The sequence below is a fragment of the Ovis canadensis genome, chromosome 22 (genome assembly GCF_042477335.2).
Source record: "Ovis canadensis isolate MfBH-ARS-UI-01 breed Bighorn chromosome 22, ARS-UI_OviCan_v2, whole genome shotgun sequence".
Taxonomy (NCBI): Eukaryota; Metazoa; Chordata; class Mammalia; order Artiodactyla; family Bovidae; genus Ovis; species Ovis canadensis.
Genome location: NC_091266.1, coordinates 52,119,758 through 52,191,846, shown reverse-complemented (window position 1 = coordinate 52,191,846; position 72,089 = coordinate 52,119,758). Strand labels below are relative to the sequence as shown.

The window sequence follows — 72,089 nt, the reverse complement described above, 5'->3', positions numbered from 1 at the left end:
AAAGAAATTCAATATAAAGATACTGTTCTTGCCTAAAATCATGGGACACAATAAGATTCAGGCCACAAAAGAAAGGTTGTTGAGTGCAGAGGACTTTTGCATTAAAGGGCTTGACCAGGAAACTTCCATTTCTGACAGCGCTCAAGTTAACTCCAATTGAGAAACAGCAATTAGGAACAGAAATAGAATGAGGAATAGAAGGATAGTTATTAAGCCCTAGTCAAGACAGACAAGACGGAAGGCTTATATTTTAAGAATTGGTATTATGTCTTTGAAAAAGGAGAAAATTTTCTGCAAGCAGAATGCCAGCAGGAATCATCTCAAGCCAGATCTACCTGGCTTAAATTTTAGAGCCCCTTTCAGGTGCATGGGTCTTTTCAAGGTTCTATGCCTAATTTCACATTCATAATTTTGCATTACTCTTCTTAGAGAAGGCTCCCCAATTCTTTGAACTGTTTTTAAAATCTCTTTTTAAAAACCAGGGGATAGTTGACATGTTGTTCAATCGCTAAGTCATGTCTGATTCTTTGATACCCCATAACCTGAAGCATGCCAGACTTCCCTGTCCTTCACTATCTCCTGGGGTTTGCTCAAACTCATGTCCATTGAGTCAGTGATGTCATTCAACCATCTCATCCTCTGTCATCTTAATGACTTGGCACACCAGTTATCTTTTTTTTTTAAGGTGGGTTGGGGGAAGCTTCCCTGGTGGCGCTAGTGATAAAGAACATGCCTACCAATGCAGGAGACATAAAAGACACGAGTTCGACCCCTGTGTGAGGAAGATCCCTCGCAGGAGGAAATGGCAACCCACTGCAGTATTCCTGCCTGGAGAATTCCATAGACAGAAGAGCTTGGTGGGTTCACAAAAGAGTCAAAAATGACTGAAGTAACTTAGCACACCATTTATAGCTGACTTATAACATCTCATTAGTTTCAGGTATACAAGATAATGATTCAATATTTGTATATACTGAGAAATTATCACTACAATAAGTCCAGTTAACATCTATTTCCATACATATTACAATTTTTTTTCTTATGATGAAAACTTTTAAGATCTACTCTCTAATCAACATTTAAATATGCAATACATAGTCACCAGGCTGTATATTACATCCCATGAATTATTTTATAACTGGAAATTTGTAATTTTGGGTCTCCTGAACCCATATCACTTGCCCCATCCCTACCCCCACTGCTGGCAACCACTGATGTGGTCTCTACCTATGAGCTTGGGAATTTTCTTTGCTGTTGCTTAGTTTTGGTTTTAGATTCCACTTGTGAGAACATACAGTATTTGTCTTTCTGTCTGATTTATTTCACTTAGCGTAGTTCCCTCAAGGTCCATCCATGTTATTGCAGATGAAAAGATTTTATTCTTTTTAAAGACTGAGTAGCACTCCACTGGGCTTCCGTGATGGCTCAGTGGTATAGAATTCACCTGTGACACAGGAGATGCAGGAATCTTGGGTTTGATCCATAGGTAGGGAAGGTTCCCCGAAGAAGGAAATGGCCACCCACTCCAGTATTCTTGCCTGGAAAATTCCAGGGACAGTGGAGCCTGGCGGGCTATAGTCCCTGGGACTGCAAAGAGTTGGGCATGACTGAGTGACTGAGCATGTCTTCCATTGTTCATGTTTTGTGTGTCCGTGTGCTTGTGTAGTGTATCACACCTTCTTTATCCATTCATCCGTTGATGGATACTTAGGTTGCTTCCATATCTTGGTTATTATAAATAATGCTGCTCTAAACATGGGAACATGTGTATCTTTTTGAGTTAGTATTTTTGTTTTCTTCTCATGTCAGTCTTGAAGGGTATTTTGTTGGATATAGACATATGGCTGATGCTTTATCCCTTCAGCATTTTAAAGACATTCTATTTTCTTCTGGATTTTAGATTTCTAATGAGAAGTGAGCATTACTTAAATCATGTGTAATATGTTGTTTTCTCCAGTTGCTCTCAAGAGTTTATCTTCGGTTTCAGCATTTTGATTATACTGTGCCCAGGTGTGGTTTCTTTGCATTTATCCTCCCTGGAGTTTGCTAAGCTTACTGAATCTGTAAATTTATATCTGTCAGCAAATTTGGGAATTTTTCTTCAAATATTTGTAATGTACCATCTGTCCCTTTTCCTCTAGTACTTAAATTGTAGTATGTATGTTAGACTTTGTGATATGTTTCACCAGGTTGTTAAGGTTCTGTTCTTTATTATTTTTCAATATTTTTCTCTGTTCTTAAAATTGGATAATTTCTACTGATCTCTAGTCAAATTCTTCTATCATCATCAACCTATTAAGCCATTTGTGGAGTTTTTAAATATATTTTATGCTTTCATGCTGAAATTTCTAATTGATTCTTTTGTATAGTTTTTACTTCTAAGATTTTCTCTGTGTTCATTCCTTATGACATAATTTTCTTTATGCCACTGAATATATTAGCATAATCAGCAAAATGCAAATTAAGATCATAATAAGACACCACTATACCTATTAGACTGGCTTAAATTTAAAAGACTAATAATACCAAGTGTTGACAAGAATATGGGGAAACTGAAAAATACAGTGCTAGTAGGTATGCAATAATATATAACCACTTAGGAAAAATAATTCTTGGTTTCTTAAAGTTAAATATACACTTACTAAATGATGCAGCCATTTGGTTTCCAGGTATTTACACAAGAAAAATAAAAATATGTACACAGGAAGGCTTATACATGAAAGTTCATAGCGCCTTTCTTCCAATAGCCAAACCTGGAAATACCCAATATCCATCAACAGATAGCTGGGTTAACAAACGTGGCATGTCTATACAATGAAATAATGCTCATCAATATAAAGGAGTGACTTGCTGACACACACAAGAACGTGGATGAATCTCAAAGTCATCACACTGAGTGAAAGAAGCCAGAAACAAAAGAATATGTATTGTCTGATGCCATTTTTTAAAAATTCTAGAAAATACAGGTGAATCTTTTTTGCATATACAAAAAACTAATGGTTGCTTAGAGCCAGGGTGGAGGGAAGAATGGACTGTAAAGGAGAAAGAAGGAATTTTTTGAGGGTATATGTTCATTATGGCAGAGGTTTTAACAGCTTATACAACTGTCAGAACTCATCAAATCATCTACTTTAATTGAGTGCAGTTTATTTTAAATAACAAAATTTATGACAAAGTTGGTTAAAAATAGACCTATGAGGAAATGTTACCAAAAGCCTCATTTCTTGTGAAAAAAGCAATCAATAATAGAATATATTTATTATATGGAAGAACAAAATACCCATGTAATATATTAATTAACAGTAAATTATATAAATGACTTGGGCTTACTGACTCTAAAGATCTCCAAACACACAATTTCACTATTTGAAGTTTTCTAGACTTTAACATTTTAAAAATTAAGGGCTTATATAGAAAAAAGTATTCCACCTGATGAATTTTTATGCATGTATACATCCATGTAACCATTACTCAAATCAAGATATAGAATATTTCAGCACCCAGAAGGCTTCCTTAGGATCCCTTTGAGTCAGAAATTACTCCCAAAGGTCCTATTCTGACCTATATCACCTTTGTTTATTAGTTTTGCCTGTTTTTATGCTTCATATAAATGGACTCATATGGTATGTATTCTTTCGTGTTTGACAGTTTTCATTCAATATTATTTCTATGAGAATAATTCATGTTGTTGAATATATCAGTAGTCCTTTCTTTCTAAAAATTGTGTGTTATTTCATTGCATGAATATACCACAATTTATTTAGCTACCTTGTTATTGGCAGACAATGAGATGTCTCTGGTTTTTGGCTACTGCAGTATACTATGAGTTTTTGGGAACACATCTCTTTGGCAAGAATAAACTCTAACTACAGGTAAACATATATCAAAAGTAGAATTAGAGCATCATAAGTAAAAAAGGTTTATAAGTTTAACTTCATTTTGATTAGATAAAATACATAGGCATTAAAAAAAAAAAGTAGTCCTAAAGTTTGCTTTTGTTATCCTTAGAGGAGCAGATATTCATATCTTTCCCTGAGGAGGATTCCAAATGGCTGCTCATGGAAAATTACGTGGAAAGCATTCCAAAATGAGCTTCAGGTTTATCTAAAACATTTAAGGACCTTCCTCTGTCAAGTGGTACATGATGAGTCAAAATAAAATTTGTTTACACATCTCAGCTATTGTAAATAATTCTGCAGTGGACATGAGGATGCTAATACCTATTTGAGCTCTTGACTTCAATTCTTTTGGATAATTGACTAGAAATGGAATTGCTGGATTGCATGGTAGTCCTATTTTGAATTTTTTTGAGGAACCTCCATATAGATTTCCACAGCAGCTGTACCATTTTGTATTCCCACCAACACTGAACAAGGGTTCCAAATTCTCCACATTCTCACTAAAGCTTGTTGTCTTCTGTTCTTTTGGTACTTGCCAATCTGACAGGTGAGGCTATACCTCATTGTCATTTTGATTTGCATTTCTTTGATGATTAGAGACACTGAGCACTTTTTTCATAAATTTTTAGAATTCTTATTTATTTTTCAGTTGAAAGATAATTGCTTTACAGAATTTTGTTGTTTTCTGTCAAACGTCAACATGAATCAGCCATAGGTGTTGGCCATTTTAATGTCTTCTTTGGAGAAAAGGATAATTAAGTCTTTCACTCATTTTAAAATTGGGCTATTAATTTTTATGATATTGAGTTGTGTCTATTGTCAAATGATTGGATAAAGACAAGGCACATGTGTGCAATGGCATGTTATTCAGCCTCTAAAAGGAAGGAAATTTTGTAATATGTGGCAACATGGATAAACCATGAGGACATGAACTAAATGAAATAAGGTTGCCTATGGAAAAATACTGCATGATTCCAGTTACATGAGGAACTGAAAATAGTTAAGCTCACAGAAACAGAGTGAAATGGTGATTGCCAGTTGCTGGGAAAGGAAATGGGGAGTTACGAATCAAAAGGCATAAAATTTCAGTTAAGGGAAATGAATAAGCTCTAGAGATCTGCTGTACAATGCTGTACGTACAGTCAACGATATTGCATTGTACACTGAAGAACTTGTATTCAGGGTAGATCTCACATTGTGCTCCTATGCACATGCGTGTGTACACACACACACACACACACACACACACATTGTACAGGTATGTCGTTCCCCTCTCTCCTTTGTCCTAGCAACTTACATCCAAACATCCAAACAAATGTGTCAACAATTAACTGCCATATCATCAGCAAAAATGCTCTTCTCTTAGCAGAGAAGTATCTTATCCCTGACATTTCTCAGGTCACTCATACTCACTCAATGCTGGTGGCCATGAGCATTAAGTCAGAGGGAGGAGAAATACTAGTTTTTTTTTAAATTTTTCTTGGTTTAGGCTTTAAACTCGAGCATAAGGGTCCTATCTTGGTCAGAAGACTTCCCTTTTCATGCATGAACTTTTCTATCCCTGGCTTGAGCTGGAGATATTCTGGATTCAAATGCACTTACAAATAAAACAATGTATGGCTTTCTTTCAAGATTCTAAGGCTATTTTATGAATATAGACTTTAAATAAAAAACTATGCAGCATAGCCAAACTTTTACCTGTTGAGTAATTTGAAAGTATAGGGTTTAGCCCTTTACAAAGGCTTTCATTGGACAATTCTTAAAACACAGTATTTGTGTTTCTCTGCCATTGCCCCCAACAGCAGCATTTACAAACAAGTGCAAAAAACTGTTGAATCTAGCTTTCAAAGACTGGAAAAATGACTGAAATAATATTTGACTTAAAAATTGTGGTAAAACACTAATAACAAAGTTTACCATCTTAACCATTCTGATGTATATAGTTCAGTGGCATTAAATATATTCACATTGCTGTGCTATCATCACCACCATCCCTCTCTTTCAGTTTTATTTCACCTAAACTGATTTTCTGTGCCATTAAAGAATAACTCTATACTTCTCTCTCCCCATGGTTCCTGGCAACCACCATTCTATTTTCTGTGCTATGAGCTTGAGTACTCTAGGTACCTCATGTAACCGGACTCACACAGTATTGTTCCTTTGGTAACTGATCTATTTCACTTAGAGCAATATCCTCAAGTATCATCCATGATGTAACTTGTGTATTCTTTCTTGCCTTTTTAGCACTGAGTACTATTGGTATGTACCACATTTTGCTTATCCACTCATCCATGAATGGTCACTTCATTGCTTCTGCCTTTTGGCTATTGTGAATACTGCTGCAATGAACATGGGTGTATAAATATCTGTTTGAAGCCTTGCTTTCAATTTCTTTGGGCCTATATTCAGAAATGGAATTCCTGGATCATATGGTGATTCTACTTAATAATTCAGTTTTTAAAAACTCAAACACATGTAATAATACTATATGATTCCTTTTATGTGAAGGTCACAAACAGAAAACTATCTTCCGGTGACAAAGTCAGAGAAGTGGCTGCCTCTGAGTGGGGGAGGCTGACAGCAGGGCCAGAAGGGAGCTCTCTCGGGTGGTGGAAATGTTCCACACCTTGATCTGAGTAGAGGTGACACAGAGTACATAAGAGTGCATCAGGCCCTACATTCAAGTCGTATCGTACACTTTGCTTTATGTAAATTATACCTAAAAAACCCTCAAGGATACTTACCAGTGACATTTTTAAAGTGTATATGACTCAGAATACTCAAAGCCACGATATATTTAAATTTAACTTAAAAGTAGATAGGTATGACGTATGTTTTATGTCTTTTAAGAAAAGCGTTTGCAATATCTAATAGGACAAATTTTCCCCATTCACCAGGCAGTTTCAGGATGTTCCATATACTGTGCTAGAATAGAAATGTCCTTTTATGGGTAAATGTTTCCCTTTGCTTGTAATTCCAAAGAAAGAGAACACAAAATGTTTCCAATGTTAACCACTGAAAAACTTTATCATTAAACACTGAGGGAAAGTCATAAGTGCATACATTAAATTTATCTTTACATCTGAGTGTGTGTGTACTTAGTTGCTCAGTCATGTCTGCTCTTTGCGACCCCATGGACTGCAGCCTGCCAGGCTCCTCTGTCCATTGGGATCCTCCAGGCAAGAATACTGGAGTGGGTTACCATGCCCTTCTCCTTACATCTGAGTAAGCAGATCAGCCCTGGGATTTCTTTGGAAGGAATGATGCTAAAGCTGAAACTCCAGTACTTTGGCCACATCATGCGAAGAGTTGACTCATTGGAAAAGACTCTGATGCTGGGAGGGATTGGGGGAAGGAGGAGAAGGGGACGACAGAGGATGAGATGGCTGGATGGCATCACGGACTCGATGGACATGAGTCTGAGTGAACTCCAGGAGTTGATGATGGACAGGGAGGCCTGGTGTGCTGCGATTCATGGGGTCGCAGAGAGTCGGACACGACTGAGTGACTGAACTGAACTGAACTGAAGCAATGCTTAAATGAGTCACTATTTCAATGTGGTTCTTTTTAATTCCACAATTCTGGAATATGCTTGTGATTGAAAAGGACTTTGTTACCACGGAGCCTGTTAGGGAAGGCTGCCAAATAAACCCTAAAAATTACCTACCCGTGTATTTTTTTCTGTGAACAGCTTGACTGCTGCTGCTGCTGCTGCTGCTGCTGCTGCTAAGTCACTTCAGTCGTGTCCGACTCTGTGTGACCCCATAGACGGCAGCCCAGCAGGCTCCCCTGTCCCTGGGATTCTCTAGGCAAGAACACTGGAGTGGGTTGCCATTTCCTTCTCCAATGCATGAAAGTGAAAAGTGAAAGTGAAGTCGCTCAGTCCTGTCCAACTCTTAGCGACCCCATGGACTGCAGCCTACCCGGCTCTTCCGCCCATGGGATTTTCCAGGCAAGAGGACTAGAGTGGGGCGCCATTGCCGTCTCCTGAGCAGCTTGACAAAACCACAGTAAATTCACAAACAGGAGATTGAAGATAATTCTTCACTGCAAACTCAACCAAGTCATTCAGTCATTCTAGAAAAATGAGTGTATTTTAAGTTAGAATAAAGTATGCCTGACCAATTTACCTCTCAACAATAATGCAGAAGAAAAAGTGAGCTAAGTGAAGGAGCTGTGGTTTAACGCATAATGGAAGAACAAGTTATAGACCATCGGATGAAACTATGAGGGAGAGAATAAGCTGAGATTCAACTTGGAAAATTCTGTCCAGAAAAAAAAAAAACAACCAGAAAAGATATTCTCTTGAGGAGAGTTGGAGGTTTATGTGTACAGCATCTGTCTAATCTACCTGCTCAGATGTGCTCTGTGAGGCCAGGAGACGAGCCTCATGATAAAGAGCCAGTGCCTTTGAATCCTGAATATGTGTCCCTAAAAATGATGACTCCGTGCCCAGATAAGAGAGCAGGTGCAGAAAAAAAGAAAACAAGAGGAATAAAAGGGCAGAGGCTTTTGTGTATAATGAATGATCAAGAAGTTTTGGTGAGTGACCTGCTTGTAGTGACACACACAGAGAAAAGAACCAGTTCTGATAAAGTCAGATTAGTTATAGATAGAGGAAGAGTGAATTATCTTGTTCAATGGGCATCATCACACCAGCTGTCTGTAAAATCTTGCATGGGGATTTTAATGAGCTCTTGTTATCTCAGAACTGGGTTAAAACACCAGAGGACAGAAACTTCTAAGAATCACAGTCCTAATTCTTCAAGGCATTTGGTCATGTGAATATCAAGCTAACCTTTCAGTCACAGCCAGAGACTAAGTCTGGGCTTGTTACAAAACTGAGTCCTCCGTAGCTTCTTCTGGCTGCTATTTAGAAAGTACACCTTCGAGTCCCTGATGACTATTGCTATTTATAGTTGTGTTTTAAGCTTATTTACTAATTAAACGTTTGAGTTGCATGTTCACCTGTCTCCTGCTTCATAAGTCCATGGGAATAAAGCAGAAGGAGAGGAGGAGAGGGAGAAAGATTTACTTTAGTTCTTAAATATGCTTAAAAATTCATATTGAATTGTCACAAAAGAATACTTGTAAAATATGTGTGCCAGTTAATTTGTTGTCCAAAACCACAATAGCATCATGTTTCCCTCAGAATAAAACCAAAATCTTCCCTGTGATGCACTTCTACCTCGAACCTTCCAATGTGTCTCCTACTCACCCTCCCCGCCCTCCCGCACCCCTAACCTTCCCACCCTCCATTCCTCAGCTGGGCTCCAGAGCCACCTGACTTCTCCTTATTCCTGGAGGGCTGATTGCTCCCATAGCAGGCCTCTGACTTTTCTCTGCCTGCAGCTCTCCTCCCCACACAGCCACAGGGCTTGAGTCACGCTACCTTCAGGACTTCATCCAAATGCCACCTTCATAGCAAGTCTTCCCTTGTCAGTTCAGTTCAGTCGCTCAGTCATGTCCAACTCTTTGCAACCCCATGGACTGCAGCACACCAGGCCTCCCTGTCCATCACCAACTCCCGGAGCTTACCCAAACTCATGTCCATTGAGTCAGTGATGCCATCCAACCAACTCATCCTCTGTTGTCCCTGTCTCCTCCCGCCTTCAATCTTTCCCAGCATCAGGATCTTTTCAAATGAGTCAGCTGTTTGCATCAGGTGGCCAAAGTACTGGAGTTTCAGCTTCAACATCAGTCCTTCCATTGAATATTCAGGACTGATTTCCTTTAGGATTGACTGGTTGGATCTGCTTGCAGTCCAAAGGTCTCTCAAGAGTCTTCTCCAACACCACAGTTCAAAAGCATCAATTCTTCGGTGCTCACCTTTCTTTATAGTCTAACTCTTACATCCATACCTGACTACTGGAAAAATGCCAGCAAGCCTTCCCTGGTCACCCTACATAAAATTTCAACTCATCCTAGTCAACACTTCCTTCCTCATCTCTTTCTGTGCTTCATTTAAAAAATCTTTAGTTTTTAATCACTAAATAACATATTATTTATTAATCATATTTTTTTGTCTATTTCTAAGCACCAGATGTGTGCATGCTCAGTCGTGTCCAACTCTTTGCAACCCCACAGATGGTAGCCCACCAGGGTCCTCTGTCCATGGGATTTTCCAGGCAAGAATACTGGAGTGGGTTGCCATTTCCTTCTCTAGGGAATCTTCCTGATTCAGAGATTGAACCCAGGTCTCCCACATCTCTTGCTTTGGCAGACGGGTTCTTTGCCACTTTAGCACCAGAAGTCAGCTCCAAAAAGCATGTCTGTCTTGTTCATAGTCGTCTCCCCTGATACACTGAGGGCTCTGGGTAAATATTTGGTGAGTGTGTATATGAGGAGACACCCCTGTATCTGGCCCCCAACTGAAGGAACAGGACAAATCCTCTCCATGACCCTCCTCCATTCCATCCCTTTCTCCTCGATCAGCGGTGGCCGCATATCTAACCTTGTTTTATCACCACTGCAGTTTTAAAAACTACTTTGTGTGTTTGAAATACAATATGTGTTTGCATGCTTAAAAACATATGGTTTCATTTTTCATGTATTTGACTTTCTATTAATGCAATCATACTGTATGTATGCATTCTTTTGCGATTTAGTTTTCCCATTAACATTACGTTTTTGAAGTTCATCCATGTTGTGAGTAGCTTTGGCTCAGTTTTTGCCAAAAACTGAATAAATAAAATTTTGTGACCACCACTAATTTATCCATTTTTTCCTGCTTATTGATATTTGGATTGTATCTGGTTTTGGTGTTAGAAAAACTCTCTGTGAACGTTCTTACACACTACCTGTGTGGCTGTGTTTTCAGATTACATATCTAGGACTGGACTTGATAGCCTGTAGGCTCTTTTGTTCTTGCTCTTCAGTGGTTGTGTCAAATTGCTGATATTTCTAAAGAGGTTGTTCCAATCTACATTTCCATCAGCACTGCACATCTATTCTGGTTGCTCCACATCCTTACAATAACTTGATGTTATCAGACTTTTACAGTTTAGCCAGTCTGTTGGCAACAAAACCACCTCATGATTTCAGTGCTTCCTTGATTATTAATGACATTCAGCATCTTTTCTTTGGCTATTTAGGTTTCTTCCTCTGTAAAGTGCCTCTTCACCATTTTTATTGGGTAATTTTTTTCTTTCATATTTGTAAGGACTCTCTACATAGTCTGGATATAAACAGCTTATCAGTTACACGTGTCACTATATCTTCTGACTGTGGGATCATGGACTTTTTACTTTATGTTTTCTTTTCATGAACAGAAGTTCTTAATTTTAGTGTAATTAAATATGTATTTCCTTTGTCAGTTAACCTTCTTAAAAAGTTTTAAAGATAGTTGATTTATAATATCTAATTGTTTTGCAGCTATTCCTTTAAAATGTAAGTCAATCCACCTGGAATAGATTTTTTTTTTAACTACACAGTATGAGGTAGAGGTTCCAACTGCATATGTATAACAAATTTTTCAAGTGCTATTTGTTAAAAAATCCAACCTATTCCCACTTTTCTGCAGATTCCAGTTCAAAATTGTACCATTTCCATATTTTTGTGGGTCTTCATCTTTTGTTCCATTGATCTATCTGCTTTTTTACTCAACATTTATTATTTTAATTTAATTTTTATTTTATTGTGATAAGAACACTTTATATGAGACCTACCCTCTTAACATATTTTAAGTGTACAGTGCAGATATATAGGTACAATATCATACAACAGATCTCTCAAACTTATTCATCTTGTATAACTGAAACTTTTTGCCTTTTCACATGTTCATGGGGTTCTCAAGGCAAGCATGCTGAAGTGGTTTGCCATTCCCTTCTCCAGTGGACCACATTTTGTCAGAACTCCTCACCATGACTCATCTGTCTTGGGTGGCCCTACATGGTAAGACCCTGATGCTGGGAAAGACTGAGGGCAGAAAGGGGTGACAGTGGATGAGGTGGTTGAATGGCATCACTGATATGAGTTTGAACAAACTGGGAGATAGTGAAGGACAGGGAAGCCTGGTGTGCTGCAGTCTATGGGCTCGCAAAGAGTTGGACACAACTGAGCAACAAAAGTAACTGAAAATTTACACCTGTTGATTAACAACATCGCATTTAAAAAACAATTTAGAGAGTAAGAATAGAAAGCTACTTCCTTAACATAACAATAATACCTCTCAGGAACAAATGCTTAATGATGAAAGACTAGAAAAATTTTCATTTACACCAGATGTTCATTTTTTATCATAATTTAAGTTGCTGTGAAGGTGCCAAATAATGCAACATTTCAATAACAAGTAATATACCAGCTGGGAAGGAGGAGGTGATGTTCTCTTATTTCCAGAAGCTATCACTATATTTATGAAAAAACTACCAAAAACAATAAGAGAATTCTGTAACATGGTCAGTTGTAAAAGTTATATGCAAAATTCAACAGATTCATTTCTATGGAAATAATTCATATCACAAAAGAAGAGATTCTGCTCACCAAAACAATGACAATAAATACGTAGGAATTCCAAGAGTAACTAATGTGTGCTAAGTCACTTCAGTCATGTCTGACTCTTTGCGACCCTATGGACTGTAGCCTTCCAGGCTCCTCTGTCCATGGGATTCTCCAGGCAAGAACACTGGAGTGGGTTGCCGTGCCCTCCTCCAGGGCATCTTCCCAACCCAGGGATCGAACCTGAGTCTCTTACATCTCCTGCACTGGCAGGCGGGTTTTTTGCCACTAACGCCCTTAGGGAGGGTGAGGGATTTTTTACATTATCACTTAATCCTCAAAACAAACTATGATTATGTATTATTACTACTCATTTTGTAACTGAAAAAACTGAGCTGCAGAAGGGTTCAATAACTTGCCAAGGTCATCCATAGAACACAGTAGAGTTAAGATTTCAACCAAAGTTCATGATCACTAAGTAAGTCTTGACCATTTTCATTGGGTTATTTTTTTTCTTTCATAGGTTTTTTTTTCTTTTTTCCCTCTACCTTTTACAAACTAAAGCAAAGGACTCTACTAATAGATCATAGAAACACCCAATTCAGGGAAGATATGTTACAAAGAAGAGCTTCCCTCGTGGCTCAGACAGCAAAGAATCTGCCTGCAATGCAGGAGACCTGGGTTCAATCCCTGGGTCAGGAAGACCCCCTGGAGAAGGGAATGGCTATCAACTCTAGTATTCTTCCCTGGAGAATTCTATGGACAGAGGAACCTGGTGGGCTATAGTCCATGGGGTTCTAGAGTTGCACATGACTGAGCAACCAACACTAACACATGTTGTGAAGAGGATGGCTGAATGTCATGAAAGATGTCAGTTCTTAACAGATTATATTTGAATTAATTTAAACCCAATAAAATCCTGACAGAATTTTTTAATATAAAATTGTATTGATTTATGATTATTCATATCAGGATTTTTTTCTTAATTTGTCAAATGATTCTAAGTTCTGGAAACTAAATATGGAAATTCTGGGGGGAAAAAAGGTAACTTGCCTTGTGTTATCAGTCACTCAGTTGTGTCTGACTCTCTGTGACCCCCCTGGACTGTAGTCCACCAAGCTCCTCTGTCCGTGGGATTTTCCAGGCAAGAATACTGGAGTAGGTTGCCATTTCCTACTCCAAGGGATCTTCCCAACCCAGGGATTGAACCTGTGTCTCTTGCGTCTTCTGCATCGGCAGGCGAGTTCTTTACCGCTGCACCACCTGTACTATAAAGCCATAGTTACTAGAAAAATGAGGTACTGGAGTGGAAACAGACCAGGGTTCTCAGACTGGTGCAGCTTTGCCCCTCGAAGATTGGGCAGTATCTGCAGGCATTTTTGATTGTACAGCTCAGGGATGGGGACTGCATTGGTATATAAAATTCAGGGATGTTGCTAAAAATCTAACAGAACCCTCACTCCTACCCTTGGTAATAATTTGGTCCCAAATAAAGAATAATCTGGCCCACACATGGCAATAGTGCAAGGCAGGGAAACTAAAATAGACCAACGAATAGAAGGGAGTACAGAAAGGAGCATTAGCCCTAACTAACTATCAAAGTATAATCTAATAAAAGGTGTCATTAAACCAGCGGAACAGCATTAATTTTGGATAATTAATGGACCATTTGAAAAAAAATAAAGTCAATCCTAACCTCATTTCTTACACCAAACCTGATAGTTCATAAGAATAAAAAAAAATCTCCACAGTATAAAAACAAAATACAGATCACAACCTGGGGGAAATAAGTGCAATATGTAAGTCAGACAAAAAATTAAACCTCTTCTATGCAAAGAGTTTTTATAAACCAATAAGGAAAAGACAAGCCATTCAGATAAACAGGCAAAGCACATAAAAAGGATATTCAGAAATTAAAAATGTGTGTAAATATAATAATGAAAAGTGAAAATTATATGTAAAAACAAAATATATAAAATGTAAAAATGAAGTATGCAAGAGAGATGCAAATTAAAATGAGATATCAGTTTGATGAGGTAAAAAACAAAGCCCATCATGACTAAAGACATAGACTTTTGAGTCAAATCGCCTGGAACAAATCCTACAGAGCCCTCTCTTACTGGCAGTAATAAGTACTACTAGCAATGTAAGCCTTCTAGCCTCCAATCTCAGGAAAACTACAAAGGGCTCCCACTGAAAGTGTGGTTACATAACAAATAGTTTAAATTTATGTTGCCCCCATGCTGGATAAACAGCAGACTTTTATATAGACTGACCTTATTTGGTTGTATAAATCTGTGGGAATTCAATCTTCCTGGTGCAAATTTACTGGAGGCAATATCAGGAAATTTTATTAGCTGTAATGATTTATTCAGGCCTCTAGAGTGCCATTTATTTCCCAGTAGAAAAGTAGTTTAGAATATTCAGTATTTCATTTTCCAATGATTTCCCCCTAAAGTCCATTAAAAGTTCAAGTGGGGAAAAAAAAAAAACCTCCTACAGGGCTGCAAACATCATTAATGGTTTGGGCCATACTTATCAGTATTTCTGAAGAAATGATATTTGCTTATAACCCTTGTATCTTAAAAGAAGCACATGAGAAAAAAAAGTCCCTTTCCATTTGCTGTCACTAAATTAAATCCATGATTTGTAGGCACTTGTTACAACTGTTGTTACTTATCATGCCTGTTGGAACTGTGATTCCCAGGCAGTCTGAGATCAAGGGACACCCAAATCCCAGGGCAGATTTACCCCATGCTTCCTGGGTCTTCAGACACCATTTCTGTGAGGCTGAATTGCCCAATGGATCGGTAACACAGAGAGCACTAAGATGCCAAAGGTGGGCTGCATGGACTTGCCACCAAAACTTGTCCTCCAAACATACATCACATCTTGAGATAGCCCAGCCATGAGCAAGCGCCCTTGCCCAGCTCAGGTCCACACCCATTATAGCTGCTGGAGGAGGGAACACAGTTCTCATGAATCTGCTCTCCTTTCCGAGCACAGCGAAGTCTCTAAGGCTTGTGGGTTGGATGAAAGAATGACTTGGAAACAAAAGCATTTTAAAAAGAAAAGATGTTTACTTGCAGAGAAGTTGCAAGGAAGTCATTCTTCAGAAGAATCAATTCATTAAATAAAACACCCAATAAGAAGTTAAGAATTAAAAAAAGCACAAAAGATTATCAAATTTCCCAGACTGATATAGTCTGTTAATAGGAAACATCTTCACAAAAATTGGACACATCTTTAGCCAACAGCTCTGCAAAAGTTAATGGCAAAGTTATTTTATTAGGGGGTTAAATTTTAGAAAGCACAAAATCTTCCACTGGTCCCCCAACTTTCTTGGAATGAATTCCGAATTTCTTACCACATCTTGTAAGGCTGGTCACTCTGCTCCCTGATGTCATGCCCTCTCACGTTCTTCCTTGTGCTCTGGGCTCTGACCACCCTGAACCTTGTACTGTTCTTCAAACACAATAAGCAAGTTCTTACTTGAGGCAAACATTTGTTGAATAAGTAAGTGAATGTGAGTTTGAAAGTATAAGAAACAAAGACTTGCAGAAAACCCAACAGTTGTTCTTGTGTCTTCCCACATGGATTCTAGAAAGGGGACAGAGACTGGATTCTGAGAATGAGGCTCAGCAGAGGAGTGGGATTCCCCAAAGGCCCTGGGGATACAGGGCTGATACCTGTATCACCTCTGCCCTCTCTTTTCTCTCCTTCATTCTGCTCAAGCAAAAGCATTGCCTCCTGCCTCCGCTGTACCTGGTAACACTGGGGAGCCTCCCTCATCAATGTTTCATGCAGCTATGTTGGCATTACGTGGGTATCTGTACAGTAATTCTCTCCTAGGCATGAAATCTTGCCCTTTGGTGTTGTGTTCCAGCCCAGCCCCGCTGTGATATTTTTTTTTCTCAACCTTTTTTAAGTATTCTTTGTCTATTTAGTATGTTATTAAGGAGACAATAAGGAGATCAAACCAGTCAATCCTAAAGGAAATCAACTCTGAATACTCATTGAAAGGACTGATGTTGAAACCAAAGCTCCAACACTTTGGCCACCTGATGCAAAGAGCTGACTCATTGGAAGACTGACTCATTTCCTGATGCTGGGAAAGATTGAAGGCAGCAAGAGAAGGGAGAGACAGAGGATGAGATGGTTAGATGGCATCATCGACTCAATGGACATGAGTTGAGCAAACTCTGAGAGATACTGAAGGACAGGGAAGCCTGGTTTGCTGTAGTCCATGGGGTCACAAAGAATCAGAGTCAGACAGACAGTGATGGAACAACAACATAAAAGGAGACTAGGCCTCTGCATATAGGACTTTTGGGGGACAGAGAGTAGGTGGAGGAAAATGGCCTTCTTTCACACTATCTGAAACTTCATCAGCAATTATATAAAGCTAGGTTACATCCTAGAGCCCCCAAAATGGTAATGAGAAGACTTGTCAAATGCCACACTCAGTAAAAGGGATCCCAAAAAGAAAGAGGTAGAACTCCTCAGAACCAGTGAAGATAGTCTGGTCATTGTGAGCTGTGATTTACAAAACAAAAAGGAGAAATAAAACCAAGCTAATAACTTGTACAGAAATTTTTCTTTTGTTCCCTACTTAAATTAGCCTTGTGATCAATCTTTGTTTCTGCACACTGAAATTATCTGAAGATCTTTTAAAAAAATGCTGATGCCTGGGACTCACCTCCAGAGATGCTGGTATCAACTGGCCTAGAGACTGATCCAGATGTTGGGATTTTTAAAACTCCCCATGAGATTCTGGGGTGTACTTTTATAGTTAAAGTGAGGTGACGATTTAAAAGGACAGTGGCACCAAGTTTAATTAAACTGGGTCCCAATACCAACAAGTTACAATGGGCAAATATCTTTGAGATCATGCATGAGTATAGACACATAACTAAATCACTGTGCTATAGATACCAGTTGGTGTATATTGCAGAGAGAATGAAGAATATCTGAGAATCCAGCATTCGAGACATCCTAAAGGAGGATGTTTAGGAGGTTTCTTCTTTATTCTCAAAAATATGCCTATTTTGCGGACAGAAATAGGGATTCTGGGGATGGAGATGAAAATTAACAAGTGTTGGGAAATATTGAAATCTTGGAGATCAAGCAGTTTTCCGCGAGTTTGCTCTTTTTAGAAAATCTAAAGTTTTATCATCAACATTAAAACTTGTGTGTTAAGTTATCGAAGAAGTGAGAAGTTTAGGCTATTCAGGAAAATGAACACAATGCCAAGGTACCTCACTTAAAATCCAGGATCAGGTATCACTGGGGTATTGAAAACAGGTGTTGAAAGTGTTTTGGTCTCCTTCATGTGAACACACTTCCCCTTGGTATTAATCACAGTTCTCTGCACTCAGCACGCAAAACACAGCTTCCACGGCCATAATATGATCATATTAAAAATGTCACCACTTTTCTCAACACCAAGTCAGGATTAGAAGGCATTTTGTCAACTGTTCCTTGTGAATCCAGCCACGCATCAGCTGGCCTTCTGGTGACTCTCAGTTGTGTAGTCACAGTATTTTTGCTGCCAACACAGCTGATGCTATTCATACTGTCCCTAGTATATTTTTTCCAGTTTATCTTACAGCTCACAAACCAGTCGTTTACTGTTCCCCAGCAGCAAGTGGGAGGAGGAGAAGTCATCAGACATCTTCCCTCGCACAGCTTTACAGGTCTGGTTTTCTGCAGCTGTATGTGTTCAGTTCACATCAGTTCAGTTCAGTCGCTCAGTCATGTCTGACTCTTTGCGACCCCATGGACTGCAGCACACCAGGCCTCCCTGTCCATCACCAACTCCCAGAATTTACCCAAACTCATGTCCATTGAGTCAGTGATGCGATCCAACCATCTCATCCTCTGTCGTCCCCTTCTCCTCCCACCTTCAATCTTTCCCAGCATCAGGGTCTTTTCCAATGAGTCAGTTCTTCCCATCAGGTGGCCAAAGTACTGGAGTTTCAGCTTCATCATTAGTCCTTCCAATGAACACCCAGGACTGATCTCCTTTAGGATGGACTGGTTGGATCTCCTTGCAGTCCAAGGGACTCTCAAGAGTCTTCTCCAACATAAATGATAGCAATTCCATGGGTGGTGTGCTATGGGTACCAATGGGGTTTAGAACATACTACCCCAAAATATGACACTTTGGCATATTGACTATTTTAAATTGAAGGAATTTGAGAAAGGGCAAGTACAGGAAGGATTTTCTGCCCTTCCCTCAAAGCAGGTCATAAAACCCTCATGTGAGAGGTCACTTTCTGTACTCAGAAGAAGGGACACAGAGAGGAATGTGAATGAACAAGCCTTGATAATTTCCCCCAGTTTACTACACTTGGCTCCTACTCTTTGCCTTATCACATCTTTCCATGACTTTCCACTCTAATCAAACCTCATCAAACAGCATAAAAGTGCCGAGTGTAACTGTTTGTTCAAGTCTTCATTTCCTTAGGAAGGTTCCTGTGTCACTTTAACCTTATATTCTGTGCTTTTCTCTTATTAATGTTTTTTATTACAGGGGTCCCAATCAACAATGCAAAGAGAAGAGGAAAAAGGTATCACTTTCCCCCCCTACAATGCTATGCAAGTCCAACAATTTCATCTGATAAAGGAATTTCACCAATAGCTCATTCTGTGCTCTCTTAAAAATGTCTGTCTCTGACCTTGACCCTGGATTCATAAGCTTTTCTGTAATACTGTGACTTGAGCCTGTTTTTATTACAAGGAAGGTGAGCTCAAAAGATGTCTTTGGGTTCTTGATCTCATCCCCTATTAATAAACCTCATGCTGGAAGGTATGGTGCTTTGCTTGTTTTAAGAAATAATAGCTGAGAATCTTTTAGAACTGATGAAAACCACAGAGTGGTATGAGATATCACTACACACTCACCAGAATGGCTAAATTAGAAGAACTGGCGGTGAAGATGTGAGGGCAAAAAACCCCAAAAACAAAAAAGCTCTGGTGGTGCAGATGTGAGGGCAAAACAAACAAACAAACAAAAAAACCTCTCAACAGTGCTGATAGGAGTATGAATGGCTACACTCACCTGGAGAGCTTCCTGGCAGTTCCTAGCAAAGCTGAGTGTGTGCACACTTCATGAATGTTCAAGTCCCTCCCTAGGTTTATACTCAAAATAATGCACCGAAAATATAAATATTCATAATACAAAAATAGTTACAGCAGCATTATTTGTAATAACTTCAAATTAGAGACAATCTAAGTGTCCACCAACGGGCCACACTAAGAATGAATAGATGCTTATGACTGCATTTATGTCAAATTAGGAAAATCAAGCAAAACTAGCCTATGGTATTAGATCACTTTGGGTGATTAATGATTGAGATATGCACAGAGGAGATTTCTGTAATGTCATTTGTGTGTGTGTGTGTGTGTGTTTTAATGTACAAAGGTGTGTTTGTTTACCTTGTAAAAATACACAGAACTGCACATTCATGGTTTGTGTGCTTTCTTGTATGTTTGTTGTACTTCGATAAAAATGAAGTGAAATGAAATGAAGTAATGAAGTGAAGAAAATGGAAACAAATCATGCAAGTCCCTCTCCTGGTGGTGTCCATGTTATATAGTGGCCTGGGTCATACTCACTTTACCAACATGTTCCTCACCCACCAAGGCCCCATTTTTCCTCCTTCTAGCACCCCACTGGGTTTCCCTGATAGCTCAATTGGTAAAGAGCTCCTTCAATGCAGGAGACTCCAGTTCGATTCCTGGATCAGGAAGATTCGTTGGAGAAGGGATAGACTACCCACTCCAATATTCTTGGGCTTCACTTGTAGCTCAGCTGGTAAAGAATCCACCTGCAATGCAGGAGACCTGGGTTCGATCCCTGGGTTGGGAAGATCCCCTGGAGAAGAGAAAGGCTACCCACTCAGCCCAGTCTATAGTCAACAGGGTGAACAACAGAAGGATAGGATATAAAGGGTGAGGATTAAAGATGCAGAGAATCCCTGCAAACATAAGTTAATCTAATGACAAAAGCTACAAAGAGATGGCAAGGTTTTGCTCTGTTCAATGCAAAAAAAAAAAAAAAAAAAATCAGAGCCTCAAAGATTCATTAATCAAAAAATGTTTCCCTAAAATAGAAATGTATCTTACTGTAAAATCAGTTGTCATAGAGCTACTTATTTTCTGTCTTTTTGCTGTGAGGAATAATCTAAATTTAATATGAAGAGTTGTTACATAAACTTACGATGTCAAATGTCACCCTATGAAATACTATCCAAGGTGGCTATGTAACCCCGTGACATTCAAGTTACCATATCTCTTTACAGCTTTCTATTTTCTCTAGTGAATTGATATATTATTAACAAAATTAAATCAACAGCTGGTGAAATTCTGTTTAAAAAATTAACTTGCTGCTTGACTAAAATGCTTTTGTTAGTTTTTATAAATAAAACTGACTGGTTAATTGTACGAAATTGGCTTGTGGTCAGAGTTTAAATGTTGTGTTTACACACTGTTGGGTGCTGTTCAACCAAGGGGAAAGTTCAGTCTCTGGAGAGAAATATCTTTATTGATTACTACACCAACAACAATTACACTGAAACAGAGGCTAGTGACTATGACCTCTAAGTTCTTATATGACCTGAGGACAGATACCTGAACACCCCAAGGTGTGCTGTTTCTCCTCCAGTACGCTAGACATTCTATGAAGCTGAAAGTGAAAATGAAAGTGTTAGTTGCTCAGTGATGTCCGACTATTTGCAACCCTGTGGACTGTAACCCACCAGGCTCCTCTGTCCATGGGATTCTCTAGGCAAGAATACTGGAGTGGGTTGGGTTCCCATTCCCTTCTCCAGGGGCTTCCTGACCCAGGGATGAACCCAGGTCTCTCGAACCCAAAGAATCTCGCAGATTCTTTACCTTCTGAGCCACCAGGCTGGACCATCACTATTATAGTCAGTGCTCAGCTTCTCAGTTCCACGGGCACACTCCTTGTCTTACCTGATATGTGTGCTGGGAAAACAAACAACAAACCAGCAAAGAGTCTAGGACCACAAGCCTCTCCTTCTTTACTGACATAATTCATGCATTTGGTAAACAAAATGTCCTCCATGTTTTATATAATCCAACGCACATTGTTCCTCCAAGAGCAACAATTCAATGATCAGGGTGGGGGCTAAAAATTATATTCTACCTTTAATATATGTTGTTACTCTTAAATTTCAGGATTGGTTCAAAATAAAATTTGGAGTGAACTTAACCAGAGTGATATATATATATATATATTTAATTTTTATTAGAGTATAGTGCTTTACAATGTTGTGTTAGTTTCTGCTATAGCAAAGCGAATCAGCTGTATGTATACACATATCCCGCTTTGGGATTTTCTTCCTATTTAGGTCACCACAGAGCACTGAGTAGAGCTCTCTATGCTATACAGGAGGTCTCACTAGTTATCTATTGTATACATAGCACTCTATATATGTCAATCACAACCTCCAGTTCATCCGCCCACACCCCGGCCAGTATCTGGATGTCCGTGCTCTATGTCTATGTCTCTATTTCTGCTTTGCAAATAAGGTTATCTGCATCATTTTTCTGGATTCCACATATAAGCAATATTATACGATATTTGCTTTTCTCTTTCTGATTACTTTACTCTGTATTCCAGGTCCATTGATGTCTCTGCAAATGGCACAGCTCCATTCCTTTTTATAGCTGGGTAATATTCCACTGTATATATATATACCACAGCTTCTTTATCCATTCTGCTATTGACGGACATTTAGGTGGCTTCCATGTCCTGGCTACTGTAAACAGTGCTGCAATGAACACTGGGGTGAATATCTTTTTGAATTATGGTTTTCTCTGGGCATATGCCCAGGAGTGGGATTGTTGAGGCATATGCTAATTCTATTTTTAGTTTTTAAGGAACCTCCATACTGTTCTCCATAGTGGCTGTATCAATTAACATTCCCACCAACAATGTAAGAGTGTTCCCTTTTCTCCATACCCTCTCCAGAATTTATTTTTTGCATATTATTTTTTGATGATGGCCATTCTGACTGGTGTGAAGTGATACTTCATTATAGTTTGGATTTGCATTTCTCTAATAATAAAACACATCTTTTCATGTGTTTATTGGCCATCTTATGTCTTCTTTGGAGAAATGTCTATTTAGGCCTTCCACCCATTGTTTGATTGGGCTGCTTCTTTGATATTGAGCTGCATGAACTGTTTGTATTATTTTGGAGATCAATCCCTTGTCAATTGCAAATATTTTCTGCCATTCTGAGGGCTGTCTATTCATCTTATTTATTGTTTCTGCTGTGCAAAAGCTTTTAAATTTAATTAGGTCCCATTCATTTACTTTGGTTTCTATTTTCATTACTCTAGAAGATGGGTCAAAAAAGATCTTGCTGCGATTTATGTGAAAAAGTGTTCTGCCTATGTTTTCCTCTCAGAGTATTATAGTGTCTGGTCTAATATTTAGGTCTTTAATCCATATTGAGATCTTGAGAACTAAAAATTTCACTGCATATAGCACAGAGGTTTGATTCATTAAAAATGCATCGTGTTGTTCAGTGGTTTGTTGACATTAAGCTATCACTGGACAACACCAAATGCTCATTCTTCCACTAGTGGGCAGCTTAATAAATAATATATTAAGTAAGCAAGGCTTTCTGTAAATAGAAAAGTAAATCAAACTTTAAGAAAACATGAATCTATTAGGGACAATTAGTGTACATTATGAAAGCATATAGAAACATAATGAGGACATACTGAAGAAAATCTAAATTTTATTTTTAAATGATTGATTCACCCACCTGTCCACTCATTCATAAATACATGTGTGTGTTAGTCACTCAGTCATGTCCAACTCTTTGCAACCTGATGGACTATAGCCAACCAGGCTCCTCTATCCATGGAATTCTCCAGGCAAGAATACTGGAGTGAGTTGCCATTCCCTTCTGCAGGGGACCTTCCCAACCCAGGGATTGAACGTGGGTGTCCTGCATGGCAGAGAGATTCTTTACCATCTGAACCACAGGGAAGCCTTTGTGTATGTAAAGCCTCACCTAATTAGCCAAAGGATTTCAGAATGAAAAAGTAATCCCAGAAGTCATAAATATTCTTCATTTTAAAGGTGGACACACATGGGGGCTCAAAATGAAATTGTTTGCCTGAGTTCTCTTTCGTTAATTGATTCTGGAATCAGGACCAGACCTCCAATTCACAATTCCATGCTCTGTATTCACTATATTAAATCTTAAGATATTTTGGAAGTTCAAAAAAAATAGTCTTCTGTTTCTGAGATTTCAGAAAATATCATCCACATTGTTGGTACAAACAGTATGTGTCCTGTATTCCATTTGTTTTCTGTAGTTTTCTTTCTCCAAATTGTGTGTTTTGAACTCCTTGGGCCGGTCTCTCTTTTTGTAATAACCAACAGAACTACAATTTTTACCCTTGAAAACCCATGAGCCTTTGGAAGTGCTGGTATAAGAAACCTTTGCAAATAATACAGGAAAAATGTTGTACTGTCTCCTGCAGCTTCAGAGAAAAAGCAAATTGCTTTGTGTATAATGAAAATGTTAGTAAAACACCTGGAATTTAGATGGTGATGTTATATCCTGTGAAAATAACCCTCGCCCTGAAAAAGGTCTAAATCTGACTGGTTGACTTAAAAACATTTGGCTGTGGAGATAAAATTTTAATTCTGTTCTGCTTTCCAGAAGCTCTAAGTGTGCATATCTTTTCATTTTAAGCCAGAAGGGAATCACTAACACTTCCTTTTTTCTCACTCCTGCATGTTGTGTTATGATTGGAATAGAATTCTTATTTAAACAAAGAGCTTGAGGGTCTTGTCCCATCTTATAAATGAACAAGGTTCAAAGGCATTACCTGTTGCCCACATGCTCTTTGAGGTAAAAGTCCAGAAAAAATGGTGTTTCCTTTACTTTAAAGTAGCATTCGCGTCTCTCTGGTGGCTCAGATGGTAAAGAATCTGCCTTCAATGCAGGAGACCTGGGTTCAATCCCTGGGTCAGGAAGATCCCCTGAAGAAGGGAATGGCTACCTACTCCAGCATTCTTGCCTGAAGAATTCCATGGACAGAGGAGCCTGGCATGCTATACAGTCTAAGGGGTTGCAAAGAGTTGGACATGACTGAGCAACTAACATAAACACCCATCTCTATACATTCATACATCTCTAGCCTTCAGTTATTTTAAATGTTAGACTTGCTGTGCATGTGAAGTCGCTTCACTCATGTCTGCCTCCTGTATCTCTATGGACCTTAGCCCGCCAGGCTCCTCTGTCCATGGAGTCTCCAGGCAAGAATAATGGAGTGGGTTGTCATTTCTTACTCTAGGGGATCTTCCCGACCCAGGGATCAAAACTGCATCTCTCATGTCTCCTGCACTGGCAAGCAGGTTCTTTACCATTAGCGCCATCTGAGAAGCCTAGGTTCACTGTGGTTATTCCTAAATGATGGATTAAAGTTTGATAACTGTATCTGTGTTCATGTCTCATGGGCATTGTTCTGCAGTTGATTCCACTAAGACCACTGGATGGTGTCTTAGAGGAGCCTGAGATGAGAAGACTAGTCATGCTCTGGTTGGCATCATCCTAAACCTGCTGTGCATGACCTTTGCTCTCTCTTCCTGGGACCTTCAAGGAAATTATTGCTCTTCTGGCCACAGCTGACAGTCAGTGGATCTGTGATGGATAGATTCATGTGTAAGTGTTTGAGTGAAATATCAGTTATGTTTCTCCAGGACCAAAGACACTGGAAAAATAAAGTACAGTGAATTCCAAAATAGAATCACTTATAAAAAATAGATATGATAACCACAGAATTCAGAAAAGAAAACCTACTGCTCTGTCTTTATCATTATTGCTTTTATACGAGATCAGTGAGTGAAGGGTGAAGGTGTGAGATTAGTCGAATAAGCTGGTTTTTTTCTAGGCCACTATCACCTCTGTGTCTGCTTCTGTCACAGTTCTTATCATGATGTATTATGATCAAAGATTTATTTTCCTGTGTCTTCTGCAATGCTCTCTTGTATATTTCAAATAACCTCATGATTTAGCCAAAATGCTTGGTGCATAAAAGGAAACTCAGTAAATGTTTTTTAAATGAATGAATTTTAAAAAGCCTATGAGAATAAAAGAAAGATATATGACTATATAAAGGTGAAATGTTTGCAAAACTCAAACTTTGAAAATAGACTGGGATTCCCTTGGTGGTCCACTGGTTAAGAATCTGCCTGCCAATGCAAGGGGACAGGGGTTTGATCCCTGGTCTGGAGAGATTCCACATGCCTCTGAGCAACTAAGCCCGTGCACCACAACTCCTGAAGCCTACGGTCCTAGAACCCATGTTCCACAATAAGAGAAGCCATCACGATGAGAAGCGTGCTCAGCACAACTAGAGAATAGCTCCCACTCATCGCAACTAAAGAAAGACCACATGCAGCGATGAAGACCCAGCAATAGCCAAAAATAAATAAAAATAAATTTTAAAAATAGACTGTACAAGTGAGAAAACATTTACCAAAAATCTTTGCTCCAGTCTACATAGGCATTCAGACATTCCCTCATATTGGAGTGAAATCTGGTAGAAACATTCCACTCTCTTGAGTATAAATCACTTAGAGCAGGACTCTAGAGAACCACGTGTAAAATCAAGAAGCCCATCTGGTATTATAATATAAGTTTGTATTTGGGGGAAAAAATCACACAACATAACACAAAACACACCTATTATTTTTATTACACAATCTGAAGAAAGCAAAGATTTACCAAATCTTTTTAGCCAGAGGGTATATGAAAAAAAATTTATTTTCCCAAGTAGAAGAGTAAAGATCCCAGAAGGGACATGAGATTTTTATGTTTATCTAACATGAGCTTAGATTTTAAAAGGCTGGCAAACAGTAACTTGGCATAAATTATACTTCTGTTCCTGAAACGCTCTGCTTGTTCTGAAGACTTGCAGAGTCAACAAAACTTGAGGGCTCTTTTACACAGGGTGATTTCTATTATTCACGTTGTTCTGAGGAGCCTGGGGAAACAGACACACAACTTAAGCAGCTATGTGAATTTTCCTTAACTTCTGCAGAAACATTTATGATGCACCTCCTCCAGCCCTAGGCACAGTGCAGAGGTCAATGCCTCTTCCGTAACTGGATCTTTACACAATTTGCCCCTTTCTTCTAGTCCTCCCAGAGCGCAAACCCTTGTAAACCTTCAAGTCACCTTTCTCCTCTTACCTTGCCATTTAGCAACTAAATTCAAAGACATTCAATTTTATTTTACCTACAACTCTAACTGGTATAGCCCTTTCAAATCTATGAAGTGCTAGTACAGGCATAATCCTTTGAATGAATAAAAGATAACTAGCAGGGACTTCCCTGGTGGTCCAATAGTTGAGACCTCGCCTTTCAATGCAGGTGGTGGGTGTTTAATCTCTGGTGGGGGAGTTAAGATCCCACATGCCTTGCAGCCAAAAAACTAAAACATAAAACAGAAGAATACTGTAACAAATTCAACAAAGACTTTTTTTAAAAAAAGAAAGATCACCAGTTAACTTGAAAGCTGTAAGTAAGGTGCAGAAAGTGTCTATCCTGCAGATGAGCATGGAAGGGGTCAATGCCCCCCTGAATCCCAACAAGTATCCAGACCTAAGTAACTAGTTTATAGGAAATACACAGGAGAGAGGAATGTACTAAAAGATATCAAGGGGATCCCATCAGTTGAATGTGAGAAATTTTACAGGACAAGTAATTTGGTTTATTTAAAAACTGGTGTGGAAGAAGGGGGAGGGGAAAACCACAAGAGACAGGGACATACTAATCATATGCAATGTTTGGATCTTGTATGGATATAAATTTAAACCAATCAATGGCCCAAAACACCTTTTTCAGACAATCTGGGAAATGTAAAAACAACTGGAATATAAGATAATATTAAGGAATTATTGTTAATTCTTTTAATTAATCTTAAATCCATTTAAAAATTACTGTCAGTTTTTATAAAATAGATATTATAGTTATGTTCAACAAATTTATTGTTTACAGATTCATACTGATGTGTAGGCGGGAGAGATGGTATTACATGTAAGATCTAAACTTCACTCCATTGGCCTAAAGAGGAAGCAGATGTGGTCCAAGAAAAGTTAGAGGTGGTGTTTGTGGGTGATGTGATGACAAGTTTGGAGTGTGGATCGATGGCGATGGGCAGTGAAGGAAGTGATGACTAATGGGGTGGGAAGTCACTTTTCAGCACTAAGGGCAGTTCGCTCAAGAAGCAGAAGAATTTCCTAACGGTCTTCACCACAAATACCCTTCTACAGTAACACAGAGCACTCAGAGAGAAAAAGAATTTTTTTAAAAAGAGCTTTCCTAGGTGGCAATATACAGAGAAAAGCTACAAAATCTCTTCTACCTCTCATTCTGAAGACCAAGAAACTCTTTGAAAATACTAATGTGCTCTCATTAGTTTTCATTATTAATCATTAGATGGACCAACCCAAAGGGTTACCATCTACTATACATCATGAGCTATAGACATAATTTGTCTTAGCAAGATTTAACAACATAGTAAATATTCTTCAAATCATTTTGAACAATGGCTATTCCACCTGGAAATGCTCTAAATGCACTTCAGTGTTGTCACCCTGAACTCTCAGATCTGCCTGGCCAGCTCCTGCGCTATTTTTCATACACAACATTCTTATAATGCAGAAAAGGGGACAGATATAAGAACAATAGGACAGAAATTCTATAGTTAATTAAAGTAGGGATCCCAGAAATTAATTGACTCCAATTTGTCTTTTCAAGCTAAGAAAGAGCCAGCCCAGAGATCCCTTGAACAAGGAAGCAGGCCAGGACTCACAAAGTTTAATGCAGTATCCTGGCTCATAATTCTTCCTTCCAGCTGGCGAGACCCTCCTGAAAGGAAGAAAGGCTGAGCAGAGAGTAGCGCAGGCTTAGGGCAGCTCTCTCACGGGAAGTTTCTGGCCCCTGGAGCTATGCAGCTGACTCCACTGACAATTTGCTCAGGAGTACTGGGGCTGTGACACAGTTAGCAGGGGTCAGGCCCTCCTGCTGGGGCGGCTCCTGGCCACCCTGTTCCTGGGCTGGCGTGGGCCTCAGGCTGATACGGCACCTGGGAGGCAGGATGCTCAGCCCGATCGTGCTAAAGACATCCTCATCTTTCCTCCTTCCACTACGCCTTGCTCTCCACTCAACCTTCTATCTCCTCCTTGTTCAATGGGAAAGTAAACCCACTCTGTTCTTTGCTTTCTACCACAACTCAAGCTCATGTACAGCCATGGGTCTCTTCTTAAGATTCAGTTGGCAGCCAGGCACCAAGGAGACTCAAGAAATACCCTGCAGAGTATCTGTCATTATTTCTTTCCAATAGTATTTATAGCGCAGTGCTAAACACTGAAAACAGTGACAGAAAACAGAACAAATAAAAATGCTAGTCTTTTATTTTCACTGGGTGAGGACAACTGAATCAGATGAAATTGAAACGAAATAAAAGAGAAAACACAATACATTTGGAAATTACAATATTGTTATTAGAAATGCAAAGCATTCATCAAGTGCTTTGGAAATGAAATGCTGCCTTAGAATAAATACAAATTTGTAACAGGACCTTCAAGGCCCAGAGGGATAAGTAATTCTGTGATAGGAGGCTTCTAGAAGAAGATGCTGAAGATCCTCAGGACCTGTTACTTACTGATGCAAACATCACAGATAAGCTCCAAAATCTCTTCTACCTCTCACTCACTCTGAAGACCAAGGAACAATTTGAAAATACTAATATGCTCTCATTAGTTTTCATTATTAATCAATAGATGTACCAACCCAAGGGGTTACCATCTACTATACATCATGAGCTATAGACATAATTTGTCTTAGCAAAATTTAACAACATAGCAAATATTCTTCAAACCATTTTGAATAATGGCTATTCCACCTGGAAATGCTCTGAATGTACTTCAAACACTCAATCAGACAGAGGCTCATTTTCACTGACAGGTCTATAGCACCATTCCTGGAGCACCTCTTCTTAATTCAAAGAAATTGCAACACAGCTCTATTTGGTCACTGAAAGCCAGAATCCTATAGGTCACAGTACTGTATTCGTCCCAGGGCTCAGTCTGGTTTTAAGGTTCAGATAAAAGCTTTTCAATAAGAAAAATATCCTATATAGAAAAAAAGCAACTATACCTTTCTATCTGATTTACAAGGGCCAAGTTTGGTCTGGATGCCAGCTAGAAGGAGATTAATTTTCCCACTGCTCCCATTAAGCAAATCCATCAACATTATATCTGATATATCTGAGATTAGCATGGTTTCAGGATCTGGGCAATATTAGGTCCTACGATGTTTTGGCTACAGAAAGCAGATCTGAAAAATTTTAAGGGGAAAAAAGACAATGTTAATATGATTCCAGGGTAGGTGAGGTAGAAAATGTAGGTAGGTCTTCTAATTTAATGAGTGGTTACTATTTTATAAACACTTTCACAAATACAGTATTGATTTCTTCTAAATAATTTTTCTTCTCTTTAACTGCAAACTTTTGAGGGGCACACATTTTTATACTATTTGCAAATTTCAAATTATATATAGATTTTAAATGTCATTTACAAAGTTTAAACTGTGTTTGAAAATGCAAAGGAAAAAGTAAGACTTACTTATATCCATATTTTCCAGATATATCTATCACCATTTCTGCTCCCAGCTTACTCTGAGAATGTTCAAATGAATACTCCTTCCAAATGAACTCAATGCTTGTAATGTTTCCAACGTTAATGTCTGCATCAATTAAATCTGTATAAGTCATGCCTGGCTTCAGTGTTCCACTGTCAACAGAAAAATAAAACTCATAAGCTTGTGCTGGGTATTCATAATATTGACGTGGAAGACAACACCTGTGTGTATCATGGAAGAGAAAGTTTCATTTCCCTGCATTTGATTATAGGAGATTTATTCTTGCCGTTCATCTTGGTCAGCATCTCAGAACAGCACAATTCTAAAGCCTGAAAAAAGAGGGAGGTAAATGAGAAGCCTGACTAGTTGATTTTTAGGGGCTAGTTCTCCACAGTGAAAGCTCTGGTCTTGGCTTTGTGGTATCAGAAACTAGAGTTTATTGACACCCCCAAAATCATCAGACTATCAATGATAGACTAAATTCACACAAAAATTAAAGAAAAACTAGAAGCCTGTTGATCAGCTCACAGCGGTACAATGCTTCCTTTTCACTAACTAAAATGTACTCCTAGCCTTCCCCTGGTACCTTCTTCATCTGTACAAAAAGAATCGGGTAACCAAATTAACGATAAAGAAAGGTGTTTTGGTGAGTGCGGAAACAGAGAGAATAAATCATAAGAGACTTGAGACATAAGACGTGTTTTATGCAAGCCAAAATTATTCTAGATGAGGTTTCTTTAGTCCTGCTACTTCCCTACTGCTTTGTTAATGTATGGTTTGTCTCCTCTAACTGGAGGAAGAGTTCCATGAGACTAGGACCCGTGTCTGCTTCCCCAGCAGTTATAACAATTCTTGGTATACAATAGGCATTTAAATGTTTGCTGAATGCAAGAATGGATGCTGCTATTCCTAGGGCCTGTCTTGTTCCATTGCATGTAGAATTAATTGATTTAATTACCAGAGAACAACTTTTTTCAGGTTATATTGGGCTTCCAGGGTGGTTCAGACAGTAAAGTGTCTGCCTGCAATGGGGGAGACCGGGGTTCGATACCTGGGTCAGGAAAATCCCCTGGGGAAGGAAGTGGCACCCCAATCCAGTACTCTTGCCTGGAAAATCCCATGGATGGAGGAGCCTAGTGGGCTACAGTCCATGGGGTCGCAAAGAGTCGGACACGACTGAGCGACTTCACTTCACTTCAAAGGGTCATTTCCCTGTTGTTCCATGAACTGCCTTCACTCAGTGCACACTCAGCACAGCTCCTCATGATCGTGTCACTGGAAACCCAAATGACTAAAATATAATGTACAGTGAGGGCTTCCCTGGTGCCTCCGTGGTAAATAATCTGCCTGTCAATTCAGGAGATGTGGGTTTGATCCCTGGGTTGGGAAGATCCCCTGGAGAAGGAAATAGCAACCCACTCCAGTATGTTTGCCTGGGAAATCCCATGGACAGAGGAGCCTGGTGGGCTACAGTCTATGGGTTCGAAAACAGCCAGACATGACTGAGCGCATTAGCATGCAAGCATGCAGTCTATGGTGAAGCCAGACTCTTAAAGCTTGGCTGAAAAGTGGGACTAGACTAGCACACAAATTCATTCAGCAGACTTCATTCCAAGGTGAAACATTTACTGTGGACCTGAAATGCTTAATTATTCTTAAAAAAGAGGACTGGATAATTATTCAAGGACATGACAAGTAGCTTCTTTAGACATTAGCAAAAGTAGAGAGATGACAAAACATTCTCACAAGTTTTAGAAGGGGTGAGAACCATGCATTTCTCCCCACCTGACCCAGGTCAGCTGCCTTTGTACAGGACACAAATTCTACAGTCTCAGGCAATGAGTGCACTGCGGGCCTTAGAGCCACAGACACAAGATCGTGTTGAACTATCCTCAGAGGAAGAGCTTAATGGAGATGTGTAGAACAAGTGGACATGAGATCTGCTAAGACAGAGAAGGGTGTTTGGAACATGGAACAGCATGGATAAAAGTCAGGAAGGGAGGAAAGGGTGAGATCTATTTTAATGCTGGGTAGTGTAATCAGGGTAATGTGGCTAAGCTGAAGATGAACAAAGCCAAACAGTGGGAGGCACGGCTAGAAATCGTGGGTTGGAGCCTGTGTGTGAACCAGGATCCAGACAATCACTGACTGAACTCACCTTTACAGGCAGCTGCACCAAGGCAAAATGATGAGCACAAAGGCTGCCAGAGTGATTAATCCGACATATCCCTCGACCGATAACCACAAAACCTCTGCTTTTTGTGCCTCTGCCTTGTATTTGAAGATGATGTAAATCACAGAGCCAAAACATCTAATTAATTCATCAGCTCACAAAATGGTAACATCTAATTAGTGTGTACAATGTTAATTCTGAAATGAGTTGCAGAATTAAGTGATGGAAGTGGAAGACATAATTCAAAAATGCTAAGGCTGATCAAAGAAAAAATTAAGGAAAACTCAAGATAAAAGGAGACTGTAGCCTTTTATGAGAGTGCATGGTCAATGTCTCTCCTGAATTATTCCTAACTTTGACTATCTTAACACATATCCTATACCTGTGAGTACTACTTAGGGAGCTTATTAGAAATTCAGCCATTCATATAAATACTTTATTTCATATGGAATCTATAAATAAAGTGATATGCCCAAATTTGTATAACAATAATGGCATATATTGTTTTTGCAACCCCATAGACAGTACAGTCCATGGAATTCTGCAGGCCAGAATACTGGATTAGGTAGCCTTTCCCTTCTCCAGGGGATCTTGCCAACTGAGGGATAGAACCCAGGTCTCCTGCATTGCAGATGGATTCTTTACCAGCTGAGCCACCAGGCAAGCCCAAGAATACTGGAGTGGGTAGCCTATCCCTTCTCCAGCGGATCTTCCTGACCCAGGAATCAAACCAGGGTCTCCTGCATTGTAGGCGGATTCTTTACCAGTTGAGCTATTACTGTTAAGTCACTTCAGTCGTGTCCGACTCTGTGCAACCCCATAGACGGCAGCCCACCAGGCTCCCCCGTCCCTGGGATTCTCCAGGCAAGAAAACTGGAGTGGGTTACCATTTCCTTCTCCAGTGCATGAAAGTGAAAAGTGAAAGTGAAGTCACTCAGTCGTGTCCGACTCTTAGCGACCCCATGGACCGCAGCCTACCAGGCTCCTCCATCCATGGGATTTTCCAGGCAAGAGTACTGGAGTGGGGTGCCATTGCCTTCTCCGAACTGAGCTATTAGGGAATCCCTGAAAATAAAGCGATATGCCCAAAATTTGTATAACAATAACAGACTGAATTAAGAGCATATCTTGTTTCCTGTCAGTTTTTTTTCCCACTTGCTTAATCTAGATCTGTATTTTCATCTTAACATTTCCTAAAATTTTCTGTCTGTAGCTGAAACTGTGGGTGAAATAGATACTATGATTTCTATTTTATATTGGGAAAAAAGAAAAGTTACTATCAGATGATAGCTGGTGGTACTGTAGGAAAAGAAAAGCCTGAGCCTTACTGAGCATGATGAACTGAGTACAGCACTGTTACCCGCACTGTTACTGGCCAGGTTATCACCCTTGCCTACCTGACAAACTCAAACTCGCCTGTCTTCCCAGTCATTCCACCTACACGGAGAAATACACTTCCTTGAGTGACGCTGTTCCCATCAAGTTTGACAGACAGTTTATGCCTCCAACCTGGAAACAGAGAAAATGGGAAAGAGAGAGAGAGAGAGAGAGAGAGAGAGAAGGGTTTTAAACATGTGGAAAGCATGACATCTTTGTTACTGTTGGTCAATTGCTAAGTTGTGTTGGACCCTTTGAGACTCCATGGACTGTAGCACAGCAGGTTTCCCTGTCCTTCACTATCTCCTGGTTACTTTAATGTAAATGTAGCTTTTAGGATTAAAGTAGAAGAGAGCTTTTCATGTTCATGAGAAAATATTAATACAACTTTATATAGCTTGAGTGAATTTGGTGAGGTTATATTTTTAAAGACATATAAACTATCACATGTTGATTTTGCAAAGTAAATAGTTAATAATATTTTTAAAGAAAATTCTTTAATTTTCCATATATTTTTTGGACTTTAGAAAAACGTGTGTGTCTTCTTCCATCCATTACATTTGTATTCTGTGGTGTGTATGCTTTCCGTCAGTTCAGCTCAGTTCAGTTCAGTCGCTGAAACTCCAGTACTTTGGCCAAAGTACTGGAGTTTCAGGATGTTTTGGAAAGACTTAGAGCAGACAAAGGGTAATTTCACACCCTTTGAAAATAAAAGAGAGTGTTCCTAATCTGCTAGCTAGGAATTTGTTAGGTACTCTTGATCTATCTTCTCCCAGTCTGGATATGTGGATACAGTCTGTAAAAATAAACCAAAGATTTATCTGTTCTGTCTTTCTACATTATTTTATGGCAGAAACTCGAGTATAAAAAGCAAAAGTAATTCTCTTAGTTAATTTTCTTGGTCATTCTCTTGATTTACCTAGAATTAATAGCAAGTAAGGCAACTCACTAGGCTTCCCAGGTGGAGCTAGGGTAAATAACCCATCTACCAATGTAGGAGACACAAGAGACATAGGTTTGATTCCTGGGTCAGGAAGATCCCCTGGAGGAGGGCATGGCAACCCACTCCAGTATTCTTGCATGGAGAATCCCATGGACAAAGGAGCCTGGCAGGCTATAATCCATCAGTTCAGTTCAGTTCAGTCCCTTAGTCGTGTCTGACTCTTTGTGAACCCATGAACCACAGCATGCCAGGCCTCCCTGTCCATCACTAACTCACAGAGTCCACCCAAACCCATGTCCATTGAGTCAGTGATCCAATCCGACCATCTCATCCTCTGTCGTCCCCTTCTCCTCCTGCCCTCAATCTTTCCCAGCATCAGGGTCTTTTCAAATGAGTCAGCGCTTCGCATCAGGTGGCCAAAGTATTGTAGTTTCAGCTTCAACATCAGTCCTACTGATGAACATCCAAGAGTGATCTCCTTTACAATGGACTGGTTGGATCTCCTTGCAGTCCAAGGGACTCCTTGCTTTCCATAGCCAAATTCTAATTTGCTATAGTTTGACAATTAATCCAGAAAAATATCTAGAAAACCTATTGAGCAAGAAAGTCTGTGTTTTTTTAATGACTCAGAGGCAGAATGAATTGTCCCTTCCTCTCCCACCAGGCTTTGTGCTAGGAGTTCCCAGTCAGTACAGGTCTGAGTCAACACAAAGCCTCCTAACAGGATAAATCCCTTGCAAACAGTCAAGTGTAACTTTTAAAGAACTCTAGAACTAGACAGATCTTTCATTCTGAATTCTAAAATTGTTGTATGCTTAATAACACAGAAAACATGCAGTTGTTCATAGCGTCGTTTGAAAAGCCTCTGAAAGGGGAAAAAATTTACCAGAGAGAATTTTCAGTTCACAAATTTATCATCATCAGAAAGCTCCGTTTCCCTCCTTGCCCGTTCCACTGAATTGCTGCCACTGTCACCTCTCCACTGAAAGCTAAACTCACCAGTGATGGGACTTAGCCCACAAACCCCTTTGGGCCCTGTCTCATTGCACCTATCTTTGGGGGCAGTGACTGCATTCTCCCTTTTCCATCATCTTTCTTTTCTTGACTCCCACATGGTTTTATCTTTTCTCTCTTTATTCATTCCTCAGTGTCCTTCACAGGGACCACTTTCTCTGCTCTCTTTCTTCTCATCTGATACATTCTTCTTGGGTAATTATGTCATCCACTTCATAGTTTAGGTTACTGTCTAAATATTTGAATCTTTGACTGTGGACCACGGCGATCTCCAGAGGCTGAGACCCAATCTAACCGCACACGCCCAAATCCTAACAGCATCTCAGACCTAATATGTTACAAAGTGAGCCCATCCACTTACTTCAAACCAGCCTCTCTGCCTGGTTACCAAGTTCAGCATATGGTATGTCATCCGCCCAGGTGGAATCATCCTTGACTTCTCCACTTTCTGCATCCCTCAAACCCATTTACAGAGTTAGACAAGGCTGACTCTCACATCCATACAAGACTACTGGAAAAACTAGATGAACCGTCTAGTCAAAGGTATGGTTTTTCCAGTAGTCATGTATAGATGTGAGAGTTGGACTATAAAGAAAGCTGAGCACCGAAGAATTGATGATTTTGAAGTGTGGTGTTGGAGAAGACTCTTGAGAGTCCCTTGGACTGCAAGAAGATCCAACCAGTCAATCCTAAAGGAAATCTTTCCTGAATATTCATTGGAAGGACTGACTCTGAAGCTGAAACTCCAATACTCTGGCCACCTGATGTGAAGAACTGACTCCATTGGAAAAGACACCTGATGCTGGGAAAGATTGAAGGCGGGAAGAGAAGGGGATCACAGAGGATGAGATGGTTGGATGGCATCACTGACTTGATGGACATGAGTTTGAGTAAGCTCCAGGAGTTGGTGATAGACAGGGAAGCCTGGCATGCTACAGTCCATGGGGTCGCAAAGAGTTGGACACAACTGAGTGACTGAACTGACATACCCATTCACCCAGTTCCTTTTGTTTTTAAATTAAAACTCTTTTTATTTGTTTTTATTTATTTGGCTATGCCAGGTCTTAGTGGAGAAGGAAATGGCAACCCACTCCAGTGTTCTTGCCTGGAGAATCCCGGAGACAGGGGGAGCCTGGTGGGCTGCCGTCTATGGGGTCGCACAGAGTCAGACAAGACTGAAGCGACTTAGCAGCAGCAGCAGCAGGTCTTAGTGGCAGCACTCAGGATCTTCCATCTTTAGTTACAGCATGTGGGCTCTAGTTCCCTGACCAGGGATTGAACCCACATTCCATGTATTGGAAGCATGGAGTCTTAGCCACTGGCCCATCAGGGAAACCCCTCACCCAGGTCCTTTTTGCTTCTACCTGGCCAAAGATAAAACCCAGACTTCCCATATGGAGCATAATTTCATTATTTGACCCGATTTGCCTCTCTTATCTTACCCGCTTCATGTTGCCTTCCTCCTGGCCTCTACAATTTCAGTAGGGGGATCTTTTTTAGATTCCAGCTCTCCATTTTCTCCAGGCATTTTCATATGCAGTTCCTTATGTTTGCTGCTGCTGTTGCTGCTAAGTCACTTCAGTCGTGTCTGACTCTGTGCGACCCCATAGACAGCAGCTCATTAGGCTCCTCTGCCCCTGGGATTCTCCAAGCAATAACACTGGAGTGGGTTGCCATTTCCTTCTCCAGTGCATGAAAGTGAAAAGTTAAGTGAAGTCGTTCAATCGTGCCCAACTCTTAGTGACCCCATGGACTGCAGCCTACCAGGCTCCTCCATCCATGGGATTTTCCAGGCAAGAGTACTGGAGTGGGGTGCCATTGCCTTCTCCTTTCGCTTGGAACACTCTATTCCCTTCCCTCTGTTATGCACTTTTCAAGAATCAGCATTGAAGGCATCTTTCCTTGGAAGCCTCCCTGATCTGAGCGCAAAAATTCCTTCCTTGCATCTCCCAACAGAAAGTTTATTACTCAGGGTTGAAACTGAGAATTTCCTTTTCCTTCCCCCAGCCTAAACTCACTGTGTTGTTCTTCACTGCATCCTCAGAGTCTGGGCCAATGCCCAGTGATTTAGTAGACACTCAGTAAAAACTGTTGAATATTTAAAGGTAAGTGCCTTAAGACATTACAATAAAAATCAGCTATGATACTTACGGGCAAATGGCGAAAGAGTCCCTGTGTTTAAAAAATAATATAATCTATTAGGCTTCATTTTTTTGAGGTGAAATCTATCAGCAAAATGACCCATTGTTGGGCAACCTCCCTTGGGACAATGAAAGCAATTTCCCTGGTGACAGAAAATAAGAGGTAATTAAAAATGTAATTAGACATGCTGACCTTCAATAAACTCAGAATGTATTATTAAACTATAATAAATCTTTCATATCTAAATAAAGTATATGCATTTAAGAATGACTAAGTTGCCTAATAGACTATCCTGCCTGTTTTCAAAAACAAAACATAATAAAACAAAAACAACTGAGGGATAAGGAAAAAGGGCTGGCTGTTAGAAAAATGAGTAAATAACATGAATAGACAGACAGTCCATAGAAGAGGAAAGTCAATAGTCAATAGCTATGTAAAAAGATGCTCAATCTTACTAGCTGCCAGGAGTACAAATTAAAACAACATACAATTTCATACTCAGCAGATTTGCAAAAATTAAGGCAATTGGAAACACCAAGTATTGGTAAGATATGGAGTGGGGAATTCTCATTTGCTTCTTATGGGAATATAAATTAACAGGCGTTGCAGACAGACATTTGGTAATGTCTAATAAAGATGGAAATGCACATATGCTTTGAAAATTTCACTTCTATTATATGTCATAAAGAAACTTCTACACAAGTACATAAGGAGATACGCAAAGGTGTTTACTGCAGAATTGCTTTTAATAACGAAAACTGCAAACAACCAAAATGCACGTTAGTAGGGGAATGAATCGGAGAAGGCAGTGGCACCCCACTCCAGCAATCTTGCCTGGAAAATCCCATGGACGGAGGAGCCTCATGGGCTGCAGTCCGTGGGGTCACGACTGAGTGACTTCCCTTTCACTTTTCACTTTCATGCATTGGAGAAGGAAATGGCAACCCACTCCAGTGTTCTTGCCTGGAGAATCCCAGGGACGGAGGAGCCTTGTGGGCTGCTGTCTATGGGATAGCACAGAGGCAGACACGACTGAAATGACTTAGCAGCAGCAGCAGCAGCAGCAGCAGCAGGGGAATGAATAAATAAAATGTGGCTGATTCCTACAGAATTCCTACTAAATACAATAGGTCTATATATGTCAATGTAGATCTTATAAAATTTAATTTAAAAACAAATTCAGAAAGACACGTATAGTAAGATACTACATATATAAATTTCCCTCAAAGTTTGCCTTAGGGAAGGGCATGAATGGAATATAAGGTACTTAAATTTTATCTGTGTATTTTAAAATCTAAAGCAAAACTAACAATATTAACTTTAAAACACCTGGATAGCAATGTTGGAGTATTTGCTATTTTAGGTTTTTGAACTTTCGGACTTACAAACTACGGATATTTAAGCAAGGACTATAGAGCATGCGTGCATGCTTAGTCGCTACAGTCATGTCTGACTCTTTGGGATCCAATGGACCACAGCCCTCCAGGCTCCTCTGTCCATGGGATTCTCCAACCAAGAATATTGGAGTGGGTTGCCATTTCCTCCTCCAGAGAATCTCCCCAACCCAGGAATCAAATCTGCCTCTCCTGCACTGCAGGCAGATTCTTTACTGCTGAGCCACCGGGGAAGCCTAGGATTATAGTAAAACACCCCATTTAAAACACCATTTTTAATGAACAAAAATACTAACAAAATAATAAGGCCTCATATTGACTGAGTGAGTGCTTACCATGTGCAAGGCACTGTTTGATGCACTTTATGTGCATTTAGGTCAATTAATCCTCACAAAATATTATTATTATGTTTTTAGTCTCCTTACTTAGCAGATGAGGAAACTAAAGCCCAGAGAAGTAAGCAATTTGTCTGAGTTTGTTTGTCTATTAAGTGAAGGCATAAGAATGTGAATCAGATGGCCTGGCACTAAAATCCCTCTTATTTTTTTATTTTTTAAAATTCCATCTCATTTTTTATGACTGTTGGATAAAAGTACAATAAAATAAGTCAAGGAAATTGACTTAATGTTCTCTAGTTTGTTGCCATAATTAGCATCTATGCGGCATAGAAGCCTAGAGTTCTCCCGTTTTTAGCTGATTAAACCCCGCTAACTCTGAATATACTGTGACTCTGAGAACCTGCTTTCACCTGCCTTTGATGTAGTGAACGTCAGGATCCCTTTAGCCATTAAGAGCAGCATCTGGGGCTTGAGGAAGGATGAGTTAGGGGAGAAGGAGGTTTAGGGGAAATGTCAGTGCTTATCTGGCAAGGTTTCTGAGAATAACAGTTCACCAGCCACATTATGAACAAGGAAGACATGCTCAGGACCTGAGAAGACAACCCGAGGGCTCACTCACCTTGATCTGTAACAGGAGGGAAATACTTACTCCTGTCCCAACACTGTTCTTATTCACAAAATGCTATTGCTTATAACACACTTTGGTTTGAAACCCCACATTTTCCTACCCTGATAAAACAGGGGATAGGTCTCTAAAGCAGAAGCAGGAAAATCTTTCTACTTTACGCTACAAAATAGATTTTCTTTTTACCTTTTCATAGTGATAAGCAAATGAAAAAAAAAGTCAGCTCATATCTGGCACCAAGTGCTTCATGACTCAAGTGAAATCAGATTTGGTATTTTGTAATGTATATTGATTTGCATGGAATTCCTGTGAGCTATCTATGCTTCAGTTCTGCTCTGTATGAATAGTCAAATTTTAATAAAATAATTTTCATGTTCCAGGTAAATAGTAATATGTTTGATTGTAGCTATTAATTGGTTCAGTCTTCTCAGGGCATCTTAGAGGATAACATTTAAAATATATACACACAAAAATTTTTGTGCTGGACTTATGCCTGGTACACAAAATCTAATAACTGCATAACAAATGACCAAAAAAGCAAAATTGGATATAATTCGAACGAACTGAAACAACCAGAATACAAATAGTTGGTTTAGTTATTTAAGCCCTTCAGCAACCCCAGCTACTGTTCAGCACTCAGCACAGAAAGAATCTATTATTTACCCAAATGGCAGATACATTTCTTTTGCTACATACTTAATGTTCTAATTTTCAGTTGACTGATCATGCTTCAAAAAATGACTTGCTAATTAAATTACATGGCAAAATGCTTTACTTACTGCTTTAAAAGATTCGTAGGATGTACAGGGATAAGCAATAAATGCATCAGGATTGAGAATGCTTTCAGCATAAAAGCGATGACTTCGGGCATGGTTGCAATCAAAGAAGGAAAACACTTCTGTGAAAACAATTTTCGATTAACTGGTAGCAATGAACTGATAACTGATAGTATGAAACATTCCCTAGAAAAAGTAATGTTAAATGATAGTTTCTTGACTTGGATCTGGGTCACCAGACCTTGTGTGTAGTTTAAGATATTGTACATTTATTAATATTACATATCATCTTCTTGTACCAAATAATTCTTTGTGTGAGTCTAACGGGACATTTAATGTAGATGACCGTGTTCTGAGACTACTATCCCCAACACTTCCCAGATATCTGACATGAGCACTTAGAGTTTTAAGTATCGCTGTGTACACAGTATCTCTGCCTTAGACCAATTAATTCTCTTGTCTCCCTGTTCCTGCGAGAATGACTGAACTCCCTCCTATTCAATCATAAAACAGCCAGCAAGGTTAACCAGTGCACACCTTCAGCTGAGTTTCAAGATGTGACAGGTGGAATGTATTGGAAAGAATGCTATAGACAAATTGGTTCTGTCATTGTCAGGCACAGCATTACTGCCACTAGTAGTTAGGATTACTGTGATAATTCATAAATGTTCTAAGCACATTTGTGTATTCTGAAATACATTCCAGTCATTTATGCTCTCTTTTCCTTACATAACAACATTTTTACTACATGGCATGGGCTATTCTTCTCATGACCTATATGACTTGGCTCCCCTTTGAGTCACTAGATGTGGCAAGTCACTTATCTATAAATGTGGACTCCAAAGAGTCACTCCTTCCTAGGTCCTCACCCCTTTGCAATATTTTACTACTCTTTCAGTCAAGAGGTGGAACTGATGATGACATGACAGTAAATTTTTGGATGATTCTAGATAAAGGTTTTTAAAAACCTTTCTGGGTTATAGGCTAGTCTTGTGATTTCTTTGACTAAGAGAATATAGAGGAACTGACACTGGGCAAGTATCATGACCTTGGTCTTCAGCGACCTTCCATCATCTATTCTTGCTCTATTGGAACCCAGTCTCCATGTTAAAAAATTCAGGTGAACTGGCTGGGGAGAGAGGCTCTGAAGGATAACAGACTACTTAGAGAGGAGAGCTAGTACCAAAACACTACACATGGAAGGCTATCTTGGATCTTCCTACCCAGCTTGGCCCAGCCCAGCCCAGCCCAGCTCCCAGTTGGATGCAATCATGTGCATTCACCCAATGGACTCATAGCAAAGCAGAGCTCTGCCTGAATCTTGAGCCTCATAATCATGGGCAATAAACTATTGCTCTCTTAAGCCACTATGGTTTGTTATACAATAGATAACTGAGATCATTTCAGAAATGCAACATAGCAGTGATAAAGAACTGACATCTTTTTTTGAGGAGGACTTCCCTTATATCAGGTTTCTTTACATACAAATTTGTATTCATAACTAATTGTGGTTTAGACAAGATGGTTCTTTAGAACATAGGGAACTATGAATTTTAAAAGTAAATGATTTCTTAGTAACAAATATAATGTAAAATAAAATATTTTGAAGCTAAAAAGTCATCTGAAGACATGAATGATAAATATGCTTGTAATCTAATAAAGTTGTAGGAATTATAGTATCTCAAAATGATACCTTATGATAAATGTAGGCTTATTTTAATTATTTGACATAATTTCATGTACTCAGTATATAACACTTAATATAGTTATGTAAATTAGTCTTTATCCTAATAGAAATTATTTCAAATCATAATATAACAAATAATGAGAAAGAAGTTTTATAATAGGTCTTTTTTGAAAGAATTTTGCTTACCAACACTAGATAGAACTGGCTTTAATTCTGAGTTTGAGCATTTATAGTTTTACCAGTTTTAAGTAGTCACTGCAAATGGATATTTCTAATTACATTTACTTTCAAAACAGGTAGTAAAACTTTGTAACTTAGTGCTAGTGAAGAGGAAATTCAAGCTACTCTCAATGCCATGATCTGTGTTTCTTTTCTCTATAACTGCCAGATGGAAGATAGAATAATTACATCATCTAGACATTCTGACCACATGGGATCAGCCAGTGGGATATTTAGAATCATCCAAAAATTTACTATCATGTCATCATACATTATATTACTGTGCTTTATCATATATTATGGATGATACATATCATTATTTACATGATAATGATATAGAGATAGGGAGGAATGGAACTCCCAAATAATAACCTTCTGGTGTCTTATAAAGTGCCTTATTATTACTATTGGAAACTTCTATAAAGGGCTAAATACTATTTGTTTAATTTGTGATTAAATTAACTTGTGATCCACGGTGATTCTGTTAAAAAGCAAATCAAACCATGTACTTCTTCTGCTCAAAATCCTCCCATGGCTCCCATCCCCCTCAAGTAAAAGCTGAAGTCGTTGCTACAGTCCTTAAGACCCTACATTGTTTCCCTCTGCCCTGTTCCTCCTCTAAGCTCAGGCCCTACTACTCTCCTCTCTGTTTCACTCTGGCCACCATAGGCTCCTCGCTGCCATGACCCTCACGGGCTCCTGCCCCAGGCCCTTTGCACTTGCCATTCCCACCCCTCAGCCTGGAATGCTTTTTGCCCAGGTACCTGCATGGCTAACTCCTTCAGGTCATCTTCTCAGTAAGGACTTCCTGTCCACCCTACCAAAAATCTCCTTCCCCTAGGTCACCTGCACTGTCACCAACACATCAGATTCCCATTACATTCTTTGTTTGGTCTCCTTAGCACTTATTCTATTACTGTTTTTCTAGCAAAGTAGGGTATTGCTGCTGCTGCTGCTGCTGCTAAGTCGCTTCAGTCGTGTCCGACTCTGTGCGACCTCATAGACGCAGCCCACCAGGCTCCCCCGTCCCTGGGATTCTCCAGGCAAGAACACTGGAGTGGGTTGCCATTTCCTTCTCCAATGCATGAAAGTGAAAAGTGAAAGTGAAGTCGCTCAGTCGTGTCTGACCCTCAGCGACCCCATGGACTGCAGCCTTCCAGCCTCCTCCATCCATCGGATTTTCCTGGCCAGAGTACTGGAGTGGGGTACCATTGCCTTCTCTGAAAGTAGGGTATTAGCTCCTACTAATTTTTGTCTTTTGTATGCATTCCTACATCTGCTATTCCTAGAATAATGCCTGGCACATAGTAAGCACTCAATACATATCTATTGGATGACTACATCCTCCTTGTTCATACTAGTGAGACATTCTATTAGACCCTGGGGTTATAGACTTAACTAAAACATGGATCCTGGCCTCACAGACCTCATGGCTGCTGGGAACTTCATACATGCTACTGTGTTTTGGGCTAAAATATATTTTTATGTTATATTATATTCAAAAGCATATTCTATCCAAGAAGGGTGCTCATTGAGTTTATAACTGCAGTTTAGAAAGCATTTACCTTCCTTGTAAATACTGAGATCAAATTTAAATAAAGGTGTAATTAAATCTTCACATCCTGGCATGTGCTTCCCTCCATTTGGGTAAAAGTCAAGGTGACCACAAGCATTAATAGTTCCAGCACCTGAAATTTAAAAAAGCAAGATACATGCTTCTGAAATTCTCCTCCATCTTTCAGTGCACTTTCGATTTGTGTTAAAAACTTACCAAGCTCAAAGAAGAGGCGAACTGCATTTGTATGGATAACATCAACAAAGTTGGCGTCTGAGGGATCCAGCCTGACTTCATTTGGAGTGTCATGGAAATACGGCCCTGCTGGGTCCAACCCTAGGAAAAAGCATAATGTGTATTAAACTAAGACATACAAAAGTACACTGACAGTGTGGCTATTTTGGAAGGATAGATGGTGAAGGGAAAGTATTCTTTCTTATATGATTTATGTAGGTCAAACACCACTCAGCCTGAAGGGGAGACACATAAACTGTAGGATGTGTTTATAAATGCAGGATCTGTATATACTGCGATGTCAGATTCCTACACACAAGCAAGGCTGTGTCTGGACAATACCAAACCAGCTAACAAAGTCAGAAAAGTCAGAGCAGCTTCTCTAGGGCCTGTACATGAAATACCATACAGACAACTAAGGTTATGGATTGCAGACCACCTTAAAGGCAACATTTATATGGAAAAGAAATTAATAAAAGCTAAGAACTCTTTAAAATGTAAAGATGAATCACAAAGCAACACAGTTAAAATAACAGAATCATAGCCCTCATTTAAGGCTCACTTAGTTCCATTCATTGTATTACAAACAAAAGCCTGAAGCCCAGGAAAGTGAAGGGACTTGACAAGGTCATCATATGTTAGATGCAAAACGGACAGTTACATATTAGATGCAAAATGGTGGTCAGACTTCAGTCCATTGTCTCCCATTCAAACATCTACTAAAACAAAGGTTAAGATATTTAAGTTCTCTAAAATATTACAATCATTCACATAACTCCTCATTTACATATCTGACAATTATTTATCAAACACTTATTATGTGCCAGGAACAGGGTTTTGAGCTGGATCCAAGGAATAAGGTCTAGTCTGTTCCCTTGGAGGGGAAGGCACTGCAATTCAGTGTGCTCAGTGCTGAGACAGGTGAGCGCAGGTGTTACGCAAGTACAGAGAAGAAACAGGCAACCCAGTCTTGGGAAACTGGGACGTGCTTCTGCTAGAGATGAGAAATGCAAGCAGGGATCTGAGGGAGTAAGAGAGTCAGCCAGGGTGAAGATAAGGTAGGCAGCATCCTGGGAAGAGTACAGAGAGTATACGTGGCCATCAGGCCAGAGTTAACCACATTTGGGAAACTGCAGTTAGCTTTCAAGGGCCAGCGCCAGTGCATAGGGTTTAGAATTTTGTGCAAGATGAAGACACCATTGCAGGCAGGAGCCAGATGTAATCACCTGAGCTACGATGAGTTTGGACATGACCTGGTTGTTGATGGGCAGCTCTTACAAGTTTGCCAAAGGGGAGGTTTACAGTCAGATTTGTATTTTAGCAAAGTCTGTTTGCTGTGAAGTGGAGACTGGGTCTCAGAGCAGAGGGGACTCAGAGCTGAGCTGTATCTGACCCCTGGGAAAATGCAGCAGGAGTGAGCAATGAATGTGCCACAGCTGTGGGGTGTGTATTACCTCGGCATGATGGACTGTTATAGGATTCCATTTTTGTTTTTATTTTTCTTAGTCATATAATCATGGGGAAAGAAATGATAGAATGAGAGGAGGCAAGGAGAGGAGAGAAGAGGGGGCCTAGATAGAACCTTGAAGAACACCAATACGTAAGGAAAGGTGAAAGAAAAGGAACCTGACAGGAAGCCTGGAAAGAGACAAGAACAAAGACAACCAAGGACAACCAATGCAAGAAGATGGGGAACCACAGGAACAACGAGAGGGTGTTCCAGCAGCAAGGAGGGGTTAGCGAGACAAATTCTGCAGGGGGGCCAAGGAAAGTAAAGATGGGAAAGGCCTGGAAGAGTCCCACTAAGAAGCCCTGGGTGGTCTTAGTGGTTTTGCTAACAGGCCTGGGGAAGAAACCAGACTGCAATGGGCTGAGGAGAGCACAGCCCTCAAGGACACATGGCCACTTCCTTTTAGAGGAGTTGGAATCTGAGTGAGGCAAGCTAGGGTACTGGTGAGAAGAGGCTGTGGTCTAAGCAGGAACCAGGACACGTCAGTTCTAATAGGGTTGGGGAAAAGAGCTTGACAAGATGGGAGGAAAGCAGACAAATGACAGTGAGGTCCCCAAAGCTGGCCAGGGACTCAGAGCACAGGCGAAAAGATAAAATTAGACAGAGGGGTCAATGAAGTAAACCAACAGGCATCTGTGCAAAATATCCAAGCTTAAAAGAAAGATGCACAGGTATTTGTCTCACAATTAATCTTCAACTCCAGGGAGAATTGTTTATGCTAATGTACAATTGCTAATTAGATACAATCTTCTGATAATGTCAGGAGTTCAGTGGAGATGGATCCAAATATAGCAGGTACACCTCAATGATGTTGATGTGAGGACAAGGCAACCAGATATGTTTTTTTAAAAAAATACAGCTAGTATTTTCAAGAGGCAGGGAAGGGAGAACCTTGGATTTGTGGTTCTAAGAGATCTCAGGAGGAAGATCAACTGGAGGGAGAACTAGAAGGTTCAGCCTCTTAATTGACCTGAGTTGCGGAGGCCTGACCCTTAGTGCATGGATGAGAGCTGCAGCCTTTGGGAGCTGAGTTGGTTAGTATGTATGTATTTGGATGCACAAGTGTATCAGCATAGAGAATAACCTCTTCTCCGATAGGAAAGCACTGACGCCGTTTATACATAAAAGGAAACAAAACCTTGACTGAGTAACCCCCATGCTATAGCCATTTATGATAACTGCCTACCAGTTATAGAGAATTACCAGAGACACAGAAACTTCAGTTCAGTCGCTCAGTCGTGTCCGACTCTTTGCGACCCCATGAATCGCAGCATGCCAGGCCTCCCTGTTTATCAACATCTCCCGGAGTTCACTCAAACTCATGTCCATCAAGTCGGTGAAACTTATGCATGTCCTAAAATCTACCATATTTTGTTTTTAACTTGTTTATATTATAAAGCCAACTTTTTTTTTTTTTTTGAGATCTCGGTTCTTTTGTTGTCCAAGGAACATGATTATTCAAAGTCTAAGCACTTAGAAGGAATATAGATCGCAACATCCAAATTATGTAGATTCTTCAGATGTTTAGAGAGCCTTTACAAACTTATTATTTTCTATTTATTCAATAGGATAATTCACTTGGCAGGAAACACTGGAGTTAAAAATTATCTGAGTTGTGAAATAAGAATTCAGGAAAACAAAATTTCCATAAACTTATTGCAACCTAGTGTGAATTTCTGACACATTTATGGCAATGTTCTTCCTTTTAATTTACAGCTGAAATGCCCTCCTAGGCTGTTGGGGCCCATGAGATTCCATGTGTACAAGTTGGGCCCATTTCTTCCATACTCTAGCAAAGAAGATTTTTGCTACACAATAACTTCAGAGCCGATTCATTGGGAAAGACCCTGATGCTGGGAAATATTATTATGAGGGCAGGAGGAGGAAAAGGGTGGCAGAAGATGAGATGGTTGGATGGCATCTCCGACTCAATGGACATGAGTCTGAGGAAACTCTGGGAGATGGTGAAGGACAGGGAAGCCTGGTGTGTTGCAGTCCATGGGGTCACAACCAGTCAGACACAACTTAGTGACCAAATAAAGAACAACAACTTCAGAGTAAATATACAAATTTTAATATTCTATGTAGAAATGGTAGTGGTGGGCTAGGGTTGGAGTTGGAATCAGAGATCTGGGGAAAAGAGGAAACTTTCAGCAGGAAAAGCCCATTATACCAAGAGACTGCAGAGGCAATATATTAATACTTTAAACCCAATTTAGAATTTGGAAAAAATGTTTTAAATTTAAATCTGAAATTGAAGCACGTGTGTGTGTGTGTGTGTGTATGTACACCAGAGCTGCAATGTATTCTTTTGATGAACACAAAGTGTGTACCTACTATGTGCCAGGCCTAGGAAGTCTTTCTAAGTAGTTCAGAATCTACTGAAATAACAGGCACGTGAATAATCACTTCGACTTTGTGATACAACAGTTGTATCTTCATATATAATAAAGGCATATTTCAAAGAGTGTGTGAAGCAGAAAATTAACTCTGTCTTGAGGAAGAAATATCTGAGAAAATTCTCAAAGGAGGACCAGCGGGTGTTTAGGATGAGGGGGAACAGGACTTGCAAAGGCACAGAATCATGAAAATATGTGATGAAACATGAAACATTCATGCAACAAGTTCAGATGCTTTAGACCATGGAAAGTTTCAAGCAGTGGAGTGGCACAGCCTGTGTTTGGAAAGATAAGGACACTGGCAATAGCTGTGTAAGACTGGAGTGCCAGCTTGTTCTGAGTGGTGTCCAGCTCTTTGCAACCCCATGGACTGTAATCCACCAGGCTCCTCTGTCCATGGGATTCTCCCAGGAGGAATACTGGAGTGGGTTGCTATTTCCTACTCCAGAAGATTCTCCTGAACCAGGAATCGAACCCACATTGCGTATGTTTCATTGGAAGGCAGAACCAGGCAGGGTACCAGCCATGAATGGCAAAAACCCAGGAGATGGAGAGGGCCTGAGCTGGAACAGTGACTGGGCCATGAAGAGGCGCAAAGCAGATGCAGGAGAAGACTGAAGGATGGAGGAGACGAGCAGCTTGATGACTGACTGTTGGTGGGGGATACAGAGAAGGGCGGGCCCAGCCCATTACCAATAATGGAGCTGATATTTTGATTTCTAGTCAACGGACTCAAGTAATTTGGAAGTCAAGAGTACACGGAAGGGATGCAATTAAATCTCATTCCCAACACCTTGTTCATAGGACTTACTTTGCAACTTGTTTTCAGGCTTAACATTATACTCAGGGACAATATTCAACTTCAGGCTATGTGCTGCTGAAGCAGGTACACTCAGGGACAATAGCCAAAATTTTAGCAACTGGAATAGCATGGGCTTAAACAAAACAGTTCAGCAATCCAGCTACACTGGGTGAGCAGGACCAGCGTGGAGCTTCCGTCTCAAGTCTGTGTAGAAGCCATTATGCAATCGCAAAGCATGGAATGTGTCCTCATTCAGTCGGCCGTCCCCAACAGGCGGATGACCACAGGGCCCACTCCTCTGTCATCACAGATAATGCTATGGTGAACACTCTTGAAAACGAATTCCACACTCACCCTTTGGAAGCATTTCATGCTTTAGTTTAGGGAGGGTCACGTTTTCCCTTGTCTTCCATTTGCTTCTGTGACTTCCTTGTCTTCAGATATTTGATACTTTGTACACAAACAAATAGGAACAACTCCAAGGCCCATCTGCAGGGCAGGCTTACCAGTGATCCTTCCGAGGCCTGGCGTTCTTGACCCAGCTTCCCCAGCCAGATGAGCTCCCAAGCTGTGGCCAATCAAGTGTACTTTAGAAGCAGAATATCCAAATTTTTTCTGAGAGGATATTTTAAAAGGAAAATAGAACAAGCATTAAAAAAAAAAAAAGGCAGGTAGAATGGCTGAAACTGGCTTAAAATGAAAAAGGAGCTGACGTGTTTCTCCCTCTCCCACCCAGGATGGGGAGACTAGTAAAATGACAAAGCAACCCCATGTCCACCTACATCCTTATCCAGCTGAGGGAGAGAGCATCAGCTGGGCTGGAGGAATGCCTTCTGTCAGAGCTTTCTCCCAGTGCTAAAAGGCCTTGCAGTTCTTGGGAACAGGAAGGAGATCAGCCCAGTGACTCTTTTGTGGCTTCCAATCCATGTTCATCCTTCCTGAGTCCCAAACCATCCTGCACACTCCCACACGGGCTAAAGGCAGCTTATGCCCAGGGGAGCAAAGAATTCACTGAACATTTAAATCAGCCAACACTTTTCCCTTCAGTTCAGCAAAATCTCCTCCTGCTCATTTCCTGAGCCTTTAGGAGCCCACAGTTCAGGCTCCAGGATCAGGGAAGAAATTCACGAAAGCTTAGTTAGACCCGGTTTTTCTCTGAGGAGGAGATAATCCGTTTCCATCCTCTGTGGACAAAGACACACTCAAAGTTCCTCCTTGTAGTCTAGCCTCCCCTGATGAGCAGGAAGAGGGAAGAGGGAGGGCAGCGGTGAGTATTTGGCTCCCTGACTCTTCTCCAGCCTGTGTCCTAACTGGGCTCAGTGTTGGGCCCGCTTTCCTGACTGACCCTCAAAGTGAGCTGCAGCGCCTGCCAGTCCCCTTCCCGTTGCCTTGTATTTTTCCACAGTCCTGTCCCCACACTCCGTCAGAGCAGAAACGCTGTCTCGCTCACCGTGTACCTCCAGTGCCTAGAATGGAGCCCGGCCCACAGCAAGTGTGGAGTGAACTATTTGTTGACTGTAAGGAGTGAAATCTTAAGAATCTGAAAGGGTCATAAATCTTTAGATTTTTTACTTCACTGCAGTGCATGATGGGAAACTACTTCCTATTATGGTGGAGCATTTGGAGATTTATAAATGTCTCAGAGTATAGCCCTCATAAATAGCAAAGCATATTTTATTCTCTTTGAAAATGTGTAGGTTCAAGAGTTGTACCTGGACTGGCCTAGGGACCTAATTCACTGCCATAGAACCCAGTTTCTGTGGGGGAAAAGCACTTCACATTCTGCACAGATAGCGCCCATAACGCAGAAACGCTTTCTTTATCGTTCAGGATAGGTTTACATTGTGCTGAAAAGGAACCGAGATGGTCCTCCAGGCTGACCAAGGCAGCGACCTGGAGGGGCGGTGGAGGGGCGGGGATAGATTTGGTGAGGAGCCGGTGAAGGCACACTGCCACCAAGTGGCGAATTGTAGAACTACAGGCACTTCTTTCACCAAGAAGGAACCTGCTGCTGCTGCGGCTAAGTCGCTTCAGTCGTGTCCAACTCTGTGCGACCCCAGAGACGGCAGCCCACCAGGCTCCCCTGTCCCTGGGATTCTCCAGGCAAGAACACTGGAGTGGGTTGCCATTTCCTTCTCCAGTGCATGAAAGTGAAAAGTGAAAGTGAAGTCGCTCAGTCGCGTCCGACTCCTAGCGACCCCATGGACTGCAGCCTACCAGGCTCCTCCGTCCAAGGGGTGCCATTGTCTGCTTTCCCTTTTTGGCTACCATACACCAACACTTATTATTTCACATGTTCGGTACTTGTGTAAACTAATAAAAAAAAGTACACAGAATTGCCCCCAAAGTCTTAGTGTTATGATACAAAGCTGGTTCAATGTAATTTTAAAGAAATCAACTGTTCTTACCACGAGAACATCAATAAAATAAGCCACCTCAGCACCAACAACGCGGAGATTGTTTACCGCGGGGATATATTGCAGTGAACCATTAATCCAGTCTAAATTAATGCAGTTCACATCTTCTACTTTTAGCAGTACCTAAAAAGATTTATTGTAAGTATTAAAAAATAAGAATTAAAGGAAACCAGAGTGCCCAAACAACTGATTCTACCACAAGAAATAACATCTGCAAGTATTGAGGACCTACCATGTGCTTGGCCCTGTCCTAACACTTGTCCATATATTAACTTATTTAATATTCACTTAAAGATAAGCCAATCTAGGCAAAGACAGGTTAATTAACTTGCCCATGACCACAGAGCTAGTCAACAGAACCATAATATTCCAGACAGCCTGACTCTACCACACTATATGGCTTGTAAATAATTAATTGCTTACTACGTTAGCAGTCTATTAATCTTGAGTAGAAGAGAGGCAAATTAACTTCCTGGAGTGAACTTGGAAATGTTTTCCTTAAATTAAATGAGAAATTTATCATACCATTCAATCTTTTGTCAAAAATGAGAATTTACTAAGAATAATTATAAAAATCTTCTATCATAATCTGTACAGTTCATAATAAGTGAAAATAAATGGGAAATGAGTAATTCATCTGCGGTCTTGGAATATGGCCAATGTGAATAACTGAATGGAGAATTTCCATGAATACATATTAGTACCTTGCAAAGTACATTCACATTAAATATAAAACTTTAATACTAGTATAAAGAAGAGATTATTCACATCATACACTGCACATGACTTGCTGCCATTTGCCATCTGATTTCCATCCAGGTATGTTGATACGTGTGATCTTGTCTGTTTCGAAGTGTGAGGCTTGGATAGTTAAATAATTAACTGCACTGACTTCCTGTTTCAGGTGAAAAGAAATTAAGGTAAAATAATTGAAAATTATTTAACATTTAGTAGAATTATTCTAAATTCACTCAATTTTCCTCTAAGTTTGACTTTAACAACCATCTTTAATACATTTTTATCAAAGAAATAGTTATGCTACACATTGCAGAAGTACCAAGGAATTATTAATGCATTACAGAATGCAACATACAAATTTAATCATAAGGAAAAGAAATCAAAATGTTTGGTTTTAAGGTAATGTTTGTAAGACAATGTTGGCTCAGTTTTAATTACAATGTCAGTAAGCTTTACTTTTGTACAGTATTTTTCAGTTGTCAATGTAACTCATGAGAACTACCTTATTCGAGGCTTAGATGCATATTCCAAAGGTGGCAAGATAGACTGTCCACCACACTTTATGAATGAGGAGTAGAGGTTAGATTCTTGTCACATGAAATACAACAGCATATTTAAGATATTTTATGTGATGGTGTTAAATATTGTTTTGTATTTCTTGTACTTTGTTAGATGGTTTTTATAACAATATTCTTGAAGACTTTAGAATACCATTAATTTAAGCGATTTTGTTATTAGAGAAAAATTAGAAGCCAAAAGTATAAGCAATTAAGTAGAGAAAAAATAAAAGATCAAATCAGCAAATAGCAAGTTTGACAATGGTAATCTTAAACTGAAAAGCAGCAAATTTAGATACTCATGAAACTGAAATGAATGACTGATTACTAGCTACCTGTGTTTAACAGTATATACAATTAATCATACGACTTACTAAAGTTTCTCAAAGACTGTGAGGAAACAAATTAAGAGAATCCCAAGCTGGCTTACAAATGGCAGTAATTATGATACAGATAAAACTTGCATCTATCTAGATTATAGGTTCTCTGTGAAAAAGTGAAAGTGTTAGTCACTCAGTTGTTTCCCACTATGCAACCCCATGGACTTCTGAAGCTCACCAGGCTCCTCTGTCCATGGGATCCTCCAGGCAAGAATACTGGAGTGGAGAGCCATTCCCTTCTTCAGGGGATCTTCCTGACCCAGGGATCAAACCCAGGTCTCTTGCATTGCAGGCAGATTTTTTACCCTCTGAGCCACCAGGGAAGCCCTGTATGTACCCAGTAGAATAGCTCATTTGGCCCTCTCAATGCTGTGAGGTAGGTACAAACTTTATAGGTTAGGAAGGGGTGTAATTTGTACTTGTCCAAAAGTACTGCAGCTGATGAATCCTGGAGCAAGATTCAAACCCACACGGTCTCTCTCTAAAGCCGTGCACTTCACCACTGGGCTTTCAAGTTGTGATCTGATCATAGCGCTTTCTCCTGATGGGATGCATACCAGCTGAAGGATTTGTGATGTAGATAATAAAATCTATTGTATTGGGGCTTTTTAGGAAGCACTTCTCTGCTAAATAATCAAATCCAAGTGCAAAGATGTTTATCTATGTATTTAAAAGAACTCAATGCCCATTTCAACTCTGGCTGGAGCCCCTTAAATACATACTGTACTCCTATTTCTACACCAAAAAAAAAAAAAAAAAAACAACTCTACTTAGGGAAGGTCATTTAGTAGAAAAAGTGCGTATAGTTTTCCACTGTCATGAGAATAGTTTGAAAAAGTGGAACCTCGAACAAGCCTCAGAATGGGGATCTGACAAGCATTATGGGATCCAAGCATTTTCTGTTGTCACAAAAGCCATTAAGGATTTATTAATGTAGGAAAAGGCAACAAAACAACTTTGTTCACTGTGCATTCAATCTAGCACACCGCTCTAAAATGACACACTAACTTAGAAAATGGGAAACTCCCAAACAGCATCATGGAATCAAAAGAAGACAACTTGGATGCCACAAGGACAGAAACTAAAAAGGATGTCAGGACAGAACAGGTTATCTAGAGATGAGAGTAGAGTATTGATGTTTAGCTGGGTGCTGGGGTGTTTTCTCTTATCATTCTTATCTGTGAGCAGTCATGGAGCCTAACCGACATGGAATCGACCCATCCTATAAGTGAGGCAAAAATAGTCACCGGTTAGGCATGTTCTAGCCTTGACAAAAGCTGCAGGCACAGGAACCACTGTAATTACGCAACTATGCATCACAACTGCCAATGGCAATGAGTCACTTAAGGTTAAGAAGTCACGGATACTATGCTTTCATAATTTAAAAAATAAAAAAGAAAGAAAGAAAGAAAAAGAAGCCACAGATTCATGGGAAAAAGAAGTTGGTTTTATTCTTCCAGGAAAGTAGCTGAGACCTACGCCTCAGAAGACCAGTTACATCAACAAATTGATCCTTGACAATTCACCAATTGCTTAAGCCTTGAGTACTAATTCCTTATTTGGTAACTCCCCAATTGCTAAGCCTCAATTGCTAAGCTACTGCCTGATTTCCTTCTTCCTCATAAACAAAGGTAATCAAATTTAAACGGTATAGCACATGGGTCAAACCCGTGATGATCCTTGCTTTTAGTTCCACACCGTGACTCAGTCTCCAACCTGGCTGTTATTAAAAGCCACATTAACAGCAAACCCTCAGGGGTCTGTTGCAACATTCGGGTACAGATCTGTGTTGTCACACATGATTCTTTCCAAATGCGAGGGAGTGGGAAAGATGTGGGAAGCACTGTTTTTATGGCCCCTTTCTTGGGAAAGTATTCGGTTTTCTGATGTTCCCTTCACTGCCCTTTGGGCTCAGCCTTGCCAGAAGACTGGTCTTCGTCACCTTCTGTCTTACTGCCTGTGCTCTACAAAGTTCTAGTGCGTGTCTCTGTCCAGAAGCATAAAGGATCAGCAAGTCCTATGAGGGCTGAGGGTCAACATCAGGGGACACAGTCAGTCCTGAGCAGAGAAATCTCCCTGAATGTCCTAAATGGATAGAGGTGCCCCAAAACATTTGTATTACGTTTTTAAAATATGTGGTAACATACACATAACAAAATCACTGTTTCATCCATCATTAAGAGTAAAATTCACTTGCACTATCACTCACATTGTTGTGCAAGCAACACCACCTTTACAGAACTTTTTCATCATCTCAGACTAAAACTCTGTACTCATTAAACAATAACTCCCATCACCCTCTCCTCCGACCCCAGTAACTACTGATATTATTCTACTCTCCATCTCTATGAATTTGACTATTCTTGGTATGTTATATAACTGGAATCATATAATATTTGTCCTTTTGTGTCTGGCATATTCAGTTTAGCAAAACGTTTGCAAGATATTGTATGATCTATTAGAATTTCATTTCTTTCTACAGCTGGGTAATGCTTTTTGCTTTTTGACAGTTATATAAATCAAACTTTTGAAGACATTTTCTTTATAAGTTTCTCTGTACTCAAAGTAAGGTCTTCTCTTTTCTTCTTTGCTCTCCCTAGAGCCGTAATCTATACAGCAGATGGTATATTTCAGTAAAGAGCTATGTGTACATATGTATGTGTGAGTCTGGTAAGTAGATAGCTATGCTTGCAGGGTGTGAAGGCCTACAAGGAGGCTGTCTTGGCCGGTGAGACCTGCCCTAGCATGTGACGGGTCTGGTGGAAAGCAAGCCTCAAGGTTATAGATGCAGGTAAAGACTGGAGACGATTTTTGCTCCTTCCCTGGCCCCTTTCCCACCTGCCCGTCATATAGATGCTCCACCTGGGTCTCGTATCATACTTTGTTCTCTCCCCTGAGATCTCATGCATGCTGAGTTTCAACGTTCACCTCTGGGTAAAAGATTTTGAATGTATTTCTGTAGCTCCAGACCGCCTGCCAAGTTGTACAGCTAACATCTCCAATAGTCTATACCAACTTCACCTGTCAAAAATTGAACTTTTTGTTTTGCCCTAAATTTTTCAGACAAGAGGGTCATTTTTCTTCCTATCATGCATATGTGAAATCTCAGGACAGCTGACGATGTTTAGCATGTCATTTTTCTGTTAACGTACTCACTCTCATTACTCTGGCTCAGGTTAGTTCTGTGTCTGATCCAAATTGCACTATAGCTTTTATTCAGTGCCGTCAAATAGAACTCTCGGTGATGATGGAAATGTCCTATATTTGTGCCATCCAACACAGTAGCCACTGGTCATGTGTGGCTCTTGAGCACTTGAAATGTGGTTGGCGCAGCTGAAGAACTGAATTTTTAACTTTATTTCAGGAGCCGCATGTGGCTAGCGACTAGACAGCACAGAACTAAATGCTCTGGCAATGCCTCCCGCTCCCCACCCCCAACCCCTGCTCTCCCAGCTCCAAGCCAGAAAGTACACTGCAGCTGGAATAAACGTCCTAAAGCCTCCTAAAAACTCACAATGGGAACTCACGGCTCCCAGGGTAATAGCCCATCTCCCCAGGCAGGAATTATACAAATTGTTTCTAAAACTGTGTTTCTAACTCACTCTGCATTTGAAGACTTCCCCTCTGCCTCATCTAATCCAACAGTGGGTGTCATTTATCAAACACCCCCTATTCTCCTCTGTATCTGTATGTTCACACCATTTCCCTGTCTTTGCTTTTGAAAACACTGCCCTTCCTTCAGGACACACCTCAAACCCTCCTCAAAGTCTTTCCTGGCTCCCTTCCCCACTCCAAAGGGGAAGGTAATCCCTTCCTCTCCCTGTTCCCAAAGTCTTTCATGTGTTATCTTACATCACAGACCAAAATCGTGCTGCAATAAAGTTATTTGGTTACATATCTCATTTCTACTAGTATAATAAACTTAAGACACTGTCTTGTTTATTCAATTTAGTACATAATAGGTATTGCTGCTTCTTCAGTCTTACAATGTGGAAGGCTCTCAGTTAATACTTTGAACGAAATATCAAATTTACCCCATATGAAACATGTAATCAGAGCAATCTTTGTTTTTAAATACCAGGGCAAATAATGAGAGAAATATCTGGCTCACAACACTAAAAAGAAATGTTTTCCTTTAACTCAAGAGTTTCTATCAGAATAGGTTATCTATGGCTTCTGTACTTGCAGAGACATCTTCTATTTTAGAATAATATGTGTGTGAAGGCAGCGAGTTAACTTACCTGATGGACTTTGGGATTCTGTCTAGTGTAGAGCAGAAAGCGAGTGTTTATCTTTTCTGGAGACCATGGTAACCCTGCAAACTGTCTTGAGAAGGTCCCAGTCCATGGCAGACCATCTTTAAAGCATCCCACCCTTTCATAGCAAACTTCTTCCCCTGCAGCTAAAAGATAGAGTGTTAGTATTACAGGAACCAGGCCCAGAGAATGGCTGTGTTTCACACTAAGAGGGTTTATTGAAATTAATCTTTAAACAAGTGTGACTCAGGGAGAGTCTTTTCAAAAAAATGCTCTCCATTCCCCTTCCTCTCCTACCCCTTCTCCATATCACAGCCATAACCATGTGGACTTCAGTACCGCAGATCAGAGTGCAGATTTGACATTTTACATCCCTGACTTTGGATAATTATTTTACCTTTTTTTGAGTCTCAGTTTCCTTCTTTGTAAAAGGGAGATAATTCCACTTACCTTACAGCCTGGTTATGAAGACTAAATGAACTATTGCACAGGATAGTCCTCATTAAAAGGGGCCAGAGGTGCAAGATTGGATATTGCGTCTTCCCTGAGGGTCTTCTTTTTCTTATAAGACTTATAACTCCTGATGAAAGGTATCTTTGTGTCTCCAGAGCCTAGTACCATGCCTGGCACACAGCAGGAGTCTGAAAAATGTTTCAGAGTATATGCCTATGTGCTAAGTTGCTTCAGTTATGTCTGACTGTTTGAGACCATATAGACTGTAGTTAGTCAGGCTCCTCTGTCCATGGGATTCTCCAGGCAAGAATACTGGAGTGGGATGCCATGCCCTCCTCCAGGGGATCTTCCCCACCCAGGAATCAAACCTGTGGCTCTTATCTGCATTGGCAGGTGGATTACTTACCACTAGCACCACTTAGGAATCCCTGTAGAGAGTATAAGTAAGAGCAAAGTTTCATTCAGTTTTAACTGTTTCTTCTTTCTGGAGCTCACTTTACTCATCTTTAAAATGAGAGGTTTGGGGAAAACTAGGTCTTGATCATTTCTTTCATTCATTGACTCTAATTCATTTTTCACAATGACCTTATACTTTCATTTATAGATGAACACAAAAACTAAAAGCTGGTTCTTTGAAAAGATAAAATTGACCAGCCTTCAGCTAGACTCACCAAGAAAGAAAGAGAGGACTCAAAAACATAAATCAGAACTGAAAGAAAACCCAGTACTGACACTGTTGAAATACAGAGGATCATAAGAAACTACTATGAACAATTATATGCTAACAAATTGGACAACCTAGAAGAAATGGATACATTTCTAGGAACACACAACCTACAAAGACTGAATCATGATAAAGTAGAATATCTGAACAGATCAGTTACTAAGGAGATTGAATCAGTGGTCAAAAAGTTCCCAGGAAACAAAAGGACAAGAGGACTCCACTGCTGAATTCTATCACACATTCCAAGAAGAAGTAACACCAGTCCTTCTCAAACTCATCCAAAAAATAGCAGAGAAGAGAACTCTTCCAATCCATTTTACAAGGCCAGTAATACCCTGAATACCAAAATCAGACAAGAATGCCACAAGAAAAGAAACTTAGGGGCTATTATTTCTGATTGACATCAATGCAAAAATTCTCAACAAAATTTTAGCAAACAGAATTCAATACTACATGAAAAAGATCATACATGTCCTGCGTCTCTTACATCTCCTGCTTTGGCAGGTGGGTTCTTTACCACTGGTGTCACCTGGAAAGCCCATACCTCAACACAATAAAGGCCATATATGGCAGGCCCACAGCTTAATCATCAGGGAAATACAAATCAAAACCTCAATGAAATATCACTTCAGACTGTTAGAATGGCTGTTATAAAAAAAAAAATAACCAGTGTTGGCATCATATGGAGAAAAGGCAACCTTCACGCACTGTTGGTGGGAATATAAATGAGTATAGCCATTATACTACATATGTACATTCACCAGGTTTCCCTGGTGGCTCAGCGGTAAAGAATCTGCCTGCAATTCAGGAGACACAGGTTTGATCCCTGGGTTGGGAAGATCCCCTGGAGAAGGAAATGGTAACCCACTCCAATATTCTTGCCTGGGAAATCTCATGGACAGAGGAGTCTGGTGGGCTACAGTCTGTAGAGTCACAAGAGTCAGACACAACAAAGCAACTAAATCACCACCACAGCCATTATGGAAAGTAGTATGGAGACTCCTCAAATAAGTAAATAAATAAAACTACCATATGATCCAGCAAGCCCACTTCTTGGTATTTATCTGAAGAAAATAAGAACACGAATCTCAGAAGACACGTGCACACCCATGTTCATTTTAGTGTTATTTATAACAGCAACAGGAGAGAAGCCATCTAAGTTTCCATCAGCTGATGAACAGAAATTGTAGAATACACATTTATACATTCGAACATTATTCAGCCATTAAAAAACGAAATCTTGGAATTTGCAACAACATGAATGGACCTCGAGGGTATTGTGCTAAATGAAACAAATCAGATAATGATGATATATCAAGCTCATAGATACAGAGAACAGACTGGGGGTTGCCAGAGGCAGGGGGCTGTGGGCCTGGAATAAACGGGTCAACTGTTTTTTTTGTTTCATATAAATAAATGCTTTAAAAACTTTATTTCATACTGTTTAACTTATTCAATTATTATCTTAATTTATAATTATGATTTATTCAATTACTATTATTCAATTCACAAAATTGATAATTTATTCAGTTTATGATTATTTATTAATATTGGTTAGAGCTATTTGACAACTTGAATTTGAGGATTTTCTTTTATCCCTTACCATCAGAGGTTAAAGCGTCTGCCTCCAATGCAGGAGACCCAGGTTCAATCCCTGGGTTGGGAAGATCCCCTGGAGAAGGAAATGGCAATCCACTCCAGTATTCTTGCCTGGAGAATTCCATGGACAGAGAAGCCTAGTAGGTTACAGTCCACGGGGTCGCAAACAGTCGGATACAACTGAGCGACTTCACCTAAAATATACTAAATAAATCTCGATTTTCAAGTCCACTATTTTTTAACTTGATAGTTTTAGGAAATGTTGTTTTGCTTCATTCCCGAAGAATAAGATTCCATAGTAAATATAGATGAGATATATTTATTAATTAATATGTTTTATTATATATTATTAAATATAGTGTTTATTAATTTATTTATATTTATATTTAATATATATTTATATATATTTATATATAAATATAAATATAGATAGAGGAAATTAAAACATATTTTTTTTTGAAGAAGTGTGTGTACACTAAAAATATGTGCTGATCTTTCACCTGCCCACGCATACACCCAACCCTCTCCCCAGAGGCAACAACTTAAACATGTCTGCAGTTCTTATGGTTACCTCCATGTCTCTAAATAATGTGCTTACACTACTGGGTTTTGATTTATCAACATCAATCACACATGATCTAAATGAGGATTTAATTAATCTACCTATTTCCTGGATGATCCAGGGCAAGAAGCAGAAACCACTCTAGTTACTTTAACTGTAAGAGTTAACACAACATGTTGTTACTAATCAGGTTTCGGAGGCCTGAAGAGGGAAGGAGGAGCTACAGGGAGTGACTCCTAGCAGAAGGGCTGGTAAGAGAAACAGAAGAGGTGGCGGGGTTGGCACTAGTATGCAGGCCTCTGAGGCGGGGGTGCTAGCTGGCTGAGGCTGGCGTCTTTGAGCAGGCAGCCTGTATCTGGCTCTGGGAGTATTAGGAAAATGTAAACTACTGCCCTGTCCTGGATGGTTGCTTGTGCAGACTGAATGTCCGAGAGCCGTGTCCAGCTCTTTGAGACCCATGAACTGTACAGTCCATGGGATTCTCCAGGCCAAAATACTGGAGTGGGTAGCCCTTTGCCTTCTCCAGGGGATCTCCCCAACCCTGGGATCGAACCCAGGTCTCCTGCATTGCAGGTGGATTCTTTACCAGCTGAGCCACAAGGAAAGTCTTCAAACTACTGCTACTCATGGATGGTTGTTTGTGTGGAGTGAAAAGCTGACGCTGGGCAGACAGACCAGAACGAGAAGCAAACAGGAAGGAGCCCCCCTGTCTCCTGGAGACTTAGAGTCACCCTAGAGTCCCTATTTTGGACTCTTTTGTTGACCATGATGGCTACTCCATTTCTTCTAAGGGATTCTTGCCCACAGTAGTAGATATAATGGTCATCTGAGTTAAATTCACCCATTCCAGTCCATTTTAGTTCGTTGATTCCTAGAATGTCAACATTCACTCTTGCCATTTCCTGTTTGACCACTTCCAATCTGCCTTGATTCATGGAGCTGACATTCCAGGTTCCTACGCAATACTGCTCTTCACAGCATCGGACCTTGCTTCTATCACTAGTCACATCCACAACTGTGTATTGTTTTTGCTTTGGCTCCATCCCTTCATTCTTTCTGGAGTTATTTCTCCACTGATCTCCAGTAGCATATTGGGCACCTACCGACCCAGGGAGTTCCCCTTTCAGTAGTATATGAACCGTGAACTTCCAGATGTTCAAGCTGGTTTTAGAAAAGGCAGAGGAACCAGAGATCAAATTGCCAACATCTGCTGGATCATGAAAAAAGCAAGAGAGTTCCAGAAAAACATCTACTCCTGCTTTATTGACTGCGCCAAAGCCTTTGACTGTGTGGATCACAATAAACTGTGGAAAATTCTGAGAGAGATGGGAATACCATTCCACCTGACCTGTCTCTTGAGAAACCTATATGCAGGTCAGGAAGCAACAGTTAGAACTGGACATGGAACAACAGACTGGTTCCAAATAGGAAAAGGAGTACGTCAAGGCTGTATATTGTCACCCTGCTTATTTAACTTATATGCAGAGTACATCATGAGAAACACTAGGCTAGAAGAAGCACAAGCTGGAATCAAGATTGCTGGGAGAAATATCAATAACCTCAGATATGCAGATGACACCACTCTTATGGCAGAAAGTGAAGAGGAACTAAAAAGCCTCTTGATGAAAGTGAAAGAGGAGAGTGAAAAAGTTGGCTTAAAGCTCAACATTCGCAAAACGAAGATCATGGCATCTGGTCCCATCTCTTCATGGCAGATAGATGGAGAAACAGTGGAAACTGTCAAACTTTGTTTTTCTGGGCTCCAAAATCACTGGAGATGGTGATTGCAGCCATGAAATTAAAAGATGCTTACTCCTTGGAAGGAAATTATGACCAACCTAGATAGCATATTGAAAAGCAGAGATAATATTTTGCCAACAAAGGTCCATCTAGTCAAGGCTATGGTTTTTCCAGTAGTAATGTATGGATGTGAGAGTTGGACTGTGAAGAAAGCTGAGTGCCGAAGAATCAATGCTTTTGAACTGTGATGTTGGAGAAGACTCTTGAGAGTCCCTTGGACTTCAAGGAGATCCAACAAGTCCATTCTAAAGGAGATTAGTCCTGGGTGTTCATTGGACAGACTGATGCTGAAACTGAAACTCCAATACTTTGGCCACCTCATGTGAAGAGTTGACTGGTTGGAAAAGACCCTGATGCTGGGACGGATTGGGGGCAGGGGGAGAAGAGGACGACAGAGGATGAGATGGCTGGATGGCATCACCGACTCAATGGACATGAGTTTGAGTGAACTCCGGGGGTTGGTGATGGACAGGGAGGCCTGGAGTGCTGTGATTCATGGGGTCGGGGAGAGTTGGACACGACTGAGCTACTGAACTGAACTGAACTGAGAGTCCCTGTTGACAGTGCCTCTCTGGAAGGGACTCAAGCAGTGAACTGTGTTTGCCATTTCTCAGTGTTGGCAAAGCAAGGGTGACTTGCAGCTGAGGAACAACAGCTCAGTAGCCTGCTCTCCACTTTGTCTCCACTCTTCCTCCAGTATAGTCACTAACACTGTTTTCAGCCCATTTCTTAACTTCTACGGTAAGCTTAGATAGTCATCTTCTAGGTCTTGATGCAGACCTCATATTCCTTATAACTTGACTCCATACCTTTGCAAGACAAAGTTTGAAGAGATACTGCCTCTGCATTGCTGCCTCTCTTCCATCTCTGATATCTGTCCACTGCAATTTTACATTCATTACTGTCAAGACTGATAATATTCAGTCCTTGTTATATGATGATAATTAAATCACCCCTGCCTTATCTGTACAGTGACTCTAAAAAATTGAAAATCAATAAACCAAATTTATATTACTATGACTAGATAAATATTTCTTCCCTTCAGAGCCAGCTAGCATGCTATTTCCTTCTCTGCACTTCCACTCTTCACATACTCATTCCCTTCAAAGGAGAATATTCAAATGAACTCTTACTTCTCACAATACACGAATTACTCCAGGTCAGTGTCACTTTATCTGGCTCCATATTCAGATTATGCCTTTTGTGTGCCATTTCTGTTTTCCAGGATTCTCTGACTGACTTTATTTCCTCTTGTCGGAAGTGTGAACATGTGCCTTCTTCAATATATCCCTAGAACAGTGCTGTGTCTCAATCAATATTTCTCCTGCCTGGAATCCATTCTGTTTTTCCTCTTAAAGCACGTATACATTCCCTTCCAATTTGAACCAATGATTTCATATTGGATAATAGCTTTCTAATACAACCATCTATTCCTAGAAAGTCCAGCTGCCTTAGTTTTTGCATTTCATGCCCCACGCCCCCACACGTGTCTACCACTGCAACACTCTGAGTTCTCAACTACGTTATTCAGTAAAGGAAAGAGAGTTTGGGTTTAAAAATGAAGATTGTAAATATTCCTTGTTTTCTATGTTTGTAACTTACCAGGGGTACTGGTCATCAAGCCCTTTTCCCATAGGGCAACAGAAAGTACATAAAAGTTGAAGAAATTAGATGTGGTTAAGAAATTATATGTGATTTAACTGGCAACCACTCCAGTATTCTCGCCTGGAGAATTTCATGGACAGAGGAGCCTGGCGGGCTACAGTCCATGGGGTCGCAAGGAGTCAGATATGACAGCGACTAACACACAATAACTTATCAACATCATAAGCTATTAAAACTATTTAGGAGAAAAATGGAAAGACTAATAGCTATTGAAAATATACATTTGGTATAAAATTAATAACTTGAAATTGGGCCAGTAATTTAAATAGCCTAAATAACAAAGGATATAGTTCTAAAATTATAGAATTATCTAGCTATTTAAATGTTTACAAAGAATTTGAAATGAAACTTTTTAAAGAAAGTGAGAATGATATAATGTTGGTGGGAAAAGACAGAGAAGTGAACTACTTGGAATATAGTTTCATTTAAAATGTATGAGGGAAAAGATAAAATTCAACAGAACTCCACCAAAATATTAACAATGGTGTTAGCATGGTTTTTGTTTTGTCCCAACATATTATTCATTTATGATCTCAAATTTTCAATAATGAATACAAATTACCTTTGTAATAAGAAAAAAGTCACAAAAGTAAAAAGAAGAGTACTTTTCCACCAAATTATGTCCACATTGGTTTCTCTTATATTAATAATAATTAAAACAGCAAAAACAGATTAATCCCTATGTGCCATGTGTGATGAAAGGAAGACTTAGAAAAGGTGATCACCTTATTCAATGTTTCATGAGCAAAAATGAACCATAATGCAGGTCAATCTATCACTAGACAGAACTGGGAGGTATGTCGCCAGTTAGCTTTTTCTAGGTCACACTGTGGTAACAAATGATTTCCAAATCTCATTGGCTTATAAAAATTAAGTTCATTTCTTGTTCATGTTGTATTCTGGCTGCAATGGTTTTAGGTTGGATGTGGCTCTGAGCTATCAGTCTCCTTTTTTACAGCATCCAAGCTTAAGGAACAGACCCTGTTCGGCACTCTTGGGGCGAGGAAATGGATGTAACAGCCGAACCAGGCAGATTTCCAGCAGGTCTTCAGATTTGGCACTATTCTCTGCCGTTCGATGTCCTGTGGATAAAGGTGGCTCTGTGGAACCCTTCGGGGCGGGGGAGGAATAAATAAGGGGGAACTAAAATCTACCGCGGAAGGGTGTGCACATTTAAATTGCCATATGCACCAACTTTTGCCATTTTAGTTTGCATTTCTTTAACTACCTATACACTTGAACATCTTGTTTGTGTATTTCTGGCATTTGCAGATTGTCTAATGGGTGAGATTTTCATGTTCTATGCACATTTTTCTAAAAGGTTATTTTTCCTTATTTATGTTTAAAAACTCTTTGAACAGTTAAAAATATTTACACCCTTTCTCAGATATTTAGCAAAGGCATTCTAGTTGTTATATATTTTTGTTTAATAGATTTTACTTTTTGTCATATAGAAGTTTGCATTTTATTCAACCACATAATCAATCTTTTCCTTTATGGCTTTGGAGTTTTTTCTTGTTTAGAAAAACCATCCTCACTCTAAGATCATTAATGATTTCACTGTTTTCACAATTTTTTTGTTTCACTCTTTTACTTTTAAATGTTCATTTATCTGGGATTTACTTTGATATAAAATATAGAGTTTCAGTTCTCTTAGCATAAATTTATACAAATGTAGTCATTTAAATGTCTTTCACATCATGGTTATTTCCCTTTGTTTATTTAAAACTGCCATGCTTCCTATGCCATGGCTTCCTATTTTTTTCTCACTTTTATGAAGCAATCACCACATAAATTTATCAATTATATTGTTTTCTTCCTGTTTTTCTAATGCATTAACCTCTATTTTTATTAAATTTTTATTTCAAAGTTAATTGTTCTTTTATAGTTTCTTCTATTCTCGAGTCATATTTTGCTATATTTTTCAATTGAAATGTTTTCTTTCCTCTTTGACCTAAAAGTTCTTTTAAGGAGCACCTGAAATATAGCACATTATATGAAACTAGTTTTAACTGGTTAAGAAATCATAAATTGACATGCATGCTCAGCTGCTAAGTCATGTCTGACTCTTTGCAACCCCACGGACTGTAGTCCACCAGGCTCTTCTGTCCACGGGATTTCTGAGGTAAGAATACTGGAGTGGGTTGCCATTTCCTCCTCCAGGGGATCTTCCCCACCCAAGGGATGGAACTCCCATATCCTTTGTCTCCTGCATTATAGGCAGATTCTTTACCTGCTGAGCCGCCTCAGTTCAGTCAGTTCCGTTGCTCATTAGGACCCGACTCTTTGTGACCCCATGGACTGCACTACGCCAGGCTTCCCTGTCCATCACCAACTCCTGGAGCTTGCTCAAACTCATGTCCATGGAATCGGTGATGCCATCCAACCATCTCATCCTCTGTCAGCCTCTTCTCCTCCTGCCTTCAATCTTCCCTAGCATCAGGGTCTTTTCCAATGAGTCAGGTCTGCGCATGAGGTGGCCAAAGTATTGGAATTTCAGCTTCAGCATCAGTCCTTCCAATGAATATTCAGAACTGATTTCGTTTAGGATTGGCTGGTTTGATCTCCTTGCCGTCCAAGGGACTCTCACGAGTCTTTTCCACCACCTTAGTTCAGCTTTCTTTATGGTCCAACTCTCACATCCATACATGACTACTGGAAAAACCATAACTTTGACTAGACAGACCTTTGTCAGCAAAGCAATCTATATGCTTTTTAATATGCTGTCTAGGTTGGTCATAGCTTTCATTCCAAGGAGCAAGCGTCTTTTAATTTCATGGCTGCAGTCACCATCTGCAGTGATTTTGGAGCCCAAGAAAATAAAGTCTGTCACTGTTTTCATTGTTTCCGCATCTATTTGCCATGAAGAGATGAGACCAGATTCCCTAATTTTCAATTTCTAAATGAGTCTTTTCTTTATGGTATCGTGTAGAGCTTTTTTCAATGACATAAAAAAGCTGGAAAATAGGCTCGTTAATTTATTCAAGAAGTATTTATCTGAGTGCCTATTATGTGCCAGGGGTGGTTCTCAGCACTTAGGACTCAGCAATGGAAAAAGTAGTTCAGGCACCCATGGAGTATATAATCTAGTTGGGGGTGGGGGAGTGGGGTAGAAGACAGGCAATAAATAAGAATAAATAAAATATGGTATATGTTTAAGTGTGGCAAGTGCTGGGACAAACACAAAACATGACAGGGGTGAAGGTACATGTGTGTTTATGTCAGGAGGGGTTACAATTCGAATAGAGTGGCCAGGGAAGACCTAGCTAAGAAAAGTGGCACTTGAATCCATACCTGGAGGGGGTGAGGCACAAACTTTGTGGATTTCCTGGGAGGCATTCCAGGCAGAGGGAAGCAGTACAAGCACACCTGGTGTGATGAAGAATTACGAGGGGGCTGCCCTGAACGGAACTGCAGAACCAGGGTGGGGGTGTGGGGAGAGGCAGGTCCACAACACCTTAGTCTGCAAGTTCAAAATCTAAAAGTCTTTGAGGAAAAAAGTGGGGTTTTATTTTTTCCTTTGTTTTTTAGTTTTCAGCAAACTCATTTGGCAGAAAAAAAATGGGTCTAAAGCCATATATATATATATATACACATATATATATATACACACACACACACACACACACACACACACACACACATATATATATATATATATATATATATATATATATATATATATATATATATTCTTTATTCCACTTAATGTGAATACACAGATTTTACTATAGAAATACATGCAGGTAACTGGGTTAAGTGTGGTACTGGAAAATTATGGAGGGACTCTTCTTTTTATTTCTATTTTCTTTTTGAAATAGGAAACAAGCCTATCGGCCAAGAGTATTAGTGGGCAGGAAGGCCCACTGGAGGCTCAAACTGGAGGTTTGAGTAGAGGGGAGAAGAAAGGAGAAGAATGAAGTAACCCAGGAGCCTGGGAAAATGAAACAACCAGGGAAGCCGAATATGATGGCTTGGCAGATTCATGCTCCACTTCAGTTTAATAAAACATGATTTCACAGTGAGACAGTCAGCAGGGTATGTGTTTTTCTCCAGGCACATTCAGCTGTACAAGTGCAGTCACAACATTGCAAAGTGTCAGATTTAATCAGGGTCATGGCTGAACCAAGTGAATCAAGAGCAGCAGAGAAGTCCAGTGTGCACACCAAGGAATGAGCATGACTGATAGCATTTAAACTGGGTAAGGAGGGGACTGAGGAGAGAGTTAGCTGCCAGATAAGATGCTTTTTTAAAAATAGTTATATAAAATTTGTTATATATATTTCTAGTATACATACACATCTTAGCTGCCATAATTTAAAAACTGAGTCCATATCACATTTGTTTTGTAAACTATATCACATCTATTCAATTTTTAAGAGTCTATTTGTATTCAGCCTTCTGGTACTTGCCATTTTATACATTGTGCTAAATTCAGTGAGCTTCTAAACAGAAGTCACTCCCTATTGAAAAGCAAATATTTGAAAAACACATATTTCTGATGGATAGGGAACTTACCAATCACAACTGGGTCTCCAGAGCTTAACACAGTACCTGGCACATAGTAGGCAATTGTATTTGTTGATTTAAAAGAAAAATGTATTCAGATCCTCGTTCAGAGAGGATTTTGAGGGATGGGCTGGGAGTAAAGTTAGCAAGAAGGCCTCTGAACTCTAGACGGAGGAGATACCACTGAGAAGAGATGTGACAATACAAGAAAATGGACCAGGGCATACTTGACTCACTTCTTAATTCTGCTCTGGAACTCATTAATCTGCTTTCAGCATTCAACTGGAACTGTCCTGGGGTAGAAAATCATGGAAAATAGAGCACAGTTCCTGGCATATACTAAAACTAAAAAGGGTTCCATCCCTTTATTTTTTATTCCATAAGGAGAGCTGGAGAGCAGGGACTAAAACACACTGAAATCCTTTGATTCTATTTTGGCTAAAATGCATCAGCTAACTTTAATTGTGCTTACACATACAATGTTGAAGCAGGGTGGTAAGAACAAAAGAAACCAATAACTACTACATAGGTAATGTTAATACATAAGGAGTCTACAATATAAAGTTCAGAAGTCAATTAATATTGAGCTAATGTGTAAGATCATGACACAAAGGGAAAAAATCATTGTGGAGTTTCCAATCAGCATTAATCATTCATTCAGTCATTCAAACATTTATTGAGCATCTACTGTGAATCAGGTACTGAAAATGGAAATATGTATGCTACATACTCATCTTAGAAGTGAAGAAACTGAGACTTCCATGGATAAATTATTTGCCCAAGGCCATAAAGCTACTAAATGATGAAGCTGGAGGCCTAGTACAGGACTGTCCAGTGACTTTTATTTTATTGGAAATAGTTGCTTTTCATATGCTCATCAGATTCATTATTATGAAACTGGTGCATTTTCCTTTAGATAATTTTATGAAGAATAAAATATAAACAGAGCCAAGATTTCAAAGTCCATGTCAATTACATTTAAGATGTCAGTATACTGTGTTTCAAAGAAATTATAAATTATGAGTCTTACCTGGTGATTTGCCAAAGAATAAAAGTGCAGCAATCCAAATTCCAAACATCTGAGTTGATTTTTTAAAAATCATATAAAATCTTGAAAATTTTTGCTTGCAAAGTCACTGCACTATAAAAATATCACGCGGTTTTCCAATGGTATCAATTAGTATTTAACTTCTAGGTCCAGAAGAGCATGGGACTCACACTACCTTTAATTCTTCTGCCTTGCAAAGTAAATGTGTCATAGTCTGGACTTCTAACTTCACTTTAAGAGATATAATTAGCAGGGTGTGCCTTGTGTTATGTGATGGGTAATTAAAACTTCTGAGGTGTTGCTGTTTCATCATTAGCAATATTTTGGTTAGGCATAAACTGAGTCACTCTTGAGAGTTATTTTAGTACTTTGGGATGGTCTTATAGCTAAGAAACATTAAAACAAGCAAAAATTTTCCAAAGTAGGATTATATATTATGTGTATTTTTCCCTAACACATTTCTTTATTTCAATTTTTGTTTAAATTTTCTGGAGCCAATTATACAGAGTGAAGTAAGCCAGAAAGAAAAACACCAATACAGTATACTAACACATATATATGGAATTTAGGAAGATGGCAATGACGACCCTGTATGCAAGACAGGAAAAAAGACACAGATGTGTATAACGGACTTTTGGACTCAGAGGGAGAGGGAGAGGGTGGGATGATTGGGAGAATGGCATACTAACATGTATACTATCATGTAAGAATTGAATCGTCAGTCTATGTCTGATGCAGGGTGCAGCATGCTTGGGGCTGGTGCATGGGGATGACCCAGAGAGATGTTGTGGGGAGGGAGGTGGGAGGGGGTTCATGTTTGGGAACGCATGTAAGAATTAAAGATTTTAAAATTTAAAAAATAAAAAAATTAAATTTTAATTGTTAATTTACAATGTTGTGTTAGTTTCTGCTGTACAGCAAGGTGAATTGGTTATACAAACACTTACATTCACTCTTCTTTAGATTCTTTTCCCATATAGGTCATTACAGAGTATATAGACAAGTGGTCCCTATGTAATACAGTAGGTTCTCATTAGCTATATATTTTATATGTAGTACTGTGTTTATGTTAGTCTCAATCTTTCAATTTATCCCTCACCCCCTATTTTCCTCCTTGGCAACCATAAATTTGTTTTCTACATCTATGACTCTATTTTTGCTTAATAAATAAGTTAATTTGTTCCCATTTGTTTAGATTCCACAATAACCTCAGATATGCAGATGATACCACCCTTATGGCAGAAAGTGAAGAACTAAAGAGCCTCTTGATGAAAGTGAAAGAGAAGAGTGAAAAAGTTGGCTTAAAGCTCAACATTCAGAAAACGAAGATCACGGTATCTGGTCCCATCACCTCATGGCAAATAGATGGAGAAACAGTGGAAACAGTGGCTGACTTTATTTTTCTGGGCTCCAAAATCACTGCAGATGGTGATTGCCATGAAATTAAAAGGTGCTTACTCCTTGGAAGGAAAGTTATGACCAACCTAGACAGCATATTAAAAAGCAGAGACATTACTTTGTCAACAAAGGTCCATCTAGTCAAGGCTATGGTTCTTCCAGTAGTCATGTATGGATGTGAGAGTTGGACTATAAAGAAAGCTGAGCACCAGAGAATTGATGCTTTTGAACTATGGTGTTGGAGGAGACTCTTGAGAGTCCCTTGGACTGCAAGGAGATCCAACCAGTCCATTATAAAGGAGATCAGTCCTGGGTGTTCATTGGAAGGACTGATGCTGAAGCTGAAACTCCAGTACTTTGGCCACCTGATGCAAAGAGCTGACTCATTTGAAAAGACCCTGTTGCTAGGAAAGATTGAGGGGAGGATGACAACGTGACGACAGAGGATGGCATCACCGACTTGATGGACATGGGTTTGGGTAGACCCCGGGGGTTGGTGATGTACAGGGAGGCCTGGCATGCTGCAGTTCATGGGGTCACAAAGAATCGGACACGACTGAGCGACTGAACTGAACTGATAAGCAATTTCACATAATTTTTGTCTTTCTTTGTGTGACTTACTCAGGATGACAATCTCTAGGTCCATTCATGTTGCTGTAAATGGCACTATTTCATTCTCTTTTATGCCAGAGAAAAACATAATTTGAAAAGATACATGCACTCCAGTGTTCACTGCAGCACTATTTACAAAAGCCA

At 39.8% G+C, this 72,089-nt stretch overlaps 1 protein-coding gene across 1 annotated transcript; it reads right to left on the bottom strand.

The window, feature by feature from the left end:
• Positions 1–29,650: 29,650 nt before the first annotated feature.
• On the bottom strand, positions 29,651–58,078 carry PNLIPRP3 (pancreatic lipase related protein 3). The gene is made up of 12 exons (XM_069567422.1): positions 58,026–58,078; positions 57,561–57,780; positions 52,420–52,539; positions 51,636–51,767; positions 49,734–49,842; positions 44,499–44,618; positions 44,293–44,415; positions 40,825–40,943; positions 37,698–37,830; positions 33,610–33,721; positions 30,024–30,191; positions 29,651–29,736 (listed from the first exon to the last, which is right to left on the bottom strand). The coding sequence occupies exons 1-12, from the start codon at positions 58,076–58,078 to the stop codon at positions 29,673–29,675; spliced, it is 1,473 nt and encodes a 490-aa protein (XP_069423523.1). The 3' UTR covers positions 29,651–29,672.
• Positions 58,079–72,089: the final 14,011 nt, after the last annotated feature.

Coding starts and splice junctions, on each gene's coding strand:
- PNLIPRP3 (XM_069567422.1), bottom strand. CDS start 58,078: ATGAGGACTATCCTGTGCAATAGTTCATTTAGTCTTCATAACCAGGCT. Junction 51,768..52,419: donor GGCAGCAAGTCATGTGCAGT/GTATGATGTGAA, acceptor AAATCTTTTTAG/GTACTGCTAAAAGTAGAAGA. Junction 44,619..49,733: donor AGGCCTCGGAAGGATCACTG/GTAAGCCTGCCC, acceptor GCTTTTTCCTAG/GGTTGGACCCAGCAGGGCCG.